At 43.1% G+C, this 60,948-nt stretch overlaps 1 protein-coding gene across 2 annotated transcripts; it reads left to right on the forward strand.

Annotated features, from left to right (window-relative positions):
- Positions 1–23,767: 23,767 nt before the first annotated feature.
- LOC138648456 (extracellular tyrosine-protein kinase PKDCC-like) lies at positions 23,768–60,305 on the forward strand. 2 transcript variants are annotated; one of them, XM_069738255.1, is made up of 7 exons: positions 23,768–24,303; positions 27,573–27,695; positions 30,111–30,382; positions 30,580–30,659; positions 30,751–30,852; positions 32,858–33,037; positions 59,121–60,305. In XM_069738255.1, the coding sequence occupies exons 1-7, from the start codon at positions 23,803–23,805 to the stop codon at positions 59,129–59,131; spliced, it is 1,269 nt and encodes a 422-aa protein (XP_069594356.1). In that variant the 5' UTR covers positions 23,768–23,802; the 3' UTR covers positions 59,132–60,305. The 2 variants fall into 2 exon arrangements, with proteins under 2 accessions (XP_069594356.1, XP_069594346.1); XM_069738245.1 differs by lacking the exon at positions 59,121–60,305 and adding an exon at positions 41,225–41,992.
- Positions 60,306–60,948: the final 643 nt, after the last annotated feature.

The raw sequence follows: 60,948 nt of genomic DNA on the forward strand, positions 1-60,948 counted from the left end.
AAAGGTAGGAGGAGAACCAGGAGAGAGCAGTGTCCTTAATGCCAAGTGCATAAATACAACCACACTATACTGAAATAACTTATCTAAAAAAAGGAGGGTTATTCCAGACACCAAGTCACTTTTTTCTGTGGTTCATTTCAACCCAAATCCTCAGAAATAGCCTCGTCAGATCTCTTCTGGGTGGTGCACTCATAAAGAACATGTATTATATCGGGAAAAGTAACAAGAAAACAGCACGCACCCGATCCTTCTTTCAAGATGTAGTTTTAATCCATAAAATTGGTTACAATGATATTTGTGGAGGTGCAGGAGTCAGGGGAGTTTGTCATAAATAGTGAGACCTGCCGGACCTGTCCTGACACCTCCACAAATATCAATGTAACCAATTTTATGGATTAAAACTACATCTTGAAAGAAGGATCGGGTGCGTGCTGGTTTTTTTTTGTTACTTTTTCTGATACTATACTGAAATAATGCTGCCACAAAATGCGTAAATTCAACCATACTATGCTGAAATGATACCATCATACAGTGCTCAAATAATACCTCAACACAGTACTGCAATAGAAATAGCACCATACAGTGTATAAAGGGAACATCTCCAACCACAGCAGCATGAATGACAGCCTGGTGCCACAATTAGGCCGGGATCACACATACGCGAGATACGGCCGAGTCTCGCAGGTGAAATCCCTCCTCTAGCGCCGGCACTTGGGAGCGGAGCGTGCAGCTCCATGTGTTGCTGTGCGGCTGCACGCTCCGCTCCAGAGTGCTGGCGCCAGAGCTGGGTTTTCACCTGCGAGATTCGGCCGTATCTCGCATATGTGTGATCCTGGCCTTAATCACAGGCAGGTTTATTCTTCTCTAACACTCCAACATTTCAGAGTAGATATAGTTATAAGATCCGGCCAGGAGTCTTAGGCAGAGATGAGATTAGTCTAGTACTGTCCCCAGATGGCTTTTCCCAGCGCTGCTCCAGGTGACAGATCTGTTACTATGGGAGAGAGCTGTCAATCAAACTGAAGCAGCGCTGGCAGTTGCCGGCTGGGACCATATACAGAGACGAGACAAGTCTGCTATAAGCAAGAGATGTTTATGTGGAGATCCTGCTCTGCTGTTTAGGTAAAGTTGTAAATACAGGTGCACATAAATAGTCCAGTCAAAATACGGTTTGACCCGGAACAAATTCCAAGAAAGCGTTTTATGATTTTTTTTATTACTGTTATATGTGGGGAACAACATATTAAACGTTTTCCAAAAATTGATCACCACAAAGGTCCTAACTATGACGCCATAAGACGATGACAGTCATCGCACTAAAAATAACGAATATTTCCCTATTTTAAAGCTGTAGCTTTAGGTTACAGAAGAGTTTGCATTTTGTATACTATATATTTTCATATAACAATTTTTATACAAAGTTTTATACTAACTGCATGGACAGTCTAGGTCATAACGTCATCAATGACGTCATGACATATATGTACATTTCTAGAAATTATTGAATTAATACACAGTGCATTTTAAGACCTACTTCATCACTGAATAAGCGTGTCAGGTCAATAGTCACTATTTTCATCATCAGACACTGCTTCCTCACTCATATTGTCACAATGCCCTTCTTGACATGGTCCGCATACCCCTGAACAGGTAAGTCCGTGTCTTTTGCAAGTGCACCGAAGTGTACTACAACCACGAGAACAATTGCAGTGAATTATTTTCAGAAGTGTTTCTGGCGGGGGTGAAGTATCCATCATCACTGGAACTAGACTGTTGTTCTGCAATTCCCATCCCCATTCAGTAGTATCCATGGCCTCACCATTGTCCATCCAAAGCATCACATGGAGGTAACTCCAAAGGGCTTGATACTTCATTGCAGAGGAGGTCGGTGGCAGTCGTTCAGGTGTAACAAAGATTTTGGCTGAACCAACTTTTTTGCAGAGAGTAAAATACCTCATTGCAAACAGATTGTCTCCTGGTTTGCCCCCGAACAATGCCAACATCGCTTTACACCCAGCGTCTTCAATCTCAGCTCTGTTTTAGTTAGGTGTGGAAAAGATTTTAGCACAGCTATTTAAGACCGAGTCTCCCTTCAAAACCTTGTGTAGACCGAGTTTTTTTCCAGTTCCAAAAACCGCGGAAGTGGTATCGCAACCCGTGAATGCATGAAGGAACAGAAGACTGCCGCAGACATGGTTTCCCAGGAACTTCTTCATAACCTTAATGTCATATATTATTGCAGGACTCCCTTTATCCAAGTAGAAATAAAGCTTGCTGCCATCGCTGGTTGACGCATGATGAAGTAACACCACCAAAAGATCTGTATCTTCGCCAATGAGACTAGTACCTTTGTTGGATGACATTGACACTGCTGCCTTAACAATCTCCACATCTGCATCCCCCTCTGATTGTATTACATGGCAACCTCTGTCATTCATGAACTGTGAAATGAGATTGATAAGAGACTGCTTGTTCTCCACATTCGAAAGGAAGTCCTCCTTTTTCCCGACAAATTTTGTTCCTTCAGCAGTGATCACTTTGTTACTTGTTCGTTTTTTGCGCCGTCGCTGATGGGTAATGTCCTTAGTGTTTGGTCCTCCAATGTAACCATCAAATACTATCGTAACCTTACCATAGTGCTTTAGTGTGAAAGATGCTTAGTCTTCAGCAATTGAACAATATGTCTTTCCTTCTGACCACTTCAGTAGATGGAGAAGAGAACCTCCGTCAAGAACATAATGTTCCACTTCTGGTACATCCTTGAGTACTGCGTCATCTGAACTCTGTTCTTTTATAGCAGCCTTCAGTTGTGCCTTGTTTGGTTTGCGTAAGAGATGTTTTGCCTCAAAGAGGGATGGTGGGTATGGTGAAAGTTCATAGGCCATCACCTCATCAAGGGAAAGATCAGCAGTTTGAGACACCATAAGAAACCTTTGGAACAAAAGAGCGGGGCCTATTGTTTTGGCCTTAGCAACGTCAATAGCCTCACTGGATGCCAGGGTCTTGGCTTTCATGACCGCTTGTACTTAACTGAAAACAGTGATTGACCCTCCATTGTTGCCACTGTTTATCTGCCAATGGTGAACAGGTTATGGACATTCACATCCTTATTTGCACTCACCGATCGTGCAAAATTATCCTCTCTTTATTAAGGCTTCATGATAAAACAGCAGGATATGGCAGGGAGAACCTGTGGATCCTAATGACGACGGCCGTTTCGCTCACAAGAGCTTCTACGGGTCCCGTATGAGACCCGTAGAAGCTCTTGTGAGCGAAACGGCCGTCGTCATTAGGATCCACAGGATCTCCCTGCCATATCCTGCTGTTTTATCATGAAGCCTTAATAAAGAGAGGATAATTTTGCACGATCGGTGAGTGCTCGTTTTTCTACCAGTTTTACATTTCTAAGTATTGTTTTTTTCCAACGAGCACCTGGATTTCGTTGTGGCTTGTCTTACGCCATTTGGGTCTGCAGAAGGTGAACAAGGGGTATACAGAAGGGCTGATTGTGCGATACATCTTTTCTTCTTTTTTCTTTTGATTGACATCCTTATTTGCATTGACACCGGTGATAATTTTGCGAAGAGAGACTTCATCAGAGAAAGGTGAAAAGGTCTTGAGTTTATCTGCAATTTTCTCCAGGTCTTCAAGATCTCTTCTTGCCCTTGACGTTCTTGCCTCCTTGTGTTGTTCACTAGTGACAAAGCTCTGGCGAGTGAAACCCTACATTGCATCACTGTAGGATGAGGACACTGGCACAGACAGAGTCCACAAGGCCCTCTGATGTTCGGACATTCCACTTCCTCTGGTGAGTCCTCCTGCAGTTTTTAGGGAGCACATCAGAGCTTGCTCAATAACTAGGTCGCAACCCAGGCTTGCCCAGTACTGATCAGTCCACCTTACAACATGCAAGCCATTCATAAATCTATGGAAGACTGATGGCATCTCATCTTCCAGAGTGGTAATAGACTGGAGGTAAAGGTAGACGGCCTTCACATAGTTCCCATGCCCAGCAGCTACAAGAATGGGCAAACATTCGGCTACAGCATGAAGGTGCATCAGCTAGGATCCTGTACGATCGGCCTTGATAAGCTCCCTTGCAATTCCAACCATCTGTTGGTAATTCAGCCATAGTTTACTGAGGCGAGAGTGAGTGGATAATCCGTTTCTTTTGGTGGACAAGAGGTGGACAATTTCACTAAGGCTAGGGTCACATTGCGTTAGTGCAATCCGTTTAGCGCTAAGCGCTAGCGGATTGCGCTTAAGCAATGTCTTTTTCAGGGTCGCGTTAAACGTCCCCGCTCTCGCAGATCCCCGATCTCTGCGAGAGCGGGGAACGGACCTCAGGCGCGCCTCGGACGCTGCTTGCAAAAGAACGGCACATCGCTAGCGCGTGCCAAAAATGACACGCGCTAGCAATGCGCTTTAACATTGCGGGCAATGGGAGCGCTAACAGACGCGTTGCACGGCGTTAATTTCGCCGTGCAACGCTGTCCGCTAGCGCTCACACTAAAACGCAATGTGAACCTAGCCTTAGGCAGGTAGAAGTGATGACCGAATTCAAGTCACTCTTCCCTGTCAGTGTCCAAGCATACAACTGCTCAAGTTCTTGCAACAGGTCTGCAAAACCGGGATGGTTGCAAAGTACTTTGTCTGCAACTTGCTGAGTAAGACACTGATCAAGGAGAAGATGGCCACGAACTGCACGCTGAACTGCCTTTCCAGTCATGATGTGTTGCACAGCATTGTCACCATAAATTGTTCCCAAGATCTCTTTGATTCCACTCCCATCCATCAACGTTCCTATGGCACCCATAAGATTCATCAATGTGTGGAAGCTCCCGAGCATCGGGACAACATCTCGTACCGGGCTCTCTTTGTGTTTGATTTCTGACGCTTTCCAGTAGAGTGGCTGATCGAATGCAACAACTGCAGCGGATCGGTGTTTATCAGCAAAGTTGTACAGATACTCAAGAGTAGTTTGGCCGCAGTCTCTATGTTGGCTCTCTCCTGGGCTTTTTCATCTATTTCCTGACTACGGGAAAAGTCCTTCAGGATTATTCTTGTCTTTTCACGGAACATTACAATGTTAGGCAACCCTTCGCACTCTGCTATGAATAGCGAATCGCCATACCTCTCCTCCAGCCTATACCTCAGCCATTTATTACTATAGGCAGCACTCTCTCCTTCTACAAGATACTCCGTCATTTTCTTTGCAAGATCTGTGACAGTCAGTTGCTCTTCATCGTTGTCCTCAAGAAATGCACACATTCTCAAGAACGCTTGCTCTTGGTCCATGTTCATCAGCCTCCCTATCTTCCGCGGTTTCTTTGTAGTAGATCCACCACCATGACGCATAGGAATTCCGCAATTTGTCCAAAAGTTAATGTCACATGAATGATAATACAGCCTGCAGCATGTAAGTCCTTTCCAAAGTACGCGATTCTCCCGTGAATGGTGATTGCCCAGTCATCATTACGCTGTTTGCAATGTGATATGATGGACCTTACAAATCAATCCGTTTTAACAAAGCTATAGTCATCGAAATCACTAGTAGATCTTGTCTTCACCACTTCATGTCCACAGAACAAACACTACATCGTGCTATCATAGGATCCAGCAGACACCCGTGTACCTCTCTTGGCAGGTGAATGATGAATGGAAGTAGCTTTCTTATGCAAGTCTATTTGCTTCTTGTTTATGTAGTTCATACGACTTCTCTTGTGCACCACTGCTCCAGCAGCTACCACAGTGCTAATGCCCCTCTCAATACTGGCTTTATTGATCCTATCAGCTCCTTTCGCACCAATCACCACTTTTTCTCCATCATCTTCTACTTCATGGCTGCCTAAGGGGCAAGTTTCTTAACTTTCCATCATTCTCAGCTCTGTAAAAGAAGATAAATAAATTGTTAAATAATAAATATAATAGTAGTAATTGTAAAAGAAATATGATAGACACTGAAAGGCGAGTCGCATTTAACATTTTACAGCTTTGACGGCCATATTCTTTGATGTCACATTTGGACCCCTTGTGGTAACCCTATCTTGGTAAACTTTTAGTATGTTTTTGCCTACATGTAATACTACCAAAAAAAAACAATAAAACGCTTTCTTGGAATTTGTTCAGAGTAAAGTATTTTTTTTTCATATTTTGACTGGACTAAAATGGGTTTGCATTTTTTTTATTTGTCTACGCATTTCAAAGTAAAACCACATGCTCTTGAGGAGAAGTCCAGTGCCGCACCCTTCTCGCTATATCTCTGAATCAGGAGTGGACACTGACTACTTGGGGCCCCTGTGCAAGACATGATTCTAGGCCCCCCGCCTTTTATGGGGGCAAAGCTACATCTGTGTTTTTTGCCGTATAATTTAAAAAAAAAATGCTTTAACACTAGAATTACTGATGGAGTCATTTTGACTCCTTTCGTTTTTTTATTTCTCTTCTGTGACTACATTTTTCAGAATTCCGGCTTGAAACTCGGTGACTTTTCCTCAAATATGATGTGAAAAAAGATTTTGTGAGAATAAATAATTTTGGTAAAAAATTTGCGCGTTTTTTTCAAAATTTACCAAGAACTACTGAAGGGAGTCATTTTGACTCCCTACTATATTTTGAGGTCCTTTTGTCACTAAATGTTGCTATAAAGTTTTGTGCATAATTTTTTCACTCTGTCTTATTTACCCTGATGTTCATATAGATGTAGTTCAATTTACATGTCAACTTTTCACATTTTCCTTGTGTTTTACCTGCTTGTATTACTGTGTAATGCTGAACAAACTAGCTTGTTTACTCTAGGCTCTTATCTTATGCTAATGAAGGGTGGTGTTTTTCTAAAGTCCTAGCAGGAGACAGTATTCTGGATAGTAACTTTACTTTCAGTTCAGCTGAAGAGACAAAGAGAACAGACGCAGACATACGAGCTCTGAAGACTCATACAGGTATGAATTGTTATGAAATAGTTTAGCTGTCTGTCAACTGATTCAGCCCACCTACTTTTGAAGGTGGCAGAACAGTTATTATTTCTTTTAGTTTTCATTTCATTTCTATTTTTCAGCAGGGAACTATATAGAATTATGGAATTTGTGAGGAATATGGAGAGAAGACGTTTGATAAAGCCTCAGGATATTCTGGCTACTTTGCAATCCATACCGGAGGATGAATCGGAATCCGAATTGCAGGAACATGTATTTGATTCTGACAGTGATGAAGATTTCATTCCTCAGAACATATCAAGTGAATCTGAAGACTCAGAAGGAACAAATCCAGAAGGTAAGTAGTTATGTGTATTTATTTGTTCTTCCACACACTGAGTTAGGGCCTGTGCACACTAGCAGAATTCTGGCTGAATAGCCATCTGGATATTCTTGCCGCAATACAGGCCGTACCTGCCCGCTCATGCCTGAAGCTCCGCTCCGAACCCCGGGCTGGAGCCGCTGTCAGGGACAGAGCAGCGCTTGCTTACGCGCGAGCACGGCTCCGTCCCAGACAGCGGCTCCAGCCCGGGGTTCGGAGCGGAGCTTCAGGTATGAAACTCCGCTCTGTACCTGTGCGGGCAGGTACGGGCCGGATTGTGGTGAGAATATCCGGTCGGATATTCCGCCGCTAATCCAGCCAGTGTGCACGGACCCTTACAAAACCGAAATTCTAAATATTCATCAACTTTTTTCCAGATATTCCAAGCACATCAACTGGGGATCGGGCTCATGCAGTTATGTTGCCTCGTGACCATCCTCCTGGTCGTGGACAGAAAAAATCAGCAAAACGTCCCAGAAATGAAAGAACAACAGATAACGATGGCGGCGAAGGTAATGCAACAACAAACACCAGAGAAGGCGAATCTGAAGGAATACTAGTTTCAGTGGATGGTATTCAATGGAAACCTGTTGAAATTGGACAACACTTGCCTGGTAGGCGTGACAGCCAAAATATTCTTCGAGAAGCACCTGGCCCTACAGGATACGCCAGAAGAAATATCATTATCGATAGTCCTTTGAGCGCATGGCGTTTATTTTTTGATTCATATATATTGACACATATAAAGAACTGTACGCTTGCAGAAGCATGCAGGAACAATAATTTACAGTTTACTCTATCTGATGAGGAGCTAGATGCATTCATTGCGATATTCTATGCTCGTGGAATATCTGGCACGAACCGTCACTCGATTAGCAGTATTTGGTGTAATGACTGGGGAATACCGTTTTGGAAAGCGACAATGTCTAGGGACCGCTTTGTTGAAATTATGAGGTTTCTCAGATTTGATGAAAAATAGATCTGTCGGCAATTGTAAGACTTGTGGTAAGTCTTTGTGTGGGCAATGTACTGCCATAAATCAAAGGCAATGCCTAAAATGCGAAACACCAAATGTTTAGAAGGTGAATTCTGCGCCATATTTTCATTTTTATGCTCCTCCACCTACATTTTCTCTGCTTTTTGTTCTTCAGTTGTTGTTTATATGTGTGCACTTGAATAAAAAAAAATGTTTGAAAAACGTCTATTATAATTAGGGTATGTGCACACGATGCAGATTTAGTGCAGAATTGGTGCAGAACTGCAGCAGATTTTTCTGCTGCAGAAACGCTGCAGAACTGCACTGTGATTTACAGTACAATGTAAATCAATGTGAAAAGAAAAAAGCTGTGCACATGGTGCAGAAAAATCTGCGCGGAAACGCTGCAGATTTCAAAGAAGTGCACGTCGCTTCTTTTGTGCAGTTCTGCAGCGTTTCTGCAGCAGATTTTTCTGCACCATGTGCACAGCTTTTTTCTTTTCACATTGATTTACATTGTACTGCACAGAAACTGCACAGAAACTGCACAGAAACTGCACAGAAACTGCGCAGAAACTGCATAGAAACTGCATAGAAACTGCACAGAAACTGCACAGAAACTGCACAGAAACTGCATAGAAACTGCACAGAAACTGCACAGAAACTGCATAGAAACTGCGCAGAAACTGCACAGAAACTGCACAGAAACTGCGCAGAAACTGCATAGAAACTGCATAGAAACTGCACAGAAACTGCAGAGAAACTGCATAGAAACTGCACAGAAACTGCACAGAAACTGCATAGAAACTGCACAGAAACTGCACAGAAACTGCATAGAAACTGCGCAGAAACTGCATAGAAACTGCGCAGAAACTGCATAGAAACTGCACAGAAACTGCACAGAAACTGCACAGAAACTGCAGAGAAACTGCGCAGAAACTGCATAGAAACTGCACAGAAACTGCACAGAAACTGCACAGAAACTGCACAGAAACTACATAGAAACTGCAGAGAAACTGCACAGAAACTGCGCAGAAACTGCATAGAAACTGCGCAGAAACTGCATAGAAACTGCATAGAAACTGCAGAGAAACTGCATAGAAACTGCACAGAAACTGCACAGAAACTGCAGAGAAACTGCACAGAAACTGCAGAGAAACTGCGCAGAAACTGCGCAGAAACTGCACAGAAACTGCACAGAAACTGCGCAGAAACTGCATAGAAACTGCACAGAAACTGCACAGAAACTGCGCAGAAACTGCGCAGAAACTGCATAGAAACTGCACAGAAACTGCACAGAAACTGCACAGAAACTGCATAGAAACTGCAGAGAAACTGCGCAGAAACTGCGCAGAACTGCACAGAAACTGCATAGAAACTGCACAGAAACTGCAGAGAAAGGGTATGTTCACACGTTCAGGATTTCCATCCTTTTTTTTTCCTGACTGTTTTTTAAAAAACTGCAGCTCTTGGCAGAAAACGCAGGTCCTTTTTTTGGTCCTTTTTTGGTCCGTTTTTGATGCGTTTTTTGATGCGTTTTTTGATGCGTTTTTTTGATGCAGTTTTCTAGCCAGAGTCTGTGTGTTTTCTAGGAATTTTTTTAGGGTTAAAATGGCTGAAAATACCCTAACCCTACCCCTAACCCTAACCCTACCCCTAACCCTACCCCTAACCCTACCCCTAACCCTACCCCTAACCCTAACCCTACCCCTAACCCTAACCCTAACCCTAACCCTACCCCTAACCCTACCCCTAACCCTAACCCTACCCCTAACCCTAACCCTACCCCTAACCCTAACCCTACCCCTAACCCTACCCCTAACCCTACCCCTAACCCTACCCCTAACCCTAACCCTACCCCTAACCCTAACCCTACCCCTAACCCTACCCCTAACCCTAACCCTACCCCTAACCCTAACCCTACCCCTAACCCTAACCCTACCCCTAACCCTACCCCTAACCCTACCCCTAACCCTAACCCTACCCCTAACCCTACCCCTAACCCTAACCCTACCCCTAACCCTAACCCTACCCCTAACCCTACCCCTACCCCTATTCTAACCTTAGTGAAAAAAAAAAAAAAAAAATTCTTTATTTTTTTATTGTCCCTACCTATGGGGGTGACAAAGGGGGGGGGGTGTCATTTACTATTTTTTTATTTTGATCACTGAGATAGGTTATATCTCAGTGATCAAAATGCACTTTGGAACGAATCTGCCGGCCGGCAGATTCGGCGGGCGCACTGCGCATGCGCCCGCCATTTTGCAAGATGGCGGCGCCCAGGGAGAAGACGGCCGGACGGACACCGGGACGCCGGGTGAGTATAAGGGGGGGAGATTAGGGCACGGGGGGGGCATCAGAGCACTGGGGGGGGGCATCGGAGCACTGGGGGGGCATCGGAGCACGGGGGGGCGGGATCGGAACACGGGGGGGGCAGCCACACTCCGCCCACGCACTTCCGCCCGCTCCCCCGCACTTCCTGCTGCAGCGGTTCTGCACATCAAATCGCAGTAAAACCCGCAGATATATTTTTGATCTGCGGGTTTTACTGCGGTTTGGACCTCACAATGGAGGTCTATGGGTGCAGAACCGCTGCGGCTCCGGAAAAAGAATTGACATGCTCCTTCTTTTTTCCGGGAGCTATTCAGCGCGTCTTTTTTTTAACAATTTCCGGACCATGTGCACAGTGTGTCCTGTTTTCCATAGGGTACAGTGTACTGTACCCTGCATGGAAAACAGCTGCGGAACCGCAGCGGCAAAACCGCCGCGGTTCCGCGGTAAAAAACACACTGTGTGAACATGGCCAAACTGCAGAGAAACTGCATAGAAACTGCATAGAAACTGCACAGAAACTGCAGAGAAACTGCATAGAAACTGCACAGAAACTGCACAGAAACTGCACAGAAACTGCAGAGAAACTGCGCAGAAACTGCGCAGAAACTGCGCAGAAACTGCGTAGAAACTGCACAGAAACTGCGCAGAAACTGCACAGAAACTGCGCAGAAACTGCGCAGAAACTGCACAGAAACTGCACAGAAACTGCACAGAAACTGCATAGAAACTGCAGAGAAACTGCGCAGAAACTGCGCAGAACTGCACAGAAACTGCATAGAAACTGCATAGAAACTGCAGAGAAACTGCGCAGAAACTGCACAGAAACTGCACAGAAACTGCACAGAAACTGCATAGAAACTGCAGAGAAACTGCACAGAAACTGCATAGAAACTGCAGAGAAACTGCGCAGAAACTGCATAGAAACTGCACAGAAACTGCGCAGAAACTGCGCAGAAACTGCGCAGAAACTGCGCAGAAACTGCAGAGAAACTGCACAGAAACTGCACAGAAACTGCGCAGAAACTGCATAGAAACTGCATAGAAACTGCGCAGAAACTGCGCAGAAACTGCGCAGAAACTGCGCAGAAACTGCACAGAAACTGCACAGAAACTGCAGAGAAACTGCGCAGAAACTGCGCAGAAACTGCGCAGAAACTGCATAGAAACTGCATAGAAACTGCATAGAAACTGCACAGAAACTGCACAGAAACTGCACAGAAACTGCACAGAAACTGCAGAGAAACTGCGCAGAAACTGCGCAGAAACTGCACAGAAACTGCACAGAAACTGCACAGAAACTGCATAGAAACTGCAGAGAAACTGCGCAGAAACTGCGCAGAAACTGCGCAGAAACTGCGCAGAAACTGCATAGAAACTGCACAGAAACTGCGCAGAAACTGCGCAGAAACTGCGCAGAAACTGCGCAGAAACTGCATAGAAACTGCACAGAAACTGCACAGAAACTGCACAGAAACTGCATAGAAACTGCAGAGAAACTGCGCAGAAACTGCGCAGAACTGCACAGAAACTGCACAGAAACTGCATAGAAACTGCATAGAAACTGCAGAGAAACTGCGCAGAAACTGCGCAGAAACTGCATAGAAACTGCACAGAAACTGCACAGAAACTGCACAGAAACTGCATAGAAACTGCAGAGAAACTGCGCAGAAACTGCATAGAAACTGCACAGAAACTGCACAGAAACTGCGCAGAAACTGCGCAGAAACTGCGCAGAAACTGCATAGAAACTGCGCAGAAACTGCGCAGAAACTGCAGAGAAACTGCACAGAAACTGCGCAGAAACTGCGCAGAAACTGCATAGAAACTGCACAGAAACTGCACAGAAACTGCACAGAAACTGCAGAGAAACTGCACAGAAACTGCGCAGAAACTGCGCAGAAACTGCGCAGAAACTGCACAGAAACTGCACAGAAACTGCAGAGAAACTGCAGAGAAACTGCGCAGAAACTGCGCAGAAACTGCGCAGAAACTGCATAGAAACTGCATAGAAACTGCATAGAAACTGCACAGAAACTGCACAGAAACTGCACAGAAACTGCAGAGAAACTGCGCAGAAACTGCGCAGAAACTGCACAGAAACTGCACAGAAACTGCACAGAAACTGCACAGAAACTGCACAGAAACTGCAGAGAAACTGCAGAGAAACTGCATAGAAACTGCATAGAAACTGCGCAGAAACTGCACAGAAACTGCGCAGAAACTGCATAGAAACTGCGCAGAAACTGCATAGAAACTGCATAGAAACTGCATAGAAACTGCGCAGAAACTGCGCAGAAACTGCGCAGAAACTGCACAGAAACTGCACAGAAACTGCACAGAAACTGCACAGAAACTGCATAGAAACTGCGCAGAAACTGCAGAGAAACTGCATAGAAACTGCACAGAAGCTGCGCAGAAACTGCGCAGAAACTGCGCAGAAACTGCGCAGAAACTGCAGAGAAACTGCGCAGAAACTGCGCAGAAACTGCGCAGAAACTGCATAGAAACTGCATAGAAACTGCATAGAAACTGCACAGAAACTGCACAGAAACTGCACAGAAACTGCAGAGAAACTGCACAGAAACTGCGCAGAAACTGCATAGAAACTGCACAGAAACTGCACAGAAACTGCACAGAAACTGCAGAGAAACTGCGCAGAAACTGCGCAGAAACTGCGCAGAAACTGCATAGAAACTGCACAGAAACTGCACAGAAACTGCACAGAAACTGCACAGAAACTGCACAGAAACTGCAGAGAAACTGCGCAGAAACTGCACAGAAACTGCACAGAAACTGCACAGAAACTGCACAGAAACTGCAGAGAAACTGCAGAGAAACTGCACAGAAACTGCACAGAAACTGCATAGAAACTGCGCAGAAACTGCACAGAAACTGCGCAGAAACTGCATAGAAACTGTGCAGAAACTGCGCAGAAACTGCATAGAAACTGCATAGAAACTGCATAGAAACTGCGCAGAAACTGCGCAGAAACTGCGCAGAAACTGCACAGAAACTGCACAGAAACTGCACAGAAACTGCACAGAAACTGCATAGAAACTGCATAGAAACTGCGCAGAAACTGCATAGAAACTGCACAGAAACTGCACAGAAACTGCACAGAAACTGCACAGAAACTGCATAGAAACTGCGCAGAAACTGCATAGAAACTGCATAGAAACTGCACAGAAACTGCATCAAATCTGCAGATGCATATTTAGTGCAGAAAATTCTGCACCACATTTCCTACGTGTGCACATAGCCTTATTGTTATTTTCTGTAGAAAAATAAGAAAAGCAGAAAAAAAACAAAAGCATTACTGTTGGATCTCACAATAATAATAGATTACAAAAAATATAATTATTAATAAATAACCACAAATGAAACTCTAAAAATAAACGAAAACAAGCAAGGAGTCAAAATGACTCCTTTCAGTAGTTCTAGGTGGGGTCACGAGTCCAGTAGTCCTAGTGTTAATAAATGTTGATTGTTTTAATATTATGGTTCGCTTCTGTTTGACTACTTTTTAGTAAGTCTTTTCTGTGGTTATGTATTGTTGAAGTGCCATTGGTTATACTTAGGGATTTTTTTAATTACATAAATATGAGGGTATAAGAAGAGATCCAGCAAGGTAATAAAATAATAATTTTATTTAATCCATTTGAAGCCACAATGTAAAGACAAAAGCAGAAATGCTGTATAGGCGATGCCAAGCAAAGCGTGGGAAGAGTGGTGAAAATAAAGGATAAAGACAAAAAATGACCAATAAATAATAGTACAGCGAGCCCCTTAAAATAACAACCTACAATACATTACGGTAATTAATTCACTCAAAAGACCCGTATTAAAGTGGCAAGAGTACAGGCAATTCTAATAATGAGGCGAAAGGATGAATACCATAGTATGTCCTCTAATAGCATAATCAAGATGAGGCTGGATCAGAGAATAAATGCTTACATCAGTAATGCTATATGATCAGCCAGGTACAGAGCTATTCAAGGGACACCAATTAAATAGTTATCTGTATAATGGAAAATTCCCATAGGAGGTCAGTTCGGGCGTCCCCTCACCCCTCAGGGGGCCATGAGGAAGCCAACGCAAACCGCGCGTTGGGGCAGCGTGTGTGGCACCTAGTGACCAGGCAGTGAATTGTAGGATTCATGTCACCGTTATCTGTCTTATTACTTTTGTGACGTTTTTGATCGGATCATGTACAGACTAAACTGTCTTCATCGATGTGATCTCATGAATCTACTATAACACTATTTTTGAAATGGTAGCACTGTTACTTTACGTAGAAACTGATTCCAATACTAGGCTCTCCCTGATCACACTATATCTGTGCTACACCACATTTTTTCTTGTGCACAGCTCTGCTATTGATAGGGTATTTTACTAATGTATTACCTTGTATGTATTTAATTATCTATTAAAGATTTCTTTCTCTATTTTGGATTATATGCCCCATTCCTTTTGTACGCAATATGGGGGATGTGCTGGTATTTCAGTGCTGTATGATTTTATTATTTAAGCATTGCATTATTTCAGTGGTGTGTGGTGGTATTATTTAAGCACTGCATGGTGGCATTACTGCACTGTGTAGCAGTTTTATTAAAGTGGCGGCTTTACTTCATTACTGTAAGATATCAGGGAACCTGTCACACAATTCATGTTACCCAAGCCAGAACGGGCAGCATAAATCAGAGCCTGGATGACCGATTCCAGCCAGTTACATTCTCTCTGAAACACTGGCATTTCAAAGCCGGGCGGACATATACAGGTGCCTAACACAAAATTAGAATATCATTAAAAAGTTCATTCATTTGAGTTTTCATTGGCTGTGAGCCATAATCATCAACATTAACAGAAATAAACACTTGAAATATATCACTCTGTTTGTAATGACTCTATATAATATGAGTTTCACTTTTTGAATTAAAGAACTGAAATAAATTAACTCTTTGATGATATTCTAATTTTGTTAGAAGCACCTGTAGCTGGAGGTGGAGTGGGCCATTGCAGGGCGGTAATAATGAGGGCAATCGGGCCTGTTGCTTCGGGTCTGAGGTTCTGGGGAACTGTGGCCAGATTTTCATCATATGCGGTGTGCTGCCTACAGGAGAAAATGGCAGTGGAGCCGCAGGAATCCGTCCTTTGCTTCCTGTTCGGTGCTTTCTCTGACCCCGGCACACAATTGTTCTGGGGGAAAAAATAACCAACACTCACCTGTTCATCTGTTCTTCACCATCACAGCTTCTTTGTTCCTAGCTGGCAGCTAAATAACACAGTTGGGCATCGTGTGGCGTACCTTCATCTGTTTTCTCAATTCATTTTTTACTTAAAACAGTATTTTTTCCCACTATTGTTGTTTTTAATGTTTATTTGTTTCAATGTTTGTCTATGTAACAACATTTGCATCTGTTCAATTCAGGTTTTCACTACGAAATGAGGAAGAATTCCAAATAATTCCACATGCAGCCGAAGTACTTACATGATAGGTAGGTGATGCTTGAATTTAAGAAGCTTCAATCAATCTGAACCACAATGGTGATAAAGCAAAAAGTGTCAAGAGTCAATAATAAAATAACCTGTGTTTTAGTCCACATTCACACAGTCAGTATTGGGTCAGTATTTTACATCAGTATTTGTAGCCAAAACCATGAGAGGAACAATAAGGCCGGTTTCACACGTCAGTGGCTCCGGTACGTGAGGTGACAGTTTCCTCACATACCGGAGACACTGACTCACGTAGACACATTAAAATCAATGTGTCTCTGCACATATCAGCGTGTTTTCACGGACCGTGTGTCCGTTTGGAAAACACGGAGACATGTCAGTGTTCGTGGGAGCGCACGGATCACACGGACCCATTAAAGTCAATGGGTCCGTGTAAAACACGTACCGCACACGGATGTTGTCCGTGTGCAGTCCGTGTGCCGTGCAGGAGACAGCGCTACTGTAAGCGCTCTCCCCCCCGCGTGTGGTGCTGAAGCCCCATTCATTTCTTCTCTCCAGCAGCGTTTGCTGGAAAGAAAGAAAGAATGAATAATCTTTTTTTAAAATTTATTTTTGTTTTTAAAATAAAGTTACCGGTAATCTTACCCAGCTCCCTCGGCGCTTACATCTTTTCAGCATCGCTGCTTGTCCTGTATGAGCGGTCACATGGTGCCGCACATTACAGTGATGAATATGCAGCTTTAGTTCTCGGAGATTTATTTTTTCTTGTCGAAGCTGAATGATTTACATCTGTTAGCCAGCATAAGTACATGTGGGGATTCCCTAGCAACCAGGCAACCCCCACATGTACCTATGCTGGCTAACAGATGTAAATCATTCAGCTACGGCAATAATCTTTATTTTTTATATATAGTGCTAACATATTCCGCAGCGCTTTACAGTTTTGCACACATTATCATCACTGTCCCCAATGGGGCTCACAATCTAGAATCCCTATCAGTATGTCTTTGGAATGTGGGAGGAAACCCACGCAAACACGGAGAGAACATACAAACTATTTGCAGATGTTGTCCTGGGTGGGATTAGAACCCAGGAACCCATTGCTGCAAGGCTGCTGTGCTAACCACTGCGCCACCATGCTGCCCATGCAATAAAAACTAAATCTCCGAGAAATAAAAAATACTCGGAGGACACCCGAGCATGCTCGAGAAATCTCGATTAACGAGTATATTCGCTCATCACTAGTCAGTATTTTACATCAGCCAAAACCAGGAGAGGAGCAATCAGAGGGAAAGTATAATAAAAAGATGACACCACTTCTGTATTATCACACACTCCTGGTTTTGGCTTACAGATATGGATGTAAAATACTGACCAAATACTGACGGTGTAAATGTGGCCTTAGGCCAGTGTTTTTCAACCAGTGTGCCGCGGCACACTAGTGTGCCGCGACACATGGTCGGGTGTGCCGCGGGGGAACGGGAGTCAGCTGTTCTCTGTGCCGACTGTCAAGCTGACAGCCGGCACAGAGAAGCTGCAGCGCGCCGGCTCCCGGAGATCAATTGTACTCGCAGACATCTACCAGCTGCGAGTACAATTGAGGCTCTGACCGCTGGGTCAGAGCGACGCCAGCAGCGTGATCAAGTCATGTGATCACGCTGCTGACGTCACTATCCGGCGCGCAGGAGACAGAAGACACTTGGTGGTAAGTGCTCCTGTGCTGTGGAGCTGAAGACACCGAAGATTCAGCGTGGGGTGGGTTTATGGGGAGTATGTGGGGGGATTTATTAAGTGTGTGGGGGGATTTATTAAGTGTGTTGGGGGATTTATTCAGTGTGTGGGGGGGATTTATTCAGTGTGGGGGGGGATTTATTCAGTGCGTGGGGGGGATTTATTCAGTGTGTGGGGGGATTTATTCTGTGGGGGGGATTTATTCAGTGTGTGGGGGGGATTTATTCAGTGAGTGGGGGGATTTATTCAGTGAGTGGGGGGGATTTATTCAGTGTGTGGGGGGATTGATTCAGTGTGTGGGGGGGATTTATTCAGTGTGTGGGGGGATTTATTCAGTGTGTGTGGGGGATTTATTCAGTGTGTGGTATTTATTCAGTGTGTACGTGGGGGGGGGGCTGGAATTTATTTAGCATGTGTGGGGCAGGGTGCATTTATTCTGTGTGGAAGGGGATGGATTTATTCTATCGGAAGGGCAGTGGATATATTCTGTGGGGGTGAGTGGGGAGATGGGGGTGGACACAGTAGCGAGGGGAAAAATGTGTGCTGACAGTACTGGGAGCAACGGTGATGGGATGTGTGAGGACAGTATGGGGAGTCGGGGGAATGTGTGAGGGGGGAATGTGTGAGGAGGAAATATGGAGAGAGCAAAGGGGTATGTTAGCAGGGGGGGGATGTACAGGAGGAGGCTATTAGAAATGTGTGCAGACAGTATGGGGGGATGAAAGTGTGAGTGGACACATAATAGATACTGAGTAGTGTGAGGGTAACAGCCAGGAGGAGACAGTATGCCAAGTAGGAGGAGTGTAATGAAGGGGCACAGTAGAGAGACTGGGCTCTCTATGAGGGACACCGTATGAGAAGGCAGTGTGAAGTATAGAAAAGAGAGAGAGGGTAGTGTGGATGGCATGTACCATAAGAGGGACAGTGAGGGTCATATTATGTGCTGGGAATAAAGTGAGGGGCAATTATTTACTCAGGGGCTCAGCCTAGGGCAGATATTGTTATTCCGGAGCATTATAATAACACTGCTATCTTTAAGGGTGTTGTGTCGGGATGTGCTGCAGAAGACAGGAGAAGATGGAAGTCTGCAGAAACGAGCTCTGCCGGTGGATGAGAAGAGTCATCATGGCATCTGGACAAGGTGAAGATGAAAAGAAAGAGGCGACTCCACAAACAACGTCATCTATCAGGTACCTGGATGTAAATGTGTTTTTTTTGTGATACTAATTCTCATTTTTATTTGTTAGGAACATTAAAGGTGATGTCCAAGGTTGTGATGAGTCTGCAGTCATACTATGTGACTGCAGACTTCTGAATTCTCACAGTGCGAACTGCTATCATAATTCTCTGATGTTGGTGATTTACATACATGCGGTCACGTGCTGACTAGACATGTGTGGCCTCATTCAATGAAAATGAATTGACTGAGGCCGGACACGTCTAGTTAGAATGTGGCCAGAAGTATCCAAATCACATACTTGTGCTGTCATGACCGTCCACTCTGGCCACCGGCAAGAGAGAATCCTGAAAGTGTGCAGTGCTTGGGCTGTGAGAATTCAGAAGCCTGCAGTCACATAGAATGACTGCAGACTTTCATCTCAAACCTGGACGCACCATTTTGTGCCATTTTGGTTGGTGGTGTACCTCGGGATTTTTTAAGTATAAAAAGTGTGCCGCGGCTCAAAAAAGGTTGAAAATCACTGCCTAAGGCTATGTGCTCACCATCAGGAAGTAGCAGCATTTGGCTGCAGCGTATTTTCACTGTGTCTAAAATGCTGCGTTCTAATCACACGGGTAAATCCGCCTGTGATCACAGAACAACATGGATTTACCGCATCCAATACATTCTATTGTGACATCAGAAATTGACATGCTGCAGCACAGGTTTACGAGCATAAGTTTCAGGAGCAAATAAATAGAAGCACAGAGGGTGTGCGATTTCTATAAATCCATCCACAGTGCTTGCATCGTGGAACGCAGCAGTTTGGATGCAGTGCTTCACCCCTGGACGAAGCTTTCCATAGTGAAACGCGCGTCGGTTGTGGTGGGTCCCTGGTACGTTGCACTGCTGGTAAATTCATTTTGGACATTATTTTATGTCTTATGATGCCTGTATACTTTTGTTATTCCTTTTGTTCCCTCTAATATGGTCTCATTTTGGACATCTTATTTAACTGAACTATCCACTTAGGATTTTGCTTATATTACATTTTGTGGTTATATATACCTGATTTTCAATAGATTTATCACTAACTTATTACTTTAATATTAGTACTAGTTCAAACTCATTACTATGAGTACTAAACATGAGTCCTTTTGATCATTTACTACAGTTTTATTTATAAGTAGCCGAGTGACCAGTATTGCAGGGCCTCACATGCCACTTTTGTCCAGGTATTCCCACCCTCCTTTCCTGTACTAGTATTCCCCAATTTAACTTTTTTCGTTGTTTTTATAATTATTATAATCTCTTTATATATTTACCTTGCAATGTTTTCATTTCCTGTTCTGTACAGATTTCACCTATCCCAGAATTCCAAGCGGAGGAAGTTCACCGACCGCTATATTGGGACACCCTAGTGATAGATGTCTCAATATGGAAACTGCTGCTGGTACCAACCTATTGTGCGGTACCACCAGTGGAACACCGTCGCACCACACACACACCCACACACACACACTCAGGCTGCCGTCACACTAGCAGTATTTGGTCAGTATTTTACATCAGTATTTGTAGCCAAAACCAGGACTGGAAGCAATTAGAGGAAAAGTATAATAGAAACATGTGCACCACTTCTGTATTTATCACCCACTCCTGGTTTTGGCTTACAAATACTGAGGTAAAATACTGACCAAATACTGCTAGTGTGACGGCAGCCTCACACTCACAACCTCACACACTCAGGCTGCCGTCACACTAGCAGTATTTGGTCAGTATTTTACATCAGTATTTGTAGCCAAAACCAGGAGTGGAACAATTAGAGGAAAAGTATAACAGAAACATATGCACCACTTCTGCATTTATCACCCACTCCTGGTTTTGGCTACAAATACTGATGTAAAATACTGACCAAATACTGCTAGTGTGACGGCAGCCTCACCCTCACGCAGCCTCTTGCGCGTTACCATCAGCCGAACACCGTCGCAAACACGTCTCCGCCAGGATCAGCTGATTCACTGACTGCCGCCATCTTTGTACAGAAGGAGTGCATGCGCAGTGTTAGTGTGACTGACGCTATCTGTCTGCACAAAGATGGTGGAGGTCTGATTTACTGTGCCTGTGCGAATTATGCGCAGGTGCAATGAATCATTCGGCTGATCCTGGCGGCAGATGCGTGACTTATCTACAGGCAGAGGAAGCCGGTCACATTAAAGGGGTTTTCCCGCGAACAAAAGTTAATTTTAAAAATTGACGGTGTCTGACCGTATATGGAAAATACCACATCTCCTGGGCAGGGGAGGAAGCAAAAGATAATACTGACATTACAGTAGGGGATCACAGTGGATTCATTTTGTGAGGTAAAATATTTCACTTACTGTTTTTTAAAAATATTTTACCTCACAAAATGTATCCTCTGCAATCTCCCGCTGTAATTTCAGTATTGTCTTTTGCTTCCTCCCCAGCCCAGGAGCTGTGGTATGCTCCGTTCATGGTCAGACACAGACAATTTTTAAAATGAACTTTTGTTTGTGGGAAAACCCCTTTAAAAAGCAAATATCGACGCCAACATGGCTCCTCATAAAATGTACGCCAATGACAATGAAAGGAAAGCAGCAAAGGCACAACGTCAAAGACAACAAAGGGCAAATGAGACTCTTGAAGAGCAACAGCATCGCTGGGACAAAAACAAGGCATATAAACGTAGGTGTCAAGCACATGAGTCCCCTGATGCAAAAGTCATTAGATTATCACAGGATGCCATTAGACAACAACAGCGCCGCATGCCTGCCCCCATCGTGACATTACCGGGCCTCCATCTAGTAATAAAATATTCATTTTAACCTTTCTAAAAACAAAGCTTGTCATTTTCTTCATCTTTTATTTTATATTTGCTTTTTTTGGTGTAAATACTTAGAATCAAAGATATTGGTGTTGTCACATAACCTAAGAAGGTAAATTTTTATTTGTAGTACCTAATAAATGCCACCAGATGGCACTACCACATCACGGTCAATCAGCATATTGCCTCAAAAGGACAGAAGTATTTTAGGAGTGAAATATTAACTGGCCAACCAAAAAAAATTGATAGATTTCGTATGGTCTGTTCACACAGCTGAGGTTTGTTACACTGTATCAGTCCAGGAATGGACGGACATTGACTGCCTGTGTCAGACGGACTATTGTTTGTAGTAGGAATACAGTATGTGCAATAGAAATATCCCCCTGGAGTGCGTGCATTGGAAACACTCCTTATGTTTTTATTTTCCTGAGATTACAATATTTTTGTGATTGTTTTGGTGGGGATATGTGCAATAGGAGTATGGAATCTGACCATTAATGTACAAATAACCCCTTGGGGTGAACGTATTTAAAGCACCTCCAATTTTTTTGCCTAGGATTCCAGTAACTAACCTTGAATACATGCTACTGGGCTCTTGTATATAATATAGGGGAAATAGAGAGCTTGAGATCTAGGGATACCCGAAAGTGCTATCAATAGTTGATTTGGAGATATCCCTTCTGGGCTTATACGTTATAGCCACATTTACAACTAATTCATGCTAAAAAAAAACCTATATATATACAGTATATATATTGGGAATATTTGCAATATCTGCCTATACTATACCCTTGGATCTCTTTCATTTATCATTTATTATCGTGTGTCTGTTTTGTGTTGGCTCCATGTACCCTCTATGATATATTGCACGGACCATATGGTATATCAGAAGTAGGATACCACGTTGACCTGATTACTTACATATGGTACTTTATCGATAAGTCTTTTTTCAACCTATATCTCTGTATAGGGTTGTCTAGGGAGAGGGAGGGATAGCCGCCGCTGCGCAGGATTGAGGGTGCCAACCTCCGCTGGTAGGCTGGGAGAATATAGTAACATAATGGGGATTTGTTCTTCCCCTCTTTCCTCCACTCATATTATTTAATACAGACTTTTTATTAGGAGTTATTCATAATTTGGTGCTATTCGGTGAGTAGAATTGTAAAATATAGTATGGTCTGTTCACACAGCTGAGGTTTGTTACACTGTATCAGTCCAGGAAATTCTCTGTGGACTAAATGGAGCAGCACATAACTGAGTCCTCATGCTTTTGATACATTGCAGCAAACTTTCAGCTGTGCTAGTAGGTGTCTGTTAGGAGGGGGAGTTCAGCTTCTGGATACTGACAGCTAGCGGAGATCTTTAAAGATCAGATAAAGTATATTACAAAGAACATTTAAAGTTGCAGAACTTTTTTAAATTATGCATTAGTTAAGCTTTTTCACCTATTCCTATGGGATTTTTCATGTGCAGGCTGCCTGATGCCTGATATTTTATTGCTTTTTTTTTATTGATATATTTTTTTATTGATATATTTTTTTTAATTTATATATTTTTTTATTGATATTTATAGTTTATGTAAACTATTTATGTTAATATTAATATATTTACTATTTAATATATTTATTAATATTTATATTATTGGCAGAGAAAAACCTTGTCACATACATCACAGAGGGATGAAAATACCATAGGTTTGTGATAATAAAAGTGTGCCAATATTTGCCTGTCCTGTGTGTTTTTCAGGACCCTGGAATGTTCCTGCTGCATCTTTGCCATTGCTGTTTCTGCATATAGCCACTAGGTGGCAGCATAGAGTTGCCTGTACCCAGGGATGTAAAGTTTGCAGTGAGGTCAGGTGAGGGATGAGTTTTATCAGACCCTCCTCAGTGGGTGTCCACAGTCCCATTAACCCACCCCATTAAACCAAACAGGGGCAGGCATTCCTTTCCTAATGAACTCATTTACAGTAAGAGGGCAGAGGTGACAATTGCCCAGAAGAGCACCACAATGAAAGGACAAATCATCTTTCCTACAGCTGCCCTCACTCTCTTAGCTTTATATCTGAAGTTCTCCTTCCATGGAGGATATTACTACGAGCCATTCCTTTTTTCCCAACGCAGCCGGCAAATGAGGCGAGAAATTATGGAGAGACACAAGGATTTGGTATTTTTGCATCAGACCCTATTGGAAACTAAAGGGATCGGCCCAAAGGAGGCCATGAGATTCATGGAGGAGGCCGTGGAGGTTCCTCAGAGACTCACCTGTCAGGATCTTGCCCATATTACAGGACTGGATTATATCGGATCAGGTTTTACCAAGGTTGTTGTAAAAGGAACTTTACAGAATGGCAAATCCATTGCCCTCAAGTCCGTCCACGGGGATGGCAGTGACGTGCAGCAATGTGTGCGGCAATATGGGGACCACGCTGGGTGCCACCGACTGGCCACATACAAGCTGCAGAAGGAGATTGCTCTATTGCAGATCCTCCGCCATCCGGGGATTATCCAGGTAAATAAGAATCATTTTTACTTATATAGGGCCAACACATTCCGCAGCCCTGACGGCCACGTCCGGGAGGTCAGTATGTCGTCGCATCCCGTAGAGAAGGTGCAGAGAGATCCAGACTGGATAACATCTGCATTGTGCCCTTAGTAATTGTGGGGGCTTATGTGCTCGGGTGCAGGGGGCACTGGTTTGTAGAGATGTCGTGGCTGATCGCTGCCCGACCGGCAATGGGATCTATAGGTAAAGTAGTGGCACCAGGAGCAGAAAATAAGGCTACGATCAAGCTACGTTTTTTGGGGATTTTCTTGGGGCAGATCCTCACCAAAATCCTCCTCAAAAACTTTCTATTCATTTCTCTGGGAAATCCACTTTGCTGTTCATTTGAGTTTTTTGAGCCTTTTTTCACCTGTTGGAAAACAAGAAAGTGCATGAAACGGGTCCAGATGTAATCTGCCCCAAAATAGGCACCGTCCAATCAGAAAACTGCAAGACAGGCTCCAGAAAATAAAACATTGTTCAAAAGTTTTCAGGAAAAGAGAAACCTCTACAAGGAAAGAGAGTTTCTGATGCGCTTTCTACAGTCATCATTTTCGAAAGACAAATAATGTCGTGAAAATGGAGAGATCCAGACTGGATAATAATCTGCATTGTGATGGTATTAAATTGGGGGGAGGGGGAGTTATTATTTTTAAGAGCTAATAAATTAAGAGAAAATAAGGTACCAAGGAAGTACATTTTGGGCAAATATGATTGAAGTGAAAATTTTTAAATTTTGTTTCTAGATGTACCCAAATCTGTAGAAAATGAATGAAAAACAAAATATAGACTTATAAATAAAGATACAGATGCTTCTCAGGAAAGTAACATGATGAACTGTGATTGGAGCTGAGCGTGGTCACCCGAGTGATGAGATGAGACCCCCTTATTTCAGAGGGGATCCGCTGCTGTCTCTTCTTGATATTACGGATGATTAGAGCATCCACACATCAAAGCTGCCCCAAAAAGTAACAGATGTAACTACATGAGAGGACTCATTAGTGGTTCACCTCCCTGCTGTCCATCTTTATACTCCCCCATCCCCCGAGTAGCTCTGGACAGGGGGGCTGTAAGTACAAGACAAGAGTCAACCCTGGATTTCACATCCAGTTTCATCTGCGGGCGCCTTCCGATGAGTTTTATTGACATTGATGAGATTGATTGAGATCAACATTAATTCCCAGAAATGCTTGGAGTCCTGGGTGGATGGTCCAATATTGATTTTCCTAACACCTTTGCCATTTAGGAGGCTTGGATCTCGTTGACCCGATTGGTGGCCCTAGACATCGCTCAGAAACCACCACCTTTAATGGTGGTCGGAGAGAATGTGGAGTCGTCTCCTACCGAACTGTGTGGTGTCAATCACTTTGACTTTCAAGTTGCCCTAGAGGGTATGGGGTGGGAGCCTTCTTGCAGTGGTGAAGCCCCATAATGATGGTCATCGGCTGAGATGTTAACGCCATGTCCACTTCTGGTTGACGGAATTTGAACCTTATTAGAAGAACATTTGCTTTTGAGGTTGACGCCATAAGAAAAATAAAATCAATCCAGTTGGACTGTTGGTCGGTTCTTGGCTTTGGGAATCAAATACCGTATTTTTTGGGGATTGTTCTTCGTCTTGCAGGGAACATTTTTTTTTACATGAAAAATGAAACCAATAGGTGAGCATGTATTACATGATAAGACCCCAACATCTGTATGACATCCATGATGTACCTTAACTAGAGCGACAAGGCCTGAAGTGACCTTAGATTGGATGTCAACCTCAAGGCTCATCGGGGCACTTCCTTAGATAAACATGGCTTCTTTACACTTTCTAAGGGCCACTGGCCCACCCAATGTCGTGTATATATATCACATACATAGTATACAGCCCCTGCACAAAGCATTGGATATTACCAGGATTAAGGTATCTGCCTGGGACAGCTGTGTGACTACTAATATCGCCACAATTACTACGGTACTTTTATAGGAGTTGTCACCCAGCTTTCCCAGCCTTTTCATAAGGCCTTTCACCGTCTCAGCACAGGATGAGTTGTTATATCGCTATAAATTAGCAATGCAGGGAAACTGCAGTAGCCGCTAACTATGTTTAATGGCCGTTACATGGGGTGTCCACCAGCTTTCCCGGGTATAGCTATAAAAACAATATGCATAAAAACATATATACATAAAATAAATAAAAAAACAAATCTAAAAACTAAATAACATAAATAATATGTCTAAAATAAATAAAATATCTGAAAAATAATATCAAATACAAATATAAGCATAAATAAAACAAAAAGGAATAAATAAAATAAACAAAAATCTGAAAGAAAGTCTAAAAACCCATAGTAAAAATGTAACATAAAAATATATAAAATACAACACATAAAATTGATAAAAGAACTGCAAATATTCTAAAGTTAATTAATCTGAAATAAAAAATAATGACCAATATAAAGTAGAGAAGAAATAGATATATAAAAACAGATTTAAAACAATCTATAAGACCCTCTATTTACTGTGAGTTTCTTTAAAAATATTGGCATGTGCTTTGTGTTGCTCTCCTATTTTCTAATGGTGTAAAAAAATGATGTGAATGATCCGAGGACACAATCTACTCCCCACGTGTCATTATTCGTGTTATATGTAGACTTTGGGCCTGATTCCTCAATTGTATATTTTTAAGTCACTTTTCTTTTATTTATCTTGTATTCATTTGTGTCAAATTCTTCATAAAACTCGGTCCGGGAATTTTGTGCAAAGATCAAAAACATCATACTCTTTACGCTTGACTTTTTTATGTTTTGGATTTTTTTTTGAATTTTTTTAAAACAAAAAAAAAATTGCTTGTTCGGTTACAATGTTGTAAAATTTGTGCCCCAGAAAAATTCAGGTTTAAATTAGGGGACTGGAGCAAAAAAAAAAAAATGACTTTTTAAAAAGTCACAATTGATGAATTGGCCACAAAGATCTGGAAAACCAAACAATGAGCCAACATTGGCGAACATAAAAAAGGCACAATTTAAAAGAAAAAATTGGAACAAAACCCGCAAATGCAATAATGAATCGTCCCATTGTGACTGTGTACTGCGGCGGAGCCTTTCTTGTAGGAGGACGTTCTGCATCAGAGCTACAGATATGGATTCACTAGCAATGAGTCTATTGCAGATCCATCATTACAAACAGGCAGGTGAGGCATCTACTCATGGCCGCCCACCTCTTTACAGTGTGTTTTTCTCTCTTTGCAGTTGCATGGCCAGTGCTATGTTAATAGCGCCCCCTCTGACATCAGGGTCACAGCAATGCTGGAACTTGGATCTCCCCTGGAGATGATTCAGCTCCTGCAAACCCCCTGGGAGGAGAGATTTAAAGTAAGTGAAGGCAAACAATGGTGATTGTTCCAGTGGCCATGCATGGAAGGTGATAGTACCCATCCAAACAGGGGGGACTGCATGCAGCACATTGCACCTCAGCCCAATGCAATCTGCCTCCAGCTGTGCAATGGTTAATGAGTCAAGGAAAAGGGATTATCATTGAGGTCTGTGCAAACAGCCTTGCAATGTCCCCTCTGCAGGACACAGGGGCTGGGGGGCTGCCATTTACAATTCACAGCTCAGATCTGTGTTTGTGTAAGTGGCCTGTAAACAGGTCAGAGGTCACGCGGAAGCCATTATACTGTAAGATGCAGAGGGCAGAAAGGGAATTTTTATGGCACCACATTCCTCATATTAACTTATGGAAACCGAAGCGTGAAACTGAGGCTACTTTGACACTGTGTTTTGCAATGTCCTCTTTCCAAGCCTCCATTACCGCCACAGGGAATCCTGCCAATGTTCACCTTTGCCCAGCAGACCCTGACCAAAAAGGCATCCGTACACTGACAACAAGCAGAGATCTTTAAAAATGAAAAGGTTGCAGAACATTTCACACTGCATTAACTAAAGTTTTTATGAGCCCTTAAGGTTTGGGTTCCTTTCTTCCTCTACTTTTTCCAAGTTCCATGTCAGGGTTTGATCTTTTGTGGGATGAGTCATAGTCAGGGCCGGCATCAGCACCCGGCGCACCCGGGCAAGTGCCGGGGCCCTGGCGAGATGGGGGGCCCATTTATGGTAGTAACGTACAAGTACTTCTGTACACACACATGCGCGAGTCCTGGGGTCCCGCAGCCGGACTTCATCCCTGCTGTGTGTGACTCTTAAGGTACAGTCTCACAGTGGCACTTTGGTCGCTACGACGGCACGATTCGTGACGCTTCAGCATCGCTCCATTATCGCTCCAGCGTCGTAGACTGCGGTCACACTTCGCAATGCACGATGCTGGAGCGATAATTTCATGACGTGTTTGCGATGTAGAAGCCGTTGGTTACTATGCGCACATCGTATACAATATCGTGCACACCTTTGTTACACGATGCGATCATGCCGCCACAGCGGGACACTTGACGACGAAAGAAAGTTTCAAACGATCTGCTACGACGTACGATTCTCAGCGGGGTCCCTGATCGCAGTAGCGTGTCAGACACAGCGAGATCGTAAGGATATCGCTGGAACGTCACGGATCGTGCCGTCGTAGCGACCAAAGTGCCACTGTGAGACGGTACCCTTAGGGGTACATACTGCTGTGTGTGACTCTTAAGGTACCGTCTCACAGTGGCACTTTGGTCGCTACGAAGGCACGATCCGTGACGTTCCAGCGATATCCTTACGATCTCGCTGTGTCTGACACGCTACTGCGATCAGGGACCCCGCTGAGAATCGTACGTTGTAGCAGATCGTTTGAAACTTTCTTTCGTCGTCAAGTGTCCCGCTGTGGTGGCATGATCGCATCGTGTAACAAAGGTGTGCACGATATTGTATACGATGTGCGCATAGTAACCAACAGCTTCTACATCGCAAACACGTCATGAAATTATCGCTCCAGCATCGTGCATTGCGAAGTGTGACCGCAGTCTACGACTCTGGAGCGATAATGGAGCGATGCTGGAGCGTCACGGATCGTGCCGTCGTAGCGACCAAAGTGCCACTGTGAGGCGGTACTTTTACATGGTGACAGTCAAGTGCTGAATAACACCATTCAATCCATCATATAATATACTAAAAAATGGGGAAAAAATCCAAATGTGAAAAAAACCAACAGCACAATTTCTTTCCAATTTTGGTGAGGTTTCGTTTTTTAAAGCATTCATTATGAGGTAAAATGACCTGGTTACACGATTCCCCGGGTTGTGGTGATTACAGCGATACCAAACTTGTAGAGTTTTCTTTTTCTATCTTATAGGTCTTTAAAAAAAATTCAGAACTTTGTTAAAAAATAATTTTTGTTGCTATTAACTTTACCCTTTGATGGAGCCACATGAGCGCTTGTTTTTTTGCACATCAATCTCTAATATTACTATCATTTCATATTTGTAATATTTGCTTTTGATTAATTGCATCTTGTGGGGAAAGTGTGATGTCCAAAAATAACGGGGAAAAGCTGGCAATTTTATTTATTTTTTATTCACTTTATGGGATAATTATTTTTAGATTGTATTAGTTTACTTTTTTATCCTTTTTTTACACTTCTAATTCATCCCCTAAGGGGACTTGAACCAAAAATCACTTGACCCCCTATACAATGCAAAGGCTGGGCTCCATTTCAGCCTTAATTTAAGCAAAGACCTCTGGAGAATGAGAGCTAGAAGATGATTGGTTGGTATGGACAGCTGCCCCACGTCTCTCCTCAGTACTGCTTCGTCAGCGATGCAGTAATAGATTTATTCTGACATTTTAATTGTTTTTGAACAGGTCTGTTGGGAATTGGTGCAGTTGCTGCATTATTTGGCAAATTCCCCCATGGGTTCCATTGCCCTCCTGGATTTCCAGCCCCAACAGTTTGTCCTGGTGGATGGAGGCCTAAAAGTGACTGACATGGACGATGCCAGCAGCGAGGAGCCGGCGTGTAGCCGGGATGCAGACTGTGCTCTCACCTTCCCGGCCAAAACATTTTCCATGAGCTGCTCAGAGTCCGGGCAGTGCATGGGGTCCAACGAGAAGAGGAACCTCTATAATGCGTACAGGTATGATGCTGACCCCTAATAAACAGTCTGGGAGCAGCAAACATAACCCTAAAGTCTGTAATAAACACATCCTTAGAATGTGACGCTGCGCTGTGCCGCCGCTGATCACCAGAGTTTTCCGCCAAGCCCTGGCTATCATTATTTGTACATTGGTGTCATTCACTCCTCGTAGGTAACGGTGATTTTTGATATTTCAGATTTTTCTTCACTTACCTCTTGCCTCACACCGCTCCTCCGGCCCTGCGGCCCCTTCTGGAAGACATCATGAATGTGACAGGTATTGCTGTCTCCTCCATAGGTGCAGGGTGGGCTACAGACGTCTGGGGGTTTTACAGGTTCTGACGCTGTTTTCATTGTTGTTATTGCAGGGGATTTACATGTCGGGATAAATGAGACCCTGGAGGCTTTTGAAGACGTATTGCACATGTACAAATCGGGAATGAATCAAAGCCTAAAGCATCAATTACATAGTGAGTTACTTCTCCTGTACCTTTCCAGAATAACAGCACAGCTGTGGCCAAAAATATAGTATGTGTCACCTATTAGTGCCAGCCATAGTGCCCCATCAAGGTGTCCTCCACATGCCACATCGATAATGTTCGCCACATGCCTCATCAATAGCATCTACCTCATGCGTCATCAGTAGTGTCCTCCACTTGTCTCATCAGTAGTGTCCTCCACAAGCCTCATCAGTAGTGTCCTCCACTTGTCTCATCAGTAGTGTCCTCCGCATTCCTCATCAGTAGTGTCTTCCACATGCCTTATCAGTAGTGTGCTCCACTTGCCTAATCTATAGTGTCCTCCTCATGACTCGTGTATAGTGTCCACCACATGCCTCATCAGTAGTGTCCTCCACTTGCCTCATCGGTAATGTCCTCCACTTTCCTCATCAGTAGTGTGGTCCACATGCCTCATCAGTAGCGTCCTCCACATGCCTCATCAGTAGTGTCCTCCACATGCCTCATCAGTAGTTTCCTCCACTTGCCTCATCAGTAATGTCCTCCACTTGCCTCATCAGTAGTGTCCTCTACATGCCTCATCAGTAGTGTCCTCCACTTGCCTAATCTATAGATCTATAGTCTCCTCCTCATGACTCATGTATAGTGCCACCATATGCCTAATCTATAGTGTCCTCCACATTCCTCATCAGTAGTGTCCTCCACATGCCTCATCAATAGTGTCCTCCACATGCCTCATCAATAGTGTCCTCCGCATGCCTCATCAATAGTGTCCTCCCAATACCTCATCAGTAGTGTCCTCCACATGCCTCATCAGTAGTGTCCTCCACTTGCCTCATGTGTAGCGTCCACCACATGCCTAATCTAAAGTGTCCTCCTCATGACTCATGTATAGTGTCTACCACATGCCTAATCTATACTGTCCCCTACATGTCTCATGTCTAGCGTCCTCCACATGACTCCTGTATAGTGTTCAACACATGTCTCATCAGTAGTGTCCTCTATATGCATCATCAGTAGTGTCCTCCTCATGACTGATGTATAGTGTCCACCACATGCAACATGAATAGTGTCCTCCACATGCCTCATGTGTAGCGTCCACCACATGCCTAACCTATAGTGTCCTCCTCATGACTCATGTATAGTGTCTACCACATGACTAATCTATACTGTCCTCCACATGTCTCATGTCTAGCATCCTCCACATGACTCCTGTATAGTGTGCAACACATGTCTCATCAGTAGTGACCTCCAAATGCCTCATGAGTAGTGTCCTCTATATGCATCATGAGTAGTGTTCTCCAAATGCATCATGAATAGTGTCCTCCACATGGCTTGTGAGAAGAGTCCTCCACATGCATCATGAGTAGTGTCCTCCACATGCATCATAAATAGTGTCCTCCACATGCCTCAGGACTAGTGTCCTTCACATGCATCATGAATAGTGTCCTCCACATGCATCATGTATAGTGTCCTCCACATGCATCATAAATAGTGTCCTCCACATGCCTCAGGACTAGTGTCCTCCACATGCCTCATGAGTAGTGTCCTTCACATGCATCATGAATAGTGTCCTCCACATGCATCATATATAGTGTCCTCCACATGCCTCATGTATAGTGTCATCCACATGCCTTATCAGTAGTGTCCTTCACTTGCCTCATGTATAGTGTCCTCCACATGCCTCATCAGTAGTGTCCACTTGCCTCATATGTATAGCATCCACATCATGCCTAATCTATAGGCATGCCTATATCTAGTCTACTGTTTTGGCCTGGTGATCATGCATTAACCCTATTGGGTGGTTACCCTAAACTATCAATGTTGAAACGACGGCAGTGCACCCCTGGTTGTTGCTATGATCTGGTAATAATGCAGCGTGCACAGATGCCGAATACTGACGGACTCTAATGCTGTCACATCCTCCTCAACACTCTGGGCGCGCCATTGATTGTAATATATATCATACTGTTACACTTCATACATGACCCGATTCCTCTCCTGCTCTGTATTCCAGACTTCACAGTGCTGAGAGGATTCCGCATGAGGGACACAGATGGAGATTTCCGGTGCTGGCCGTCCTATAACCACCAGGGATGTCTGCTGTCCATGTACAGTGCAGCAGAGGCTGCCAACTTCTGCAACAGTCGTCCACAGTGTCACAACTTTGTCATTGGTCTGCAGAGGACATGGACTGGTATGTAGTCTGGGACTGGTATTTCATTTCCTCCGTATAGTGTACTGTCATACAGTGTACAGATAACCAGTGGCGTAACTACCGCGGTCGCAGCGGTCGCCAGTGCGACCGGGCCCGGCAGGTCAGGGGCCCGGCAGGCAGGCTCGGACTGGCAGTGCCTCCCCCCGCTCCAGGGCCCCCCCCGCCGCCGCCGCCGCTGCTGCCGCTGCCTTGAATACTCACCCTGCTCCAGCGATGGTCTCGGCGTCTGCACTGCAGCTCGTTCCTGCTTGAGCGGTCACGTGACACCGCTCATTAAGATCATGAATATGCGCATATTCATGATCTTAATGAACGGTGTCACATGACCGCTCAAGCAGGAAGAAGGTGCTGCGCCGGCGCCGCCGCCTGGAGTCGGGACAGAGCGCGAGGGATGTCGGCACGGCCGTGCAGTGGGAAGACAGGTGAGTATGAGGGACGGGGGATGAAGGAGGACATAAGCCGGCGCGCCGAGCAGGAGCGGAGAATTAAGCCTGCATACAGGGGGGAATATAAGCCATGCAGGGGGGGATATGAGCCATGCAGGGGGGAATATAAGCCATGCAGGGGGGGATATGAGCCATGCAGGGGGGGATATGAGCCATGCAGGGGGGAATATGAGCCATGCAGGGGGGAATATGAGCCATGCAGGGGGGAATATGACTATGAGCCATGCAGGGGGGAATATGAGCCATGCAGGGGGGAATATGAGCCATGCAGGGGGGGATATGAGCCATGCAGGGGGGAATATGAGCCATGCAGGGGGGAATATGAGCCATGCAGGGGGGGATATGAGCCATGCAGGGGGGAATATAAGGCATGCAGGAGGGAATATAAGCCATGCATACGGGGGGGGGGGGAATATGAGCCATGCATACAGGGGGGAATATAAGCCATGCATACAGGGGCGGAATATGAGCCATGCATACAGGGGGGGAATATGAGCCATGCATACATGGGGAGATATGAGTCATGCATGCAGGAGGGGTAATATGAGCTATGTATATGGGATAGGAGGGAGATGAGCCATGCATACAGGAGGGGGGTCATTATACAGTATTGAGCATCATGTGTGGCCGTTATACAGTATGGAGCATCATTTGTGGTCATTATACAGTATTGAGCATTATGTGGGATCATTATACAGTATGGAGAACTGTGTGGCCGTTATACACTATGGAGCACTATGTGTGGGTGGTCATTATACAGTATGGAGCACTGTCTGGCCATTATACAGTATGGAGCAATGTGTGGCCATTATACACTATGGAGCATCATGTGTGGCCATTATACACTATGGAGCATCATGTGTGGCCATTATACACTATGGAGCATCATGTGTGGCCATTATACAGTATGCAGCATCATGTGTGGCCATTATACAGTATGCAGCATCATGTGTGGTGGCCGTTATACAGTATTGAGCATCATGTGTGGCCATTATTCTATGGGGGTTACATTGAGTTGTATGGCAGGGCTGCAGGGGGGGGGGCCCATTTGGAAGTTCGCACCGGGGCCCCTAACTTTGTAGTTACGCCACTGCAGATAACCATACAGGGCATAACTATAAGCTTCATACAGTTTGGTGCCCAAATAACAGGGATATACACTGGCCTAAATATACTGTCATACAATGTCTAATACAGTGCCACCACCACATACTGCAAAAATAATAGTATTGCCTACAATACTTAGGTGTATACCACCATACAGTGCTAAAGTATGTCATCTAGGGACCAAATATCAAATCCATTCATAAAGTAATCTAATAATAATGCTATTTATTGTGTAAATCAGGGGTGTCAAACTGCATTCCTTAAGGGCTGCAGACAGGTCATGTTTTCAGGATTTCCTTGTACTGCACAGGTGATAATTTAATCACCTACACACATAATGATTACAGCACCTTGTGCAAGGCTAAGGAAATCTTGAAAACACGCATGGTTTGCGGCCCTCGAGGAATGCAGTTTGACACCCCTGGTGTAAATAATACCGCTATGTAGCAAGCAAACAGCATCATACATAATGAAAATAACAATTCTGCGTAATGTATAAATACTATTGTCATGTAGTGACCAAGTAACAGCTTCACAATCAGGAAACTAATAATAATGTTATATAATGTATGAATAATATTGTTTTACAGTCAACAAATAACATAACTGGTCCGTGCATAAAGTTCCGTAATCTAATAACAGTGCCATATAATGTATAAATAATACCATCGTACAGTGACTAAATAACAGATCTTTGCATGAAGTCATCTAATAACAGCATCATATAATGTATAAATAATACCGTCATACAGTGACTAAATAACGGATCAGTGCATAAAGTAATCTAATAACATTGCCATATAATGTATAAATAATATCGTCGTACAGTGACTTAATAACAGATCTGTGCATAAAGTAATCTAATAACAGCGCCATTTAATGTATAAATAATACCATCGTACAGTGACTAAAAAACAGATCTATGCATAAAGTAATCTAATAACAGCGCTATATAATGTATAAATAATAGCGTCATACAGCGACCATATAACAGCGTCATACATAGATTAATCTAATAGCAAAGCTATATAATGTATAATTAATGCCATCATACATTGACCATATAACAGGTCCGTGCATAAAATAATAAGATGACTGTGTCATGTAATGTATAAATAATATTGCCTTACAGTGGCTACATAAAAATGTCATATATAACCTCATGACAATGCCAAATAATGGATAAATAATGCCACCAAATAATGACCAAGTAAAAGCTGTGCATAAAGTAATGTTATAATAGTGCCATAAACATAGTAACATAGTAACATAGTTAGTAAGGCCGAAAAAAGACATTTGTCCATCCAGTTCAGCCTATATTCCATCATAATAAATCCCCAGATCTACGTCCTTCTACAGAACCTAATTGTATGATACAATATTGTTCTGCTCCAGGAAGACATCCAGGCCTCTCTTGAACCCCTCAACTGAGTTCGCCATCACCACCTCCTCAGGCAAGCAATTCCAGATTCTCACTGCCCTAACAGTAAAGAATCCTCTTCTATGTTGGTGGAAAAACCTTCTCTCCTCCAGACGCAAAGAATGCCCCCTTGTGCCCGTCACCTTCCTTGGTATAAACAGATCCTCAGCGAGATATTTGTATTGTCCCCTTATATACTTATACATGGTTATTAGATCGCCCCTCAGTCGTCTTTTTTCTAGACTAAATAATCCTAATTTCGCTAATCTATCTGGGTATTGTAGTTCTCCCATCCCCTTTATTAATTTTGTTGCCCTCCTTTGTACTCTCTCTAGTTCCATTATATCCTTCCTGAGCACCGGTGCCCAAAACTGGACACAGTACTCCATGTGCGGTCTAACTAGGGATTTGTACAGAGGCAGTATAATGCTCTCATCATGTGTATCCAGACCTCTTTTAATGCACCCCATGATCCTGTTTGCCTTGGCAGCTGCTGCCTGGCACTGGCTGCTCCAGGTAAGTTTATCATTAACTAGGATCCCCAAGTCCTTCTCCCTGTCAGATTTACCCAGTGGTTTCCCATTCAGTGTGTAATGGTGACATTGATTCCTTCTTCCCATGTGTATAACCTTACATTTATCATTGTTAAACCTCATCTGCCACCTTTCAGCCCAAGTTTCCAACTTATCCAGATCCATCTGTAGCAGAATACTATCTTCTCTTGTATTAACTGCTTTACATAGTTTTGTATCATCTGCAAATATCGATATTTTACTGTGTAAACCTTCTACCAGATCATTAATGAATATGTTGAAGAGAACAGGTCCCAATACTGACCCCTGCGGTACCCCACTGGTCACAGCGACCCAGTTAGAGACTATACCATTTATAACCACCCTCTGCTTTCTATCACTTAGCCAGTTACTAACCCATTTACACACAATTTCCCCCAGACCAAGCATTCTCATTTTGTGTACCAACCTCTTGTGCGGCACGGTATCAAACGCTTTGGAAAAATCGAGATGTACCACGTCCAATGACTCACCGTGGTCCAGTCTATAGCTTACCTCTTCATAAAAACTGATTAGATTGGTTTGACAGGAGCGATTTCTCATAAACCCATGCTGATATGGAGTTAAACAGTTATTCTCATTGAGATAATCCAGAATAACATCCCTCAGAAACCCTTCAAATATTTTACCAACAATAGAGGTTAGACTTACTGGCCTATAATTTCCAGGTTCACTTTTAGAGCCCTTTTTGAATATTGGCACCACATTTGCTATGCGCCAATCCTGCGGAACAGACCCTGTCGCTATAGAGTCCCTAAAAATAAGAAATAATGGTTTATCTATTACATTACTTAGTTCTCTTAGTACTCGTGGGTGTATGCCATCCGGACCCGGAGATTTATCTATTTTAATCTTATTTAGCCGGTTTCGCACCTCTTCTTGGGTTAGATTGGTGACCCTTAATATAGGGTTTTCATTGTTTCTTGGGATTTCACCTAGCATTTCATTTTCCACCGTGAATACCGTGGAGAAGAAGGTGTTTAATATGTTAGCTTTTTCCTCGTCATCTACAACCATTCTTTCCTCACTATTTTTTAAGGGGCCTACATTTTCAGTTTTTATTCTTTTACTATTGATATAGTTGAAGAACAGTTTGGGATTAGTTTTACTCTCCTTAGCACTGTGCTTCTCTGTTTCCTTTTTGGCAGCTTTAATTAGTTTTTTAGATAAAGTATTTTTCTCCCTATAGTTTTTTAGAGCTTCAATGGTGCCATCCTGCTTTAGTAGTGCAAATGCTTTCTTTTTACTGTTAATTGCCTGTCTTACTTCTTTGTTTAGCCACATTGGGTTTTTCCTATTTCTAGTCCTTTTATTCCCACAAGGTATAAACCGCTTACACTGCCTATTTAGGATGTTCTTAAACATTTCCCATTTATTATCTGTATTATTAGTTCTGAGGATATTGTCCCAGTCTACCAGATTAAGGGCATCTCTAAGCTGGTCAAACTTTGCCTTCCTAAAGTTCAGTGTTTTTGTGACTCCCTGACAAGTCCCCCTAGTGAAAGACAGGTGAAACTGTACAATATTGTGGTCGCTATTTCCTAGATGCCCGACCACCTGCAGATTTGTTATTCTGTCAGGTCTATTAGATAGTATTAGGTCTAAAAGTGCTGCTCCTCTGGTTGGATTCTGCACCAATTGTGAAAGATAATTTTTCTTGGTTATTAGCAGAAACCTGTTGCCTTTATGGGTTTCACAGGTTTCTGTTTCCCAGTTAATATCCGGGTAGTTAAAGTCCCCCATAACCAGGACCTCATTATGGGTTGCAGCTTCATCTATCTGCTTTAGAAGTAGACTTTCCATGGTTTCTGTTATATTTGGGGGTTTGTAACAGACCCCAATGAGAATTTTGTTACCATTTTTCCCTCCATGAATTTCGACCCATATGGACTCGACATCCTCATTTCCTTCGCTAATATCCTCCCTTAAAGTGGACTTTAGACAAGACTTTACATAGAGACAAACCCCTCCTCCTCTCCGATTTTTACGATCCTTTCTAAACAGACTGTAACCCTGTAAGTTAACTGCCCAGTCATAGCTTTCATCTAACCATGTCTCGGTTATTCCCACTATGTCAAAGTTACCTGTAGATATTTCTGCTTCTAGTTCTTCCATCTTGTTTGTCAGGCTTCTGGCGTTTGCAAGCATGCAGTTTAGAGGATTTTGTTTTGTTCCAATCTCCTCGCTGTGGATTGTTGTAGAAATGTTCTTACCTCCCTTCTGAGTATGTTTTCCTGGATCTTCTTTGTTCAAGTCTAATGTTTTTCTTCCCGTCCCCTCTTCTTCTAGTTTAACGCCCTCCTGATGAGTGTAGCGAGTCTTCTGGCGAATGTGTGTTTCCCAGGTTTGTTGAGGTGTAGTCCGTCTCTGGCGAGGAGTCCATCGTACAAGTAATTCACACCGTGGTCCAGGAATCCGAATCCTTGTTGTCTGCACCATCGTCTTAGCCAGTTGTTTGCATCAAGGATCCTGTTCCATCTCCTGGTGCCATGCCCGTCTACTGGAAGGATAGAAGAAAAAACTACTACTTATAAAATGTATAAGTAATACCGTTCCCCTATATTTTAGCCCTATTTCACCCGCCATTTACCTTTTCCCCCAATTTCCTGTTATTTTCCTATAGTTCTTCACTTTACGAGGTCTCGACACTTAATTACTGTAAATTCTCATTTATTGTAGCGCCATTTCCCGGCATCTTGCTGCTCTTTAGATCCCCATCCCGGCAGTTATCTTGGTAATTATATTTGGGGTGTGCGATGGCTCTTCAGATACGTGGATCCTGGCAGCGGCACATTTTGATTACATTACGGAGGCTTTTATTACATGCCAGCACATAATGTGCCACAGGGCTCATGGTGTTCACAATATCTCAGAACTCTTTGTATACACTTTTAATCTGTGGAAAAGTGCTCAGCAGAGAAACTCTACATTACATACGCCCCGTGTCCCCAAGTGAGGGTTACGTGCTTGGAAATGCACTGATTGGGATCTCGGCTCGAGGCCAGGCTGTTTGTGTTTGGAATACCGCGGTTTAGGGACACTTAAAGCCTCTGGTCCCATAATCCAGGTGTGGAGTCTTCCAAACAGCAGGTGTGGTCAAAACAGCTGGACTTAAAGGAGTATTCCCATCCCCAAGATCCTATCCCAATATCTAGTAGGTGTAATAATAATAATATTATCAAATACCTCCAATTAGAAATGGTGTATAGTTCTCCTGATCAGCTATACCGCTTACCCCATGTGCAGGGCATTGCAGTAGCTCAGGTATCCATGGCACGACCACTATATAGTGACAATTAGATAGTTGTTAGTGGTTGTAACCATGGATACCTAAGTTACTGCAATTCCTTCACATGAGGTAAGGGACATAGCTAATCAGGAGAACTATACTGCGTTTCTAATTGGAGATATTTTATATTATTATTATTATTACACCTACATATTGGGGTTGGATCTTGGAGATGGGAATGCCCTTTTTAAGAGAATAGATGGCGACAAGACATGCATAGACTGTTTCATTTGCTGGCCGGAGGCATATTTTGATATACATTTAATTTGTATTTATTTTATTTCATTTCTATATTTGTTTTCTATTTTCTTTCTTTTTTTTTCAAATTAATTAACCCTTCACTTTTATGTAAAGGGGTTGTTCTTGTTTCACAATCCCACTAAAACAAAGATGATCACACAATGTCTGCGAGGGAGCCAAAATGTCCCAAATGTTTGATTTTTCTGCAGTGCCCCTGCAGGAGGAACAAAGGATTGCATTGTGACCACTGAAACCTACTAGCCAGCCACGTAATGCATAGGCTGGCCGGGTCCTTGAGACAGGTAGACTGTACTTCACTAGATATACTAAATCATAAATGAGGATCCTGAATTTTACACCCCACCACTCTGAACTCATACTTCACCACAATTAACCCTTTAATTCCATTTAAAGGGGACCTGCCACTTGCCATATATTTATAATGATATTTAACTGGCGTAAATGCCGCTGTTCTGCTGAATCTGACGTTATTTTTCTCATTTCTTGTGCCTTTCTGTTCCTAAAATATGGCTCCTAAGTTCTTCGCTGTATAGAAATGTAGTGTTTTTCAAGCAAAATGGGCATGGTGTTCAAATCTCCTCGTGGGCTGTCTTCTTGAGCATCACGCCCACTTGGTAAAGAAAAGGCTAGATTTACATAAGGATAGATGGGGCCATATTTGAGGAGTGGAGAGCAGCAGGAGCAAGAGAAAAACAATTCTAGGTCCAGGAGAACAGCGGCATTTACACCAGGTAGTGAAAAATATATATTTATGGCAAGTGGCAGGTTCTCTTTAATTTAAAGGGGTCATCTAGTTTTAATAAAGTAGATCACACAGTCAGCTGTAATTGCAAGGGAGCCCTCCAGCATCATGTGCCTAATTTCCCTGCAGCGCCCCCATAGGTCAAAATGAAGCATTACATTGAGCCCATTGAAATCTAGGAGAGTGCCCTTAAAATATGAGCTAGTTGGAGAGCCCACCACCTGCTATGGTTAGTAGATGGGGATGCCTAGTCCGGCATTAATTACTAATAGGTGATTTCTTTTACCAAAGTAGACACTCCCTTTAATATTGTAATTTTTTTCCCACAGGACGCTATCTTACAGCTTTCACCAAGAATTCCCTCCAGCTTGTACCAGATGAGAATTACAGCATCTACGTGAAGAGATCAGGTCACAGCGACATGCAGGAGGGATGAGGCAGAGCTCCACACTCGTCACCAATGTTATATCCAGAGCGTGAAGCGTGTAACCTGTCCCCTCACTCACCACGGGCTATTCAGATGGGGCAGAAAGGCTTTTGGGCCTGCTCAGGAACCAGGGCTCAGGTGCAGCTCATACCGCTGCACTCCCTATAGCTTCACCTCTATCGAGGTCAGAAGGGAATGGAAGCCGCTCAGCCACCGACCTATAGACAAGATCAGAAAGAATGAGGAAGAGTTCAAACAACGCAGCAACCGGCATGTTTTGGGAAGAGTGGCCATTAGTCATTGCAAACTAAAATTATTGCCAGTATACTAGGAATATTCTTGTACATAGTGGGCAGTATTAGGGCAGTCTCACACGTCCAGATATTTCCGGTACCGGAAAAATCTATACCGGAATTATCCGTGTCCGTGTGCCGGTGCGTTTCTGTGGCACATCAGTGTGGCACACGTGCGGCACACGTGTGCCGCCCGTGTGCCCACTGGGTACCACACGCTCCGTGCCGGAGACAGCGCTAAAGTTTAGCGCTGTCCCTGGCATCGTCCTGAAGCCCCATTCATATCTTCCCTGCAGCAGCATTTGCTGTAGAGAAGATATGAATATTAGTGTGTAAAATCAATATCCATGTGGATCCCTCGCAGTGTCCTGTCCTGGCCGCACCTTGTACTGTATGAGCGGTCACGTGGGGCCGCTCATTTACAGTAATGAATATGCGGCTCCACCCCTTTGGGAGGTGGAGCCGCATATTCATGATTGTAATCGGCGGCCCCACGTGACCGCTCATACAGTACAAGGTGCGGCCAGGACAGGACGCTGCGAGGGATCCGGAAGCTAGGTGAGTATTTTAATCACAGAGGGGGGGGCGCACAGGGGGTGGGAGGTACGTGTTTTACATGGACCCATTGACTTTAATGGGTCCGTGTAATACGTGCGCTCCCACGAACACCGACATGTCTCCGTGTTTGGAACACGGAGACACCGTCCGCAAAAAATCAATGACATCTGAACAGATGCATTGATTTTAATGTGTCTACGTGTGTCAGTTGCTCCGGTACGTGAGGAAACTGTCACCTCATGTACCGGAGCCACTGACGTGTGAAACCGGCCTCAGGGTAAGTTCACACAGGATGTTTTTGCTGTTTTTTTTGCTGCTTTTTTATGCTACTTTATGCCAATACTTTTGTCCACCCCCTTTTTTATGTTTGGTGTGGAATTATATCCAATTTGGCTTTAGGACAATACTTTTTGTGTTTTTTTCATTTAGGACAAATTAAATGAAGATAATAATACCAAAGAATTTGTGATTGCAATCATTTTCAGGAAGAAACTGAGTATTATCTGACAGAATTGCAGGGGTGTCAATACTTTTGGCCACAACTGTAGGCCCCCAGCATAAAAATAGCACTACTAAGGGCTCCTACTCACTTGCGAGCAACTCGGATGAGTCTCGCATGTTTAAAACCCGGCGCTGCTGCCGGCACTCAGATCGGAGCTTGTGGCCTCATAGGAATACATGCAGCCACACGCTCCGCACCTCTGTACCAGGTGCAGTGCCGGGTATTGCCGTGCGAGACTCATCCGCCCTAATGCAACTTCTCCCGGCTGTAAACTACTGGGGAATGAATGATACACAGTGGGCGCAGGCTCAGTAACTAGCGGTGACGTCAGTGAGCCTGCGCTCCCTCACATCCTGACCTGAGGTAACCTCTGCACCGTGGGAAAATGCCAGGGAAAAGGTTACCGCAGGTTATCTATCTATTCTATCAATCTATCTATCTATTTGTTTATTATCTTTTCATTCTATCTATCTATTCATTCTACCTGTTCATTCTGTCTATCTACAGGAAGTTTTTTTTTCTCTGGGACACTCAACTTTATTGGCATGCACAAAGAGAAAAAAAAAACGCATGAAAAAAACACAACGAAAAACGCACCAAAAAAACGCACCTAAACCTGCATTTTTGACGCAGCGTCTTTCCTGCCAAGAAGATCAGGTTTTGCTGCAGAAAAAAAAAAACAGCAAAAACGTCCTGTGTGAACTTACCCTTATAGTAGTTATATTCTTGTACATAAGGACAGTATTATAGTAGGTATATTCTTTTTACATAGGGGCAGTATTATAGTAGTTATATTCTTGTACATAGAGGGCAGTATTATAGTAATTATATTCTTTTACATAGGGGCAGTATTATAGTAGTTGTATTCTTGTACATAGGCGCAGTATTATGGTAGTTATATTCTTGTACATAGGAGCAGTATTATAGTAGTTATATTCTTGTACAAATAGGGCAGTATTATAATAGTTATATTCTTGTACATAGGGGGCAGTATTATAGTAGTTATGTTCTTGTACATAGGGGCAGTATTATAGTTGTTATATTCTTGTACATAGAGGGCAGTATTATAGAGGATATATTCTTGTACATAGAGGGCAGTATTATAGTAATTATATTCTTGTACATAGGAGCAGTATTATAGTAGTTATATTCTTGTTCATAGGAGCAGTATTATAGTAGTTATATTCTTGTACATAGGGGGCAGTATTATAGTAGTTATATTCTTGTACATAGGGGGCAGTATTATAGTAGTTACGGTATATTTTTGTACATAGGAGCAGTATTATAGTAGTTATATTCTTGTACATAGAGGGCAGTATTAATGTAATTATATTCTTGTACATATAGGGCAGTATTATAGCAGTTATATTCTTGTACATATAGGACAGTATTATAGTAGTTATATTCTTGTACATAGAGGACAGTATTATAGTAGTTATATTCTAGTACATAGGAGCAGCATTATAGTAGATATATTCTTGTACATAGGGGGCAGTATTATAGTAGGTATATTCTTGTACATAGGGGGCAGTTTTATAGTAGTTATATTCTTGTACATAGGGGGCAGTATTATAGTAGTTATATTCTTGTACATAGAAGGCAGTATTATAGTAGTTGTATTCTTGTACATAGGGAGCCGTATTATAGTAGTTATATTCTTGTACATATAGGGCAGTACTATAGTAGTTATATTCTTGTACATAGAGGGCAGTATTATAGTAGTTATATTCTTGTAAATAGGGGGCAGTATTATAATAGTTATATTCTTGTACATAGAAGGCAGTATTATAGTAGTTGTATTCTTGTACATAGGGAGCTGTATTATAGTAGTTACAGTTATATGAAAAAGTTTGGGCACCCCTATTAATCTTAACATATGCAAATCAGTAAAAAGATATATGAATGGCACTGAGAAAAACCGTTTTTAGTACTCACTGATAAAGGATGAAAGAGCTCTGAATCACGGACTCATTCCAGTAACCTTCACCTTGCTGGAGGTGCTTGCTATGAAGAATGTGCATACAGGGTCCAATAAAATAAGAAAAAAGCAGCAACACGCCACTTATTGGTGAAAAAACAACCTTAGTCCTTTATTGTATAATAAAGATCATGGACATGGTATTACGGGTAAAACAAGTGCAGGTTATGCAGGCAAATGAAGCAGGATGACGGCCGTTTCACGCAATATGCGCTTGGACCCGTAGAAGCGGACGATCTTTATTATGCAATAAAGGACTAAGGTTGTTTTTTCACCAATAAGTGGAGTGTTGCTGCTTTTTTCTTGTTTTATTGGACCCTATTAATCTTAAGCTTAATGTTTTATAAAAATTGTTTTTTTTGCAACAGCTATTTCAGTTTCATATATCTAATAATTGTTGGACACAGTAATGTTTCTGCCTTGAAATTAGGTTTATTGTACTAATAGAAAATGTGCAATCTGCATTCATACAAAATTTGAAGTATGGGCACCCTTATCATTTTCTTGTTTTAAATACTCCTACCTACTTTTTACTGACTTTCTAAAGCACTTTTTTTTGTTTTCTAACCTCATTGAGCTTTGAACTTCATAGCCAAGTGTATGCAATCATGAGAAAAGCTACTTAAAGTGGCCACTTGCAAGTTGTTCTCCTGTTTGAATCTCCTCTGAAGAGTGGCATCATGGGCTCCTCAAACCAATTGTCTAATTGTCTGAAAACAAAGATTATTTAACATAGTTGTTCAGGGGAAGGATACAAAAAGCTGTCTCAGAGATTTAACCTGTCAATTTCCACTGTGAGGAACATAGTAAGGAAATGGAAGAACACAGGTACAGTTCTTGTTAAGGCCAAAAGTGGCAGGCCAAGAAAAACATCAGAAAGGCAGAGAAGAAGAATGGTGAGATCAGTCAAGGACAATCCTCAGACCACCTCAAGAGAGCTGCAGCATCAACTTGCTGCAGATGGTGTAACTGCATCGGTCAACTATACAACGCACTTTGCACAAGGAGAAGCTGTATGGGAGAGTGATGCCAAAGAAGCCGTTTCTGCAAGCATTCCACAAACCGAGTCGGCTGAGGTATGAAAAAGCACATTTGGAGAAGCCAATTTCTTTTTGGAAGAAGGTCCTGTGGACTGATGAAACCAAGATTGAGTTGTTTGGTCATACAAAAAGGCATTATGCATGGCAGCCAAAAAACACAGCATTCCAAGAAAAGCACTTGCTACTCACAGTAAAATTTGGTGGAGGTTCCATCATGCTTTGGGGCTGTGTGGCCAATGCCGGCATCGGGAATCTTGTTAAAGTTGAGGGACGCATGGATTCCTCTCAGTATCAGCAGATTCTTGACAATAATGTTCATGAATCAGTGACAAAGTTGAAGTTACGCAGGAGATGGATCTTTCAGCAAGACAATGATCCAAAACACCGCTTCAAATCTACTTAGACATTCATGCAGAGGAACAATTACACTGTTCTGGAATGGCCATCCCAGTCCCCAGACCTGAATATCATTGAACATCTGTGGGATCAATTGAAGAGGGCTGTCCATGCTCGGCGACCATCAAACTTAACTGAACTGGAATTGTTTTGTAAAGAGGAATGGTCAACAATACCTTCATCCAGGATCCAGGAACTCATTAACCCCTTCCCGACCCATGATGCCACGTAGGCGTCATGAAAGTCGGTGCCAATCCGACCCATGACGCCTATGTGGCGTCATGGAAAGATCGCGTCCCTGCAGATCGGGTGAAAGGGTTAACTCCCATTTCACCCGATCTGCAGGGACAGGGGGAGTGGTAGTTTAGCCCAGGGGGGGTGGCTTCACCCCCCCATGGCTACGATCGCTCTGATTGGCTGTTGAAAGTGAAACTGCCAATCAGAGCGATTAGTAATATTTCACCTATTATAACGGGTGAAATATTACAATCAAGCCATGGCCGATGCTGCAATATCATCGGCCATGGCTGGAAATACTAATGTGCACCCACCCCACCCCACCGATCGCCCCCCCAGCCCTCCGATCTGCTCGGTACACAGCCCCGCTCCCCTCCGCCCTGTGCTCCGCTCCCCCCGTGCTCTTGTCCGCTCACCCCGTGCTCCAATCACCCCCCCGTGCTCCAATCACCCCCCCTGCACTCCGATCCACCCCCCCGTGCTCCGTTCCACCCCCGTGCTCCGTTCCACCCCCCGTGCTCCGTTCCACTCTCCCCGTGCTCCGTTCCACCCCTCCCGCGCTCCGATTCACCCCCCCATGCTCCGATCCCCCCCTGTACTCCCCCCCCCACCCCATCATACTTACCGATCCTGCTGGGGTCCGTCCGTCTTCTCCCCAGGCGCCGCCATCTTCCAAAATGGCGGGCGCATGCGCAGTGCGCCCGCCGAATCTGCCGGCCGGCAGATTCGTTCCAAAGTGCATTTTGATCACTGAGATATAATCTATCTCAGTGATAAAAATAAAAAAATAATAAATGACCCCCCCCCCCCTTGTCACCCCCATAGGTAGGGACAATAAAAAAATAAAGAATATTTCCAAACGCGACATGGTGTCCGCTAACAATTGGAGCTAATTTTCCATTCAAAAAGTCAAATGGCACGCCTTCCCTTCCGAGCCCTGCCGTGTGCCCAAACAGTGGTTTACCCCCACATATGAGGTATCGGCGTACTCGGGAGAAATTGCCCAACAAATTTTATGATCCATTTTATCCTATTGCCCTTGTGAAAATGAAAAAATTGAGGCGAAAAGAATTTTTTGTGTGAAAAAAAAGTACTTTTTCATTTTTACAGATCAATTTGTGAAGCACCTGAGGGTTTAAAGTGCTCATTAGGCATCTAGATAAGTTCCTTGGGGGGTCTAGTTTCCAAAATGGGGTCACTTGTGGGGGAGCGCCAATGTTTAGGCACACAGGGTCTCTCCAAACGCGACATGGTGTCCGCTAACGATGGAGATAATTTTTCATTTAAAAAGTCAAATGGCGCTCCTTCCCTTCCGAGCCTTACCATGTGCCTAAACAGTGGTTTACCCCTACATATGAGGTATCAGCGTACTCAGGAGAAATTGCCCAACAAATTTTAGGATCCATTTTATCCTGTTACCCATGTGAAAATGAAAAAATTGAGGCTAAAATAATTTTTTTGTGAAAAAAAAGTACTTTTTCATTTTTACGGATCAATTTGTGAAGCACCTGGGGGTTCAAAGTGCTCACTATGCATCTAGATAAGTTCCTTGGGGCGTCTAGTTTCCAAAATGGGGTCACTTGTGGGGGAGCTCCAATTTTTAGGCACACGGGGGCTCTCCAAATGTGACATGGTGTCCGCTAAAGAGTGGAGCCAATTTTTTATTCAAAAAATCAAATGGCGCTCCTTCCCTTCCAAGCCCTGCAGTGCGCCCAAACAGTGGTTTACCCCCACATATGAGGTATCAGCGTACTCAGGACAAATTGGACAACAACTTTCGTGGTTCAGTTTCTCCTTTTACCATTGGGAAAATAAAAAAATTGTTGCTAAAAGATAATTTTTGTGACTAAAAAGTGAAATGTTAATTTTTTCCTTCCATGTTTCTTCTGCTGCTGTGAAGTACCTGAAGGGTTAATAAACTTCTTGAATGTGGTTTTGAGTACCTTGAGGAGTGCAGTTTTTAGAATGGTGTCACTTTTGGGTATTTTCAGCCATATAGACCCCTCAAACTGACTTCAAATGTGAGATGGTCCCAAAAAAAATGGTTTTGTAAATTTCGTTGTAAAAATGAGAAATCGCTGGTCAAATTTTAACCCTTATAACTTCCTAGCAAAAAAAAATTTTGTTTCCAAAATTGTGCTGATGTAAAGTATACATGTGGGAAATGTTATTTATTAACTATTTTGTGTCACATAACTCTCTAGTTTAACAGAATAAAAATAAAAAATGTGAAAATTGCGAAATTTTCAAAATTTTCGCCAAATTTCCGTTTTTATCACAAATAAACGCACAATTTATTGACCTAAATTTACCACTAACATGAAGCCCAATATGTCACGAAAAAACAATCTCAGAACCGCTAGGATCCGTTGAAGCATTCCTGAGTTATTACCTCATAAAGGGACACTGGTCAGAATTGCAAAAAACGGCAAGGTCTTTAAGGTCAAAATAGGCTGGGTCATGAAGGGGTTAAAAGCTACAGGAAGCGACTAGAAGCTGTTATTTTTGCAAAAGGAGGATCTACTAAATATTAATGTCACTTTTCTGGTGGGGTGCCCATACTTATGCACCTGTCAAATTTTGTTTGAATGCAGATTGCACATTTTCTGTTAGTACAATAAACCTCATTTCAAGGCAGAAACATTACTGTGTACAACAGTTATTAGATATATGAAACTGAAATAGCTGTTGCAAAAAAAAACAATTTTTATAAAACATTACACTTAAGATTAATGGGGGTGCCCAAACTTTTTCATATAACTGTATATTCTTGTACATATAGGGCAGTATTATAGTAGATATATTCTTGTACATAGGGAGCAGTATTATAGTAGTTATATTCTTGTACATAGGTGGCAGTATTATAGTAGTTATATTCTTGTACATAGGAACAGTATTATAGTAGCTATATTCTTGTACATAGGAGCAGTATTATAGTAGTTATATTCTTGTACATATAGGGCAGTATTATAGTAGTTATATTCTTGTACATAGGAGCAGTATTATAGTAGTAGTTATATTCTTGTACATAGAGGGCTGTATTATAGTAGTTATATTCTTGTACATAGAGGGCAGTATTATAGTAGTTATATTCTTGTACATGGGGCACTATTATAGTAGTTATATTCTTGTACATGGGGCAGTATTATAGTAGTTATATTCTTGTACATAGGGAGCAGTATTATAGTAGTTATATTCTTGTACATAGGGGCAGTATTATAGTAGTTGTATTCTTGTACACAGAGGACAGTATTATAGTAGTTATATTCTTGTACAAATAGGGCAGTATTATAATAGTTATATTCTTGTACATAGGGGCAGTATTATAGTAGTTATATTCTTGTACATAGAGGGCAGTATTATAGTAGTTATGTTCTTGTACATAGGGGGCAGTATTATAGTTGTTATATTCTTGTCCATGGGGCAGTATTATAGTGGGAATATTCTTGTACATAGTGGGCAGTATTATAGTAGTTATATTCTTGTACATAGAGGACAGTATTATAGTAGTCATATTAGTGTACATAGGGGCAGTGATATAATAGTTATATTCTTGTACATAGGGGGCAGTATTATAGTAGTTATATTCTTGTACATAGGGGCAGTATTATAGTAGTTATATTCTTGCACATAGAGGACAGTATTATAGTAGTCATATTCGTGTGCATAGGGGCAGTATTATAGTAGTTATATTCTTGTACATAGGGGGCAGTATTATAGTAGTTATATTCTTGTAGTACATTGGAAGCACTTTTGAGAACCAAAAATGTGTTCAGTCTAGTTCATAGTGGATGCTTTCCTGAAACGGAAAGTACTTGCAAGCAGCATAATACAAAGAATATTCTTTGTATTATGCTGCTTGCAAGTACTTTCCGTTTCAGGAAAGCATCCACTATGTATTTCCTTTAAGTAGAGGGCTTTTCGGTCTCTTTCGTCCCGCTACATTTAGCCCAACTTGGGTCTCTCCCTAAGGTGGCTAGCATATATGTATTCAGTCTAGTTGGCATTTCTCTTATCCTACTATCTCAACAGAGGGCTACACTAGCATATAGGGGAAGCTTCCACCCCAACAATATCCCTTTTGCCCTATTTTTTATGATTCAAGTGGGTACTGATTTTTTAGTCTCATCCCTTATTAATGCTTAAAAATGAGCTATTATATTTTAAAATTCCATTTTTATTGTATTTTAAAGTGAGACTATTATATTTTTAGATATTTTAGTACTTTATTGATAAATACTCTTGTAGGTGCTAGGTGCAATTCAATTCTTAGGCTGTGTTCATATGACTTTTTTCCTGGCATTTTTTGAGCATGTATAAAACCAAGTTGCTTTTCATACATTCAGGCTGTTAAGTCTCTTTAAAATGAACAGGCCATTATACTTTACAATATAAGTCAGCAGAAAGGCTAAAAAAAATCCCAAAAGATGCCTAATGGATGGCAAAAAAAACTTCCAAAAGCAGATGAAAAAAGGAAAAAAAAATGCAAGAAAAATGGTAACAAAACACTGCAGGAAACGTTGACAAAACCCTTTGAGGGGAAAAAAGAAAACCATCTGAATTTCCCGAAACCTTGATTTCTGATGGGGAAAAACTGTGGTAAAAACACACGAAGAAATGATGAGTTGTGTTTTTTAACACGATTAAATCCACGCATCATAAATTTATGGCTTGTGGTTGTGGCGGATGTATGAGCAGCCTTAGAAACTAAGACTCCCTCCCATAGGCCCCCTAAAACACTGTCACGGGGAGCCAATGGATTATCGTGGCCTACTAAAGGCCCCTATAACTGCCATCTTTGGTTTCCTGTTATGCCCCAACTTTTGGTTGAACTTCAGTGTAAAGTGAAAATAACGTTCTCCCTTGAATTCCTGTAGTATTGCAGTATCAAGTATCAGTGATGAAATGTACTTTAAGAGGAAAATAAAGTAAAAAACTTTAGAAAAAAAGGTTTTATATAACTTTCAATCAAGTGAATTGGGCCTTTATTTTGTTTCCATGGGGGGAGGCTTTAGTGCAGTGACATATTAATTAGACAGGTGTTTTGGTGCAGGATGGAAAATTAAATTACATTTCTGAACCCGTGAGCAGACACCCAGCCCTCTGCTTAATGGAAAGGTTTCAAAAATAATAAATTATAAAGCGAAGCTGAGCAAATCTTCTGTAAGGAGTGAGGAACATACAGGTGATGATGACGCTTTTCAGTCCGGCACAAATATTCTTTCCGTGAAAGATGTTTCTAACCATAAAAAAATATATATTTTTGTAATTTATTTTTTTATTTTATTTATTTTTAGTCATTTCTTATAGTTTGTGATAATTACACAATGGATATTAAAAAATTAACACACACTTTCTGTTACTGCATTTTTATTTTTTTATTCTTTATTTAAATTGGGATTTTGCCCGTTTTTCTATACTTGTTTTTAGAGTGTTACATTTTGAATCTTTCAAAATAAAATTAATTGATGTAATCTATTTCAGTAAAACCAGGTTTAATTAAATAGGAGAATGTGATGGGAAGACTGAAGCGTGTGAGAATATGCCAGCTGGAAACATTGGCACACAGCGTAAGCAATTGATAGGGGTAACAGTTCACACTACAGACTACAGTGGCCATTTTGTTATATTGGTTGAGGCGGCCATTTTATATCATGTTCTCGTCATACAGGAGTCAGGCTGTATATAGCGAAACGGCTGTTTGTAAGATAAACTGAGGCTGCCATTTTACATTATCTTCTGATCATAAAGCTGATTTTGCACAGGGAAGTCAGCCATTTTTAAGAAAAGTTAAAGCTACGATTTACTTCATGCTTTCGCCACACTGGAGTCTGTCTTTATACAGCGAAGTCAGCCATTATGAAAGGTTAGCTAGGCCGCACCACTTTGTGTCATGATCTTTTCATTCAGGAAGTTGACTTCATACAATAAAGTCAGACACATTTTAGATGCGCAAAAGTGGCCATTTTACTTCATGTTCTCATCATTCATAAGTCAGACGACTTACAAGAGATGAGGGAGAGAAGACTGCCATCTGTACATAAGGAAGGAGAGAAGCCTGCCATCTGTATATAAGGAGGAGGAGAAGCCTGCTGTCTGTAAATAAGGAGGGGGGAGAAGTCTGCCGTCTGTATATAAGGACGGAGAGAAGCCTGCCATCTGTATATAAGGAGGAGAAGCTTGCCGTCTGTATGTAAGGACGGGGAAGAAGTCTGCTGTCTGTATATAAGGGGGTGGATGCCTGCCATCTGTATAAAAGGAGGTGAGAGAAGCCTGCCGTTTGTGTATAGTGAGGGGGGAGAAGACTGCCATCTGTATGTAGGAGGGTGGTGCTGTTATGGACAGTAAGGAACACGCTGTTACTTTAAGAGACTGCACCCCCTTGTCTGGCAGGATGGAATGTTCTGCTCCTCCTCTGCAATAGACTGTGTGAATGATCTGGACTGTGCAGATGGCAGGGGCGGAGCCTGAACAGCTATGTGAGCTGAGGCTGCTGCAGAGAGAATTTTGTGCTGATAGCTGCAAGAGAGAACTGTGTCCTGATATAGCTGCAAGAGAGGACCCCCAGCCTGTATCAGAGTGGACTTGTGAGATTTGACTGACTTTTCTGTGTGCAGCGAGGGTGGCTGTCCTGTGTTAGTTTGAGGAGCCACGAAGATACCAAGAAAGGGATTTATAGTTTCCAGGAGCACCTCCAGGACCCAGAAGCAAGGAGAAGACCATGTTTTACGGAGCTGACAGAAAGCCGTGCGCACCACCGTACTAGACTATTGACTGAATCTGAGTCCCCAACATCACCGTGAGTTTGTTCCTGTTTTGTGCACATGTCAGGGCCTAGTGTAGGCTTCAATAGTCAGAACACGGCAGCTGTGAGGCCTGCTTAGTAAAGGCCAGGGAGGTTATACGTAGAGTAGCATCATTCTTTGTTTATTGTTTGCATTTACTTGCGTGACGTATATTGAGTCTGTAACAGATTGGAGCACCGTGCTATTTTACAGACAAGCTAAAGAATATAACTCTTGTAAATTTTCTTTTGCCATTGCACACCCGTTTGCATCTTCCTCATCCACTTCATTCCTTGCCTTCCAATAAATCTACCCTTTGTTTGCACCTCATCTTGTGTACAGTAGTCTTCCTGCACTGTGGTGGTCCCCCGGCCATCGCTTCATGTATAAAAAGAGTGGATGCCTGTTGGCTGTATATAAGGAGGTGGGAGAAGTCCGCCATCTGTATATAAGGAGGGGGGAGAAGACTGCCGTCTGTATATAAGGAGGGGGGAGAAGACTGCCATCTGTATATAAGGAGGGGGGAGAAGACTGCCATCTGTATATAAGGAGGTGGGAGAAGTCCGCCATCTGTATATAAGGAGGGGGGAGAAGACTGCCGTCTGTATATAAGGAGGGGGGAGAAGACTGCCATCTGTATATAAGGAGGGGGGAGAAGACTGCCATCTGTATATAAGGAGATGGGAGAAGTCCGCCATCTGTATATAAGGAGGGGGGAGAAGACTGCCGTCTGTATATAAGGAGGGGGGAGAAGACTGCCATCTGTATATAAGGAGGGGGGAGAAGACTGCCATCTGTATATAAGGAGGTGGGAGAAGCCTGCCATTTGTGTATAGTGAGGGGGGAGAAGACTGCTATCTGTATATAGGGGGAGGGGGGGTGGATGCCTGCTGGCTGTATATAAGGAGGTGGGAGAAGTCCGCCATGTACTATATAAATGTCTAAGGGTCACCTCCGTCTTTCTGTCTGTCCTTCTGTCTGTCACGGATATTCATTGGTCGCAGCCTCTGTCTGTCATGGAATCCAAGTCGCTGATTGGTCTCGCCAGCTGCCTGTCATGGCTGCCGCAACCAATCAGCGACGGCCACAGTACGATTAGTCCCTCCCCTGCAGTCAGCGTCCGGCGCCCGCTCCATACTCCCCGCAGTCACCGCTCACACAGGGTTAATGCCAGCGGTAACGAACCGCAGTATACCGTGGGTAACTCACTCCGTTACCGCCGCTAATCTAATCTAATGTTAAAAATAATTTTAAAACATTATATAATCACCTTTCGCGATGCTCCGGTGACCGCTCCATGCAAGCGGCAGGTTCCGGTGCCAAGGATGGTATGGGAGAAGGACCTGCCATGACGTCAATATACTACGTGGCTGGGCAATATACTACGTGACTGGGCAATATACTACGTGACTGGGCAATATACTATGTGGTTGGGCAATATACTACGTGACTGGGCAATATACTACGTGACTGGGCAATATACTATGTGGTTGGGCAATATACAACGTGGCTGGGCAATATACTACGTGGGCTGTGCAATATACTACGTGGCTGGGCAATATACTATGTGACTGGGCAATATACTATGTGTCTGGGCAATATACTACGTGGCTGGGCAATATACTACGTGGCTGGGCAATATACTACGTGACTGGGCAATATACTACGTGGCTGGGCAATATACTACGTGGACATGCATATTCTAGAATCTAGAGTACCCGATGCGTTAGAATCGGGCCACCATCTAGTCTGTATATAAGGAGGGGGGAGAAGCCTGACGTCTGTATATAGTGAGGGGGGAGAAGCCTGCTGGCTGTATATAAGGAGGTGGGAGAAATCCGGCATCTGTATATAAGGAGGGGGAGAAGACTGCCGTCTGTATATAAGGAGGGGGGAGAAGCCTGCCATTCTGCTGTCAGCAGTGGTCGTTCTCGAAGGCGACAAACTAAGCAAAAGAAAGTATAAGCTTCAATATGTGAAGACTGACTGCCAATTTGGACAGGCAGCAATCTACAAAAGAGCTTCCATTTAGTATTACCTGACAATATCCATCTATAGAGGGGGAATGATCTATGTGTGTCTGTGGCTCCATGCTGACCCTCGAGAATGGGTTAAAAAAGCAACGACCTGGTGCTCTGTTGAATTATGTTACCCATGATTAGTTTACACATTTTCATTTGGTAACATTCGACCACGTTTACATTTTACTAGACAAATATTTTTTCACTAGTGGGAAAGTGATGAGAGAAGCTCGGTGATATGAAAATTGAACAATATGATGATCCTTAAAGATGGACGCCTCACACACCTCCATCCTGATTGTTCTCTTCGCTGCTAAATTCCTGGAACACTTTGTCTTAATCCAGCATTTACTTTTAAGAAAATTAATCTCCATAAAACAAAAATCTGCCGCTGCTTGAAAAGTGCAGCAGAAAGTTACATGTGGTCACCACCATGCTTTCATGAGGTCCCGCCTCTATATACTGCCACGTCCAGCTAGAACGACGTTAATTGCAGTCGTTCAGTATATATGACACGGTTGGCACTGCTGGGTATTTACCAGATGCTGCACACTGGCAGGAGGGTAGGCGGTAATATTAGCTATTTCAGTGTAGAACTTTTGCCGGCCAAAAACCATGTGATTGGCAGCGTTCTCCTGGACACTTGCTGCCAGCCGCGGGGTGCTCTGTACCTCTACAGAAATGTATAAAATCTCAGTAGCCCAAAAAGCAACACGAATAATCCCTGGTGAATATTAATATTCTGTAATAATACAGAACACAAACCAAATATTCCCCCTTATTTGTGATTCAGGTGAGGGGCTCCTTTAAGAGTCCCATATATATATATATATATATATATATATATATATATATATATATATACATACATATATATATATATACTAGATGGTGGCCCGATTCTAACGCATCGGGTATTCTAGAATATGTATGTCCACGTAGTATATTGCCCAGTCACGTAGTATATTGCCCAGCCACGTAGTATATTGCCCAGTCACGTAGTATATTGCCCAGCCACATAGTATATTGCCCAGTCACATAGTATATTGCCCAGCCCACGTAGTATATTGCCCAGCTTGCCCAGTCACATAGTATATTGCCCAGCCACGTAGTATATTGCCTAGCCACGTAGTATATTGCCCAGCCACGTAGTTCACGTAGTATATTGCCCAGCCACGTAGTTCACGTAGTATATTGCCCAGCCACGTAGTATATTGCCCAGCTACTCACAGAGCCATGTATACAGCACAGAGCCACGTAGTATACAGCACAGAGCCACGTAGTATACAGCACAGAGCCACGTAGTATACAGCACAGAGCCACGTAGTATACAGCACAGAGCCACGTAGTATACTGGCCAGTCACATAGTATACAGCACAGTCACATAGTATGCACCATATCCCTGTTAAAAAAAAAAGAATTAAAATAAAAAATAGTTACATACTCACCTCCTGGAGCCTCCGGATCGAAGCGGCCGGTTCTCGATGCTTGGCGTGCGGTCCGGTCTGAAGATTGCATTGTGGTCTCGCACGATGATGACGTAGCGGTCTCGCGAGACCGTACGTCATCATCTCGCGAGACCGCAATGCATGCAGCGGTCACCGGGGTGTCGCGCGGAGCGGAAAAGGCCGGTTCCTGATCCGGGGGGGCCACCAGAGGGTGAGTATGTAACTATTTTTTTATTATTTTTAACATTAGATATTTTTACTATTCATGCTGCATAGGCAGCATGAATAGTAAAAAGGTGGTCACACAGGGTTAGTAGCAGCGTTAACCGAGTGCGTTACGCGTTACACAGCGGTCAACGCTGCCATTAACCCTGTGTGAGCACTGACCGGAGGGGAGTATGCGGACGCCGGGCACTGACTGCGGGGAGGAAGGAGTGGCTATTTTTTTCCGGACTGTGGCCGTCGCTGATTGGTCGCGGCAGCTATGACAGGCAGCTTCCGAGACCAATCAGCGAATGAATAACAGTGACAGAAAGACAGACAGACAGAAGGACAGATGGAAGTGACCCTTAGACAATTATATAGTAGATATATGGGGGATCAGGGGGTCTGGTCTGGGGCATTATGGGGTCTAGTCTGGGGATTGCAGTTGTGTAGGGTGTTTGGTCTGGTGTCTCTGCCTGTCAGGAAGGATAGTCTTAACATATGAGTTCTGTTTTAGTTTAAGGAGCATGGTCTGGGGGTCTGTATTTATGGGGACCAGAATTAATTTTTAAAGAGGTCTGGTCTCAGGTCTGTAATAACTTAGGTTGTCTGATCTTTGGTCTATTTATTTAGGGTGTCGAGTCTGGGATCTGTACTTATTTAGAGGTTCTGGTCTGGGGATTCTATTGTGAGGGTCAGGTCCTAGGTTTCTATTAGAGTGTTAGGTCTTGTTTTTTTTTAAGAGGTTCAGTTCTGAGGTCTCTATTTATTTGGAGGGTGTGCACTGCGTGTCTGTTTAATGGTATAGGGCAGGGGTGGGAACCTCTGTCCCTAGGGCCCCATGCGACCCACGATGACATTGTCTGCGAGACCCCTGGGCAGATTTCCAAGCACTCCACTGCTTGGGCCAGCAGCCACGTCATGCTGGCTCTTTAAACCCCCACTTGCACTGTGAGCATGGTCACGCAGCATTCACCACTGAACACTGCATGCGTATGCCTTGAAGGATTACGTCCTCTCGCTGGCCAGTGCCAGTGTGAGGACTTACTTTGTGGACGGAATTAGCATGCGTTGGGCTCCCATTCCACATATGAAGAGAGCAGCAACAGCCCTCCCCTCCCCAATGATATCTATATCCCCTACCCTCCCCAGTTATATCTATACCCCCCAGCCCTCCCCAGTGATGTATATCACTGAAAAAAATTGACCACATTCGACAGGAAATCATCTCCCAATCTCTTCATACCATGCACTGTCCTCCCTCCCCCACTGCATCCAGTTCACTCTCTGACTTTGAACCAGTTACAGAAGAAGAAGTAATCAGGCTCCTTGCATCTTCTCGCCCAACCACTTGCACCAGTGACCCCATTCTGTCACATCTGCTCCAATCCCTTTCCCCGGCTGTCACTTCTCACCTTACAAAAATATTCAACCTTTCTCTCACTTCCGGTATTTTTCCATCCTCATTTAAGCATGCCATCATACATCCATTAATTAAAAACCATCCCTCTCTGAAACCATTAGCGCCTTGAAACAGGGCAAGAGCCCGGGCCCTGATGGGTACTCAGCAGGCTTTTACAAGTCATTCAACACACTGCTTAGTCCAATACTTCTGAAAGCTTGCAATTTTGTCTCCCTTGGGGGATCGTTCCATACACAGGCACTCATCGCTCACATAACAGTTCTCCCTAAGCCGGGCAAGGACCCCTCTACGTGCGATAATTACCGCCCGATCTCTTTAATAAACCTAGATATTAAAATATATGCAAAAATGTTAGCCAATAGATTATGTCCCCTTTTACCAAAACTAATAAATCAGGACCAGGTGGGCTTCGTTCCAGGACGAGAGGCGAGGGATAATACAATTCGAACTATCTCTCTAATTGACAGAGCGGGCAGAGAGGGGGACCCCCTGTGTATCATGTCAATTGATGCTGAAAAGGCCTTTGACCGGGTCCATTGGGAATTTATTTCTCAGACCCTAGAGGAAATTGGCTTAAAAGAAAACATGCTGCGTAGGATCTCCGCCCTGTATTCTTCTCCTAGTGCTCAGGTCAAGGTAAACGGCACACTATCGGATATGTTTCCGATCAGAAATGGTACAAGGCAGGGGTGCCCACTCTCTCCCCTCCTATATATCCTAACAATGGAGCATTTAGCTGTGGCCTTGAGAAACAATCCATCAATTAATGGTATAAAACTACGTTCTGAAGAGCACAAGCTAGCACTTTTTGCAGATGACATCCTGCTATACGAGGGGCGATCGAAAAGTAATGATAATCGGTTATTTCTATTGCACACAGAAATTAAAATAAAATGTTTTCTTCTCTCTTAGGTACCCACTAGTCCAGGAAAAAAAAATTACTTAAATAGAGCACGATTCCCGGGAGCTACATTCATTTGAATATGAACTGCCGAGGAGTGAACATCAAAATGGAAAAAAACGAGCTCAGAGCTGTCATCAAATACCTCTGCTTGAAAAAAATGACTACCAAAGACATACACAGCGACTTGGTGGAAACATTGGGGGACTCTTCTCCTCCATATTCCACAGTTGCACGCTGGGCCAAGGAATTTAAGCTGGGAAGAACATCGACGGAAAATGAACATTGTGAAGGACGCCCATCCACGTCCCTCAATGAAGAAAACGTGAAAAAAGTTGAAGAAGTTGTATTGGCAGATCGAAGAGTGACTATCAGGCATGTAGCTGAGGTCACAGGGATATCATATGGCAGTATTCAAAGAATCCTTGCAAAAGAATTGCATATGAGAAAGGTCTCCGCGCGTTGGGTGCCAAAAATGTTAACCGACGAATAAAAGAAGAAACGAGTTGACATTTCAATAGCAAATCTCGAAAAGTTCCAAGCAGACAAGGAAAATTTTTTGTCACGGTTTTTGACCATGGACGAGACCTGGATCCACCACTTTGATCCCGAAACTAAACAACAATCGATGACATGGAAACGAGCCGACGAACCGACGCCGAAGAAATTCAAAGTGTCAAGCTCAGCAGAGAAGGTTATGGCGTCCGTTTTTTGGGACGCTGAAGGAATTATTATGGTGGACTATTTGGAGAAGGGAGCCACTATTATGGGCTCCTACTACGCAGAACAAATAAGAAGATTGCGGGAGGCTATCAAGGAGAAAAGGCGCGGCAAACTGCGGGCTGGAGTGTTGTTTCACCAAGATAACGCGCCGGCTCACAAAGCTGCTGTTGCCATGGCTACCATTCAAGAAGCGGGCTTTGAACTGGTGGAACACCCCCCCCTATTCACCAGATCTAGCCCCCAGTGACTTCTTTCTCTTTCCTTGGCTCAAGGAACACCTCCGGGGCAAGAAATTTGACGAAAATAGCGACGTGATAACCTCTGTTGGGGATTTTTTTGAGGGTCAAGATCAAGAATTTTTTTCGAAGGGAATTCTAAGTTTAGAAAAGAGATGGACTAAATGTATAGACTTGTTAGGAGACTATGTAGAAAAATAAATTTATTTTTTTACTATATTCATTGTGTTTAGTATTGATTATCATTACTTTTGGATCGCCCCTCGTATATTACGTCTCCCTCCACGAGTCTACCAAACATCATTTCGGAGCTACATAAATTCGGCCACCTAAGTAACTTCAAAATGAATTCCCATAAATCGGAAATCCTAAACATTTCACTCCAACTTCCTTTGGTGGATCAATTAAGGAAGACCTTCCCATTTAAATGGTGCTTTGATTCCCTTACTTATTTAGGTATTAAAATAACAAGCAAAACGTCTAAACTGTTTGAAACCAACCTTGCGCCAACCCTACAGAAGACAAACTCAGACTTGGAGAAATGGCACAAGCTCCAATTGTCCTGGCTGGGTAGGATCAATGCAGTTAAGATGGACCTCCTGCCTCGCCTCTTATATTTTTTCCAAACAATCCCCCTATACCTACCAGCTTCCTTCTTTTCCCGCCTCAAACAAATAATCACTCGTTTTATTTGGTCTCATAATCGAGCACGTATTTCATATACAACATTGCGTAGATCTAAACCGACAGGCAGATTGGGTCTCCCGGATCTCGCGATTTATAGTTATGCATCATTGGGAACTTGTATCCTAGACCTTTATCACAGCAAAAACAACAAAAAGTGGGAAAACCTAGAAAACGATCTTAATGGATGCGACTC

The sequence above is a fragment of the Ranitomeya imitator genome, chromosome 1, assembly GCF_032444005.1.
Source record: "Ranitomeya imitator isolate aRanImi1 chromosome 1, aRanImi1.pri, whole genome shotgun sequence".
NCBI lineage: Eukaryota > Metazoa > Chordata > Amphibia > Anura > Dendrobatidae > Ranitomeya > Ranitomeya imitator.

Coding starts and splice junctions, on each gene's coding strand:
- LOC138648456 (XM_069738245.1), top strand. CDS start 23,803: ATGAAAGGACAAATCATCTTTCCTACAGCTGCCCTCACTCTCTTAGCT. Junction 24,304..27,572: donor GCCATCCGGGGATTATCCAG/GTAAATAAGAAT, acceptor CTCTCTTTGCAG/TTGCATGGCCAGTGCTATGT. Junction 30,660..30,750: donor AGACATCATGAATGTGACAG/GTATTGCTGTCT, acceptor TTGTTATTGCAG/GGGATTTACATGTCGGGATA.